Source organism: Chelon labrosus (assembly GCF_963514085.1).
Source record: "Chelon labrosus genome assembly, contig: SCAFFOLD_31, whole genome shotgun sequence".
Classification (NCBI taxonomy): domain Eukaryota; kingdom Metazoa; phylum Chordata; class Actinopteri; order Mugiliformes; family Mugilidae; genus Chelon; species Chelon labrosus.
In genome coordinates this window covers 532,741-604,829 of record NW_028181545.1, presented here as the reverse complement: position 1 = coordinate 604,829, position 72,089 = coordinate 532,741, and the positions used below count along the sequence as shown (strand labels likewise).

Sequence of the window (72,089 nt, the reverse complement as noted above, 5' to 3'; positions counted from 1 at the left end):
TTTCTTGTTCAAAGCAAAACATTGTTGTATGGTGTGACCAGGCTTTTTGCAGTAAAAACAAACTTTCCCTTTAAAGTTTGCGTGTTCCTTGTTTTTGTCCTCACCCTGAAACTGTGTCTTCGATTGAAACATTAAAGGTTTTGGCGCAGGAGCGCTACGCTCACTTTCCCGATGCGTCAGAATATATTCGTCAGCAAGAATAGCTGCATCAGCTTCTAAGAGAATTAAGTCCCTTAACTCCGCAAAATTATGCACATTTGTGGATTGGCACCAACGATCAAAAAGGGCTTCTTTGTCTCGACCAAATTCACAAAAGGTCTGGCTGTCGGTCTTCCTAAGTCTACGAAATTTTTGCCGATAAGCCTCAGGCACCAACTCGTAGGCACGCAGCACAGATGACTTTACTTGGTCATAATCAAGGCAAGCTTCCGGTGTCATGGATGCATAAGCGTCTTGAGCTTTCCCAGTTAACACTGACTGCAAAAGTAAAGGCCATACATCTTTGGGCCAATTCAGAGTATTTGCTACACGTTCAAACATTACAAAGTAGCAGTCAGCTTCCTTCTCATTAAACGGCGGAACTAGCCGAATCCCTTTATTCAAATCAAAACCTCCGTCACCGGAGCGCAAAGCAAATGCAGAAGAGGCATGTTTAGTTTCAAACTCTCTCAACTTTAATTCTTTTTCAACCTCCATTTTCCGACAGTCCAATTCAAAAAGCATTTGCTTTTCTTTTAGTTCCTTTTCATTATTTAGTTCTATTTCTTTCAGCTCTAAACGGCGCATTTCCACTTCTAATTCCTTTAAACGGAGCAGATCGTCCGAGTTTTGCACCACACTGGAACTAGTAGTGGTCTCGCGAGGCAAAATTCCCTTTTCATTTAAAGCTAGTAGTATCTGAGATTTAATTATCTGTTTCTTTGCCTGTTTTGTTACAGATATTTTAAAGTGATCAGCAATATGATTTAGTTCCTGTTTTGTAAACGAATGGAATTTATCGAGGCTAGGCTTGGCTTCAAAATCCCAGATGAAATCCATTTTTGTTATATTTTTAACAGATGCTAATATGATCACAATCACTCCAAGTCAGAGCTACCGAACAAGGGAATCCACACAAAGAGAACACCGTAGAACCCAGATGGCACGCCCACACACACACGCAAACACAAAAGACCTCCGGAAAAAAAAACGCGGAAGAACCGGAAAACCCGGTGGCGTCCCAACTCACGCACACAAAGTGCAACATACAAAGTGTTGGCTATAAAGACACAAATAACCACCACTTTTCCGTATATGAAGGGTATGTGCTGGTTTTGGTCGTTTCTCAGGGATATCTCAATGTCGTCCACCACAGATTTTGAGAGAGATGTGTAGTGCGGCTTGTCGAAAAGCAGAGTGGGCATGTGACGGGTCTCGTCACAGACATTTATACAGCGCAGGAGAGGCACATAGTTGTCACCCACCAGCTGATAATCCACAATGTCGCTGTAAATAAATATATTATATCTCCCTCCGTGAATGTCTGCCGGGTGTGGCGCCGCCGTTTGTTTTTTAAAGACGGTCGTGCTCGGGATCTCAAACGGTACCCCGGGGTCAAATCCAAGTATTTCACCCAGCCGCCCTTTGAACGTTAAAGTTGTTCCTTCCGCCCCGCTTACATAAACACGGTTAGTAATGTTGTTGTACTGCAAGTTTATGCGGGTCGTGACCTGGTGATAGATGCATTTTGAATTGAATTCTTTTAAGACCCTCGGTACAGAATCGTAACGACAGCCAAGTCCACAGATACCGTCTGCTTTGATTTAGAGTCGTACACGGACACTTTGGCGTCAGACTCAGGAAAACTTGTCCATATCCGCGGGTACTGGAGCTCTATTACCCCCACTTCATAAGGCTCGTCCAAAACTATAGGCCTCACCAGTTTTGTCCTGTACCGCCATATTTTGTTATTGGGGTAAACGTGGGATGATGCATTACTGGGCAGCGTCACACAGAATCCGTTTTTCTTGTTCATCTTTCACTCGCGTCGTTTCTAAAGTGAATTTACATGCTGCGCGCACGTAGCTTTTATTCCAAGTCCACCAAGTCCTTCTCTGAAACCCACGAGTTAAACTTCTCAGGCCATCCCAGCCACTTCACCAGGACTAGCTTTTTACGCCCCGATTTTCTTTTTCCCAGTATTTTTTCCACTTTAAAAGTCTTGTTCTTATCGATGATGACTCGCTGCATCTCTGGCTCGTAAAATGTCCCTTTCACCGCCTCGTCCGCCAAATCAACTAGTCTGTACACGGGAGGGTCTCTGGCTACCCGCTCCTTGATGGTGAAAAACTCGTCTGTGTAGCTCTGTTCATAGCCCTTTCTAAAGACTCCGCGCCATTTTGATATTCTCACTGTGTCCCCCTCTTTAAATTTAAAAAACGCCGTCTTCCGACCTTTCCCTTTGAATAACGTCTCAAAGAGAGTCCTCTCATTTCCCTTGTTTACCTGCGCAGGTGCCATCTTTATCGAGCTGTGAAACGCTTTGTTGTATGCATCCACAAGGTCCTGGACAACACCGATATATCGGCGCGAATTTACAGACGTTAAATACCGCCACATCCGGGTCTTGAAGGTTCTGTTAAAGCGCTCTACCACACTCGCTTTGGTCTCGTTAGACGTGGAGAAATGCGTGATTTTATACTCGGCCAAGAGATTCTGAAAATGCTTATTGTAAAACTCTGTTCCTGCATCCGTTTGAAGTTTCACCGGCACACGGCCCTCACTCAGAATGTCCTTAAAGGCCTGTGTGACAGAAGCTCCGGACTTGGTCTGAAGACATCTCACCCATGCATATTTAGAAAACACGTCGATACACGTCAGCAAGTATCTCACGTTATCATTGTCGGCAGAGTATTCACTCATATCGACCAAATCGGCCTGGAATTGTTTGTCAATACCGCTAACTAGAACTCTGTTCCGGGGAAAATGTTAAGCTGCTTTGGCATGGAGCGTATACGCATCCTGCTTCAAGAGAAAACTCTTTACATCAGATAAAGAAGGCGACACTCCGGTAGACTTCTTCACGGCACTGCGAAGCTTATTTACACCCCCCAGACTGCCGGGGTTAGCCGGATCATAATAAATCTTATGCAGAGTACCTTCCATGATACGACCACAGATACAAATGATTCAGCTGTCTTTGGAATACACCTTTTTATTATATTTCACACATGCTATTACAAAAACAACAGTTTGTTATAAAAGTGTTTTATAAAAACACTTGAGTAGCTAATAATATAAACAGACACACGCTATTACAAAAAAAAAAAGTATTTATAAAAAAAAAAAGTAGATAATACAAAACTGATTTGTTTTTTCGATCTGATCACTCGCTACCCCAGGCCTGTGACAGCATGCGTAAATGAGCCACTTTGATAAACTCGTCATCCACCAGCTCATCATAGGTTTGGGTGATTTTCTCAGGAATGTTGTCGGCCTCTTTCAGCTCTTGCAAAATTGTCTCTGCAGCTCCTCGGATGCGGGCCTTCTCTCCGAAGATTCCGTTTGCACGGAGGTAGCGGTCCACGGCCGGCAGGAAGCGGTCAGTCCAGACCCTCTTTACGAGGTTGTCGTAATGGCTGCAGAAATAGTATCCGGGGATTTCCAGCATACACTCGTGCTGCCTCTGACTGGGGTGATTGATCCGACATCCGTTGCATTGCTCAGTCCAATATTTGTGCAGCACGTCGTTCAGTAAATGGATGATGGCCATTTTAACGCACTCCACAAACTTTTTAGAGAGCCACTCCTGGGGATGGACCGATGCCTCGTCGTCAGACCAGTTTTCAGGCACTCCGTCAATAGGGATCGGAGAAACGCACGGGGTCAGACCCACCGCAGATGAGCGAGGCGGTGACGCTTTCACGTCTAAGGCCGAAATTATGCTTCCGCGTTGACACAGCGCGTCCGTGCGTACGGACCTATTACGGACCTATTGCGTCCTTGCGGACCCCCGTGCGTCCTACGTGTTACAAACTGCAATCTCAATCCTCCTGTTTGAAGGAGAACCAGGTGATGTGGGTGCCTCCCACTGATCCTCCCACTTTATAAATATAGGCCTGGATGAGGCCTTCCTTCTTTTTCTCCCTTTGTCTCAAGACTCTGCATGTGTTGGTGCTCAACAGAGTTTGTCATGTGTGTTTTGACTCGTTTCATTGTAAGTATCTTGACATATTTCAGTGCATTATTTTATAACCTGACCAAGTTTAGAGAGAAACTTTTGGTTTGGTTTACTTTATGGGTGATTCCTTCAGCAGTTTTGATTTAGAATATTAATTGTATTTTATTTGCTAGTATATTGTTGCATTTATCAAGCATGATTTACATTGCCCTTTTCTTTCTTTTAGAACCATGGCACTTGGTAGCATCAGCACTAAAGCGCGAGACAAATAAACTAAAGAAAAGCAACCTCTGTTTCCTGGTGGTTTGTGTGGCTCCAGTTTGAACCGTGATATCCACAACACTACGCAAGGGCCAGACGCGCACCTCCCAAAAATCCTCGACGCGCGTCGAGGCGACGCAACAGCAACGCAGCAGCAACGCAGCAGCAACGCAGCAGCAACGCAGCGGCATTGGCTGTGATTGGTCCGCTAACTACATCCGCTGGAGACCGCTTTTCCGGTTTCCACTCATAAACATCATTGTCTCCTTTGTCGTGCCCTAATTTGCAATAGAAGTATTTCTTCCTCTGCTTGAATAATTTGGAGCTCCAACGCCAGTCTCTCTGTCTCGGTGTCCATCGTACACTGTGACTACGGCAAAAGCCGGAAGGTAAATAACGAGGCGAGATATGTCACAAGAGTCTCGGTCGGTCGGTCATAAAAAACCATAGCGCCCTCTACCGGTGTGGCATGCATTTCGACACGTAAACCCCACGCAGAACCATCACGGTCTCACGACTGCGTCCGAGCAACTGCGTGGCCATTGCGTGACCATTGCGTGATCACTAGCGGAAGCATAATCTAACCTTAAGAGGGAAGGTGATGATGGAGGGGTTAATGAAATGGGTGATGACGGAGGAGGGGATGAAGATTCAGGGGATGAATGCATCGAGATGTAGCCGCTATCGTCTGTGAAATACATATATAATAACGGTTAAACATTTAATATTATTATTAATATTATTATTTCTTCTAGTTACGCACGCACACACACACTACCCACCAATCAGAAGAGGGTGTACCCCGGCGTCCAAGACACGAGAGGGTCCGCTGAACCACCCGCCAAATCGTCAAAAACAAGGCGTTTTCTAATACGCCGAAAAGTAAGGTTGATCTGGTCATTTTTGATGACTTGGTCAACCTCGCTAAACACATGCTGCAGAGCTGGCCAGTCGCACCACTGAATCGCAAACAAGTTTGTAAACCACGACATGTGTTCGTCGAAAGTGAGAGGATAAGGATGCATTAGCCAATCATCGAGACCTCTGGCAGCTATTGCACTTTCTCTATCCGCACAAACAGTGATAAAAATGTACTCGGACGCAGGCCGATCTAACCGATTTGCCTCAACCCGATACATTTCAGGACCCGTATGACTGATCCACTGCGCCTCATACAGAGGAGACGGGAAACCAGAACAGTTCAATTCGGGACAAATCACAGTGCGAAACACCACCCAGTCGTCAATAGACATAGTGTGTGATTCCCCCACACCCCAAGGATAAAACGGACTAGTGTACATACATATCCTAACCTTTCCATCACCGTATACTACATTATACACGTACCCATTCACGCCCGTGATAATTCTCTCAAACTCGGGAACAAGCTCGCTCTCAACACGCCTCCGTCCATGTCCACACAGGGCGTCACACTAGAGTCAGACATACCTAAAGACGGATCCATACTGGCGAGAACGATACGATCGGAGGCTGCCATGGTCGCTAGATTAGATGGACGCACGGATTACTTTCTTTAACTTATTTTAATTCTTTTATTTTAATTCTTTTATTACTTTTATTTTCTTTACTTTTATTTAATGACGTTTATTTTCTTTAATTTCACTCAAAACTATTGCGCGTCACACCAGCGAGCACTGGGAGAAAAGGAGGAGCTCCCGACTTACTTTCTTTAATTCAATTCATTTATTTTAATTCTTTAATTACGTATTTAATTCTTTAATTACTTTTATTTTCTTTTACTTTTCTTTAATTTCCCTTCAAACTAGTAGTTCACACAAGCGCTACCCCGAGGGGGAAAGGAGGGGGTCAAACTTTTGCGCGTAACACCCACATGCACGCGCATTTTCACGTGCACGTGCATTTTCACATGCACGCGCAAAGGTGTGTCCTATATATTACTCATGACAACCCAGAGTTCAGACCAGGAGGAGGAGTTGTAGTCTTCCACACTTCTCTGCTGCTTCTCTAGGACTGTCTCACACCCTAAACTCTCTAAACTCTAGATGTTCTGTCTGCTCCCAGATTATTTAAACCAAAGAACAACAACAGAGGAGTTACTCATTGGAACCTGATACAAATCAGAACAAGTTCATTGGTAGAACAGAAGAAGAGGAAAATGAAATGTGGTCTTTTAAATGTCAGATGTCTCTCATCTAAATGTCTTTAAGTGAATGATCTGATAACTGATCATCAGATTGATCTATTTAGTTTGACCGAAACGTGGCTACAGGATGATATCTACTACTAGTCATGCTATTCTCTTCTATTACTGTAGACAATGTTTACTGCTGTGTGTCTTTCTTCTGTCTGTACCCGGCTGGCCTCAGGCAGATGGTTCCTCCATATGAGCTGCTTCTGGTTCTGGTTCTGGTTCTGCTCCAGGTTTCTTCCTGTTAAAGGGAGTTTTTCCTGCCACCGTCTCCTTCAGGCTGCTCTGGAGGTTTCAGGTCTGGTTTTGTAAAGCGTCTTGAGACCATTTGTTTTGTTATTGACGCTATAGAAATAAAACTGAATTAAATTAGTAGAACATTAGATGAACTTGCATCCTCACATAGGCATTCACACACTATACATTGATTTCCATCCCTGTATACATACATAGAAGAGGAGTAGACTAAAGCCTGACTCAGCTGAAATGATCTTGTTTTTAATAAAAATCTCTGAAGCAGTTTCACAAGCATTTAGTACAACTACTGTCATCACCGCCCCTACACTGTCAGAAAAAAGGGTACGACTGAGGTTCATTTTTGAAGGTACATCTGCTGAGGACGTACCCTCACAAGTTCCAAGTTGTTCCTCATGGAACTTAAATGTGCCCTTTTTGGGTCAAAAGGTACATTTAAGTTCCAAAATGATCAAGGGTCCACATCTGTACCATTTTTTCCACAAACAGGGGTACAATGACAATGTGAGGCTGTGTGTGACTGATACAGTTGGGGGATGGTATGGTTTGTGCATCAGAATTGGGAAATTCAGTTCATTTACGCTCTTATTCTTAATCCCAAGTTTCCAATATGTTCCTCAGAGAACACAGCAGTGATTTAAAAATGTAGGTGATAAAGTAGGACTAAACTTAATATTACAAGTGACACAAAAATATTTATGAATAATTAAGTATAACTATTTCTGTTATCTTCACACATAAAGCTTTTATACTAAATATAGGTATTGTAGCCTATTGGTCTGCACTTTTAAGTGAATCAGAAAGAAATCAGTGTAATCACACATCACTAATATTAAAGAAAAAAATATTAAGATTTTACAGTAAAAAGCCTAATTTCCAAACTGTATCCTTGAGATAACGTTGAGTCATGATGATGAAGGGCCTCCATGACCCAGAATGGCGCACACACGCGCGCTCCTTATCAGAGATGGGGACTCGAGTCAGAGACTCGAACTCGAGTCGCACTTAAGTCGCACAAACAAAGACTCATGACTTGACTTTCGACTTGCCCTCAAAGACTTGAGACTTGACTCGGACTTGGGTGTTATGACTTTCGAGTCGTGAACATCATGATCATGAAATTATCTATTTCATGATTTAATTCATTTCAGTTTTTTTTTTCAATGTGTTGCCTGTTATGGAAAAATCGCAGGAAATAAGGAAATAATTTCCCTCCCTTGATATTACGAGCCACGCACGCACTGTGCCGCATGTCTCCACCTACAGATTTCATATTGACACTGACCATGGCGGCAGCAAGTTCAAGCAGAGCTGCACCATTTGTTGTAGCGTTCGCTTTTAAAGATTTCACGCAAACTGCTACTAAACGGACGGCCACTTGCAAAGAGTGTGGCATGAAGATTACTGATGCTGGCTCTACAACATCGAATTTCCTCAGGCACCTCAGAACTCACAAGGATAGGTCAGTGAGTCCCTGTATTATGAATGAATCACTTTGAAAGGGAAACCTAGCTTGTATGGGAAGGTAACGATACCGTTAGCAAACTAATGAACTAGCAAGCTAACGAATTAGCTCACTGAAATGAATGGTGGTAACTATGACAACAGCACCTATGTGCTAAACGCTAACAGTGATTGGACTCACTTTGAATTTAATACATTGCTATAACCTTATAACTTTATATTACTTTGTCTACTTAAACTAATGTCACTGTTAGTATCTAGGCGGCTGTTAGACAGTGAAGTGACAGCTCTCAATTTAAATCATTACGTTACCCTAGATCGCTAGCGTTAGCGCGCTAACAACCTAAGTGGCTGCTGCCTGACCTAATATAAAGCTAATTTTCTCAAAATCCAAACAGCAACAACTTACACTATTAGGTTTGCAATAATCCCAAGTACTTGCAAATTGTGACACATGGTTCCAAAAAAACTCCAACAACTCCAGAAAGACGAAATGACCAATTATTAGTTAAACACCACATCTCCCATTCATTCAACGAGTCTTCACTCTGCGCTGTATAAAGGGGGATTAACCCTCCCCCTAGCGGCTGCTGTACTGAGTGAATGGCGTATTGCTTGAGTCCATTTCTAACCCGCTCCCACTGTATAGTAATGTTCTATAAACAACAATATTATTAGCTATATCATCCATATTTACATTATAGTAAGAAAGTAAATTAATTCACATGTTTATCTACAGGTTTGCAGAATTCAGCAAGGCAAAGAAAGGGACCAGTGAGGAGGGACAGAGCAGCATTGAGTCTTTCTTGGTTCAGGCAAGAGGTGTGCAAGCATACCACCAAGGTCATCCTAGACAGAGGCTCATCACTGAGTCAATAGTCAATGACCTCATCATAGGATGCAATTTGCCCCTGTCTTTAGTTGAGCATCCCAATTTCAGGAATTTTTTGTCAGTGGCAGAGGAGAGATATAACCCAGTGAGTCGATGCACGATTACAAGACGTGTGAGTGAGCTAGCATCAGAGAAACAGGCCTCTATCAAATTAAAACTGGAGAAGACAAACACTCTATCTGTGACTGTGGACATTTGGACAGACAGAGCCATGCGTGGGTTTTTAGGGGTAACAGCCCACTTCATGGAGCTAGACAGAAGTAGTCCAAAACTCCAAACAGTTCTATTAAGTTGTGAAAGATTCACAGGGTCACACACTGGTCAAAGAATTAGTGATGCATTTGAAGAAATTTGTGACTGCTTTCACATCAAGCACAAAATAGACTACATTATCTGTGACAATGCATCGAACATGAAGAAGGCCTTCACAGTTTGTTTTCCCTCTGCCACAAGTAGTGAAGATAATTATGATGATGATCTGGAAAACAATGACCTCTGGGAGGACTTAAGTGAGGAGTACCAGGATGAAATGGAAACCATCCACAGCAGTTGCCGACAGCAACGGCTGCAGTGCTTTGCTCATTCACTTCAGCTTGTCGTCCGAGATGGACTGAAAGAGACAAAAGTTCTGAACAGTGCTATGGCAAAGGTGACCAAATTCTGCAGTTTGCTACATTCTACTTGCGGGCTAAAAGAAGCATTTGAGGCAGAGTATGGAGCTAACCGCAGCATCCCCTCAGCTGTATCAACGCGATGGAACAGTACTCTCCGCCTTGTGGAGTCAGTCACTAACTTGGATGTCCAAAGTCTGAATTCACTCCTGGAAGCCCAAGGTCATAAAGGCCTGTGCCTATCAGCCAGAGAATGGGGCCAGCTGAAAGAGCTTGTGGATGTTTTGGCCCCATTTCAGCAAGCCACAGACCTTACTCAAGGGGAGAAAGTGGTGACCCTTAGTGCAGCGCTCCCGTGTGTACTCTCACTGAACAGTCACCTCATCAGGATGCTGAACACAACACGTCACCTGGTGGGTCTAGTAAGAGCACTACAGAAGTCCCTCCAGATCCGGTTTAAGGGGATGTTTGTGAATGTCAGAATGGATGACTCCAGTGACCTCGCAGTGGATCTTCCATTTGGAGATACCATCTACATGATTTCTGCATTGCTAGACCCATCATTCTGCTTCTTTTGGCTAGAGCAAGATGTCCAAGGATCAGATGAAGTTAAGAGTGAGGTGAAGGAGATGATCATAGGTAGGTATATACACAGCCTTGCTTAACAACTGAACCTCACATTATAGAACACAATACAAAAGAAAACAATAATATTAATTAGTTTATTTATTTCAACTATATGTGTACTGTTGTCATTATAATATAACTGTGTGGATTTATTGACATTTTTAAGATCTTGTCTTGGCGGATGCACGCAAAGTCCCTGTACCAGACAGCAGTAGTAGTGGTGATGATGACCAAGAGCCATCACCACCGAAAATTCCATGTCTCTTCTCTGGATACAAAAAAAGCAAGAAAACCATTGATCATGGCTCATCTGTGAGGGCCGAGCTGATCCGCTATATGCAGTTTTCAGCTAATGGAGATGACGAAGGATGTCTGGACTTTTGGCAAAGGCATCAGAAGTCTTTCCCAAGGCTTTATCTGGTGGCTATGAGAGTCCTGGCTGTGCCTGCCACCAGTGCACCTGTGGAGAGGGTGTTCAGTCATGGTGGCATCATAATGCGCCCTCACAGAGCCAGACTTAGTGCAAAGACACTGTCAGAATTACTGTTTTTGAAATGCAATTATGTTGTCTAAACCCATTCCCAGGATATAAGTAATGTTAAAAGGTCTTGCCACAGATGTTTGGTGTAGATGACTGATTTTATTGTTATTATTTTTTAAAATTTGTGTTATTTTCCTCAATTTCCTATTTTCTGTTGTCATTTTCCTCAATTTTCTATTTTTATTTGGTAAAGGACAAGAATATACACGTTTGTCAATATATCCTGTGGTATTCATTTTAAAATACATTGATCCAAGTTGAAACAAAGCTTTTGTGGTGTTTCTTCACATTGCACATTAAAATAGTCTTCATAATTGCATTGTTCTGATCAATTTTGATTGTTGTGTGCAATAATAGATTATATAGTACAGTACATGCTTGTAATCCAAAACAATACAGCAGTGCAGTATTATCTCAGATAGCATCTAATGTGAAAACGTTCATTTCAGCCATTTGAGACTTGAGACTTGACTTGGACTTGGAACGAAAGACTTGAGACTTGACTTGGCATTGCCCCTCAAAGACTTGAGACTTGACTTGGACTCGTGCACAAAGACTTGAGACTTGACTTGGACTTGGAAAAAATGACTTGTGAACATCTCTGCTCCTTATGCAGCTGCGTACGCATGCGCACCAACGGCAGGTCTCAACCGTCGACAGTCAGCGGCAGTTGGCGCTCAAAGTCAAAGATGGAGCTCTCCACAGAGGAGCTCCTTCAAAAGCTGGAGGAAGCCGGACTAAGTTTGACAGAGGAGGAGGCCCAGAGATTCAGAGGGAAGTTCATTTGATTATTTGATTGAGCTGGAAAGTTTATTTATTTTTCTGGTTTTATATATTCTATGCAGCCTTTTGGTCAAACTGAATAAACCGAGCTACTAAATTGCGTTAGCTAGCATTGACCTTATCTAGAAAATGACGTTTGCTTGCTGTCAGATATCAAACTTAAATCTAAAACAATAACAGGTTAACATGACCAAAGATGTGCTTTAGAGACGATCTCTTGTGCCTCGTAAAGTTACGTTTTATTGACGGGTTTTGTGTTGCTGGATGAAAATGATTTTGCTAATGCTAACTGTTAGGTGGCTAATATTAGCTAAAAGTTGCTGACAGCATTGCCTGGCTAGTTAACATAGACGCAGGGACTTAAATGTCCCCTGAAGGTCCACATTTGTCCCTCTCTGTCTCAAAGGCCTTCTGACTGTCCGTTTTCCTAACGTTAAATGCTGGCTAACAGGAGATGTGAAGACCTGGAAGTAGCTGCTAAGTATAGGGGTGTAGGGAGACCAGACGTCCCCGATTTACGGGGACAGTCCCCATTTTGGATGACCTGTCCCCGGACAAAGCTGTCCCCGAAAATGTCCCCGATTTTAGCGTTTTATGAATGAGAAAAAAAAAAGCACAAGCATTTCACCTGTTTAGTAAATATATGTTTGTATTTCCATCAATCTTCTAAAAGCATATATTTAAAACATCCAGTATTATATGATGTCAAACTCATACAAGTATATTATTTTATAGAAAGGAAAAGAAATGAAGCATCTGAAGATGCACATACGTAGTTGTTAATGTTGAGTCATGTTCTGTTTTATATTTCTTTCAAACACTTTTGCTAAAAAAAAAGACTCAACAAAGGTGATTTTAATAAAGATCTACAGTCTGATATGTAATTATTTCTGTATTTGAATCTTTCTTCACCTTCCCTTGAACAGCTCTGTTGGTGTTTGTATGCTTTAGTGATGAGGCTGCTGATGTTTACATGCTGTATCCTGTGAATAGCCCATGCTGCTGGGCCTTTTTGGAGCTTACTGGACTCTTTATGACTGAAAGGGGCTTTTCACTGTGTATTCCTCATGCAAGTATTGAAGAGATTGGCAAAATAAAAGATGTATATGAAGAATCCTGGATGAAGAAGCTTTGTCGTGTCTCCTGTGTGGAATGACCTGATGTCTGAGTGGTTGCAGATAAAAAAGAAGCTATAGCTCTCAACAGTCTAGAGCTGAACTTTAAGTTTAATGTTCACCAGATATGACAGGGCTTCACGTGTGCTTCCCCTCCCTTCTCTCTTTTTCTTTGCCAAGTTAAAAACATAAGGATCTGGATATTTTCACATAAGATACACGGGGAATGAAGATGTTGCTTCAATCGACCTAATCTCATCTCATATTCATATAAATACATATGGACTGCAGCTAATTAGACACAGACAGGTCTCATTGCTCTGCAGCCGTCTCTTCAGATGGGACGTAACGGTCAAATTCTGTCAACATTGCTGATTGCTCTGTGTCTGGGATAAGGATGGTCCAGCCTCAGTCTCTCCTAGAATATATCAGATATGCTCTAGTCCTCCCACATCTCTGCTGGGTTTTCTATACAGACACTTCATAGTCCTACCTGGAGATAGCTGCCATCACCCTGAAGAGAGAAACTGAGAAAGTTAAAGACGTTGCAGAGTTGTTGCCGTCAACCTGAAATCACTTGCTGATAATTGAATGATATAGATGTTATAGATGCAGCCAGGGACTGAATTTACTGAAAATCTGAAGGAAGTTGCACTGAAGGGAGAGATGTGATGAAAAACAACTAAATCTAAAAGGAAAGACAACAAGACAAATGTGCAGATGCATGTAGTTTACATTTAATCAGATGGTTTGTTCAGTTTAAAACATGATGGTACGTATGAACTGGAGAAAGAACACGGTCTCTCTGTTAAATGATAGTAGAGGGTGGGAGTATAGTACATCTGGTACGTCGCTGTTGAAAGACTGGTGCAGAGAGTTGACATTTACAAGATGTTTGTCTTTCACGTCCACGTACACCCACGTAAATGAACCCCCACTGACACACACTAATTATTTCTGCATGAGAGCAGAAGAAAATAGTAATATGTGAAAAAGCAGCCTAAAGAAAGTAAACCTAAGAGTTCACTTTTTGTCATGAGTGCTTTTAACAAATTATTTGTCAGTGTGTGTGGAGGGAAGGGTGGAGGTTGATGCTGCTGCACCATCAGACTCTAATGACTCTGCTTTAAACACCGTTAATTCATGAAATAATCCAGAGAGCAGCAGAGAGGAGGCCTTGGTTTCTATTATTCTATTATTCTATTATTCTTTCAGTATAAAGAGTGAACTGACAGACGGTAGAAACATCCTTGTAATATGCACCACTCCTCTTAGTCTTTGACATGTTATGGAAACAGAGACTATTGGTGGCTGACACTCTGTCACCACCTAGTGGCAGAGAGCAGCACCTCCCTCTCAGGCCCTCCCACTATCTGTTGTTGGCGTTACCGTGGCAACAGTCTGGTGTTTCCTCTCACCAGTGAGAGCAGAGCGAGGGAGACAGCTCAGACATGAACAGCCTCTTCTCCAGGTAAGGCTTTTCTTCTCCAGGTTAGAACAGAGAGGTGCTTCCTCCAGCCATCTTTAAAGACTCCACGTGTCCCAGCAGGGACGTCCAGGTGAAGAGAGGTACCTGGGGGAGATCTGCTCTCTGCTGGCCTCCTACACCAGGAAAACAGCCAAGCTCAGAGACACGGCCGACCTGCTGGTCGCTCAGCTCTTCCACTTCTCCGGCACAGAGGACCGTGAGCTCCAGACGGGCCTGAAAAACCTGGCTGAAGACCTGGCCATGGTGCAGGACTACCGGCAGGCTCAGGTCAGGGGACTCTGGTTAGAATATGCATGGCCTGTGGGACTGTTGCTAAGAGGAGTGGTTTGTTGTTGCAGGTAGAGAGACTGGAGACCAGAGTGGTTGCTCCTTTAAAAGCCTACGGAGACATTGTCAAGAATAAAAGGGTGAGTTAAGAAACTATCATTAATAATAATGAGCCAGGTTTAAAAGAAACAGGTGGTTAGTGGACACTCTGGACAAACTGTCTCATCGTCTCCAGCAGTCCTGTACATTCATCACTTCCTGGTTTCTTCATGTTAGAAGATGATGAACCAGGAGAAACAGACATAAAGCAGCTCATTCCTAGTTCTTCTTCTGGAACATTTTTCCACTTTTAAACTGTGATTCAGTCAAATAAATCAACAGAAATACAATTAAACACTCAGTTAATGTCTCCCTGCTCAGACACTAGTGACACTAGCTGAACATGTGAACAGGATCTATGTACTAGTTTATGTGAAGTCAGCACTGCAGCCATGAAGAATGAGTTCAGAGATGATTCAGGTGAAGAGAAGAGTGATCTACCTGTCCACCACATGTCATCATTAACAGATGAACTGAAAACAACCACACAACACGTCCATGGTCTTGACTGTGTTAGACAATCACTGTGACCAGGATTAAAACCTTATGCAGAGACAAACAGCTTCAAGCCAGAGTTTAGAAAGTGTCCAGAGCCACAGATGCACTCAGCACTCTCTAAATCACATGTTTAGGTTTTAACTGTGTTTCTTTTATTTATTTCCTGCTGCTAGAAAGGGAGACTTGACGTTTCACTGTGTGCTCTAAGCTGCTGTTTTTACTGTGCATGTGTTTCTTTTAATGAGCTGACAGTGTTTTTATCATTTAGACTGATCTAAAGAAGTTCAACACTGACCTGAACAGAGAACTGAAGGAGTTACAGAAGCTGGAGAAAATCCGTGTGAAGAACCCAGCGGACCGTCAGAGCATAGTATCCTGACAGACGTTTATTAGAGATCTGGCTCCGGTCACAGATTAGAAACAAGAAAACAAACACATGGTGGCGCTATAATGTCATACTCATGCTGCCTGACAGGGGATATTAATGACATAGTGTACTCTCTGTTATCTTTACATGTTTGCTACTAATATAATTACACTTTATGTTTTCTTGACCACACCTTTCAGTCTCAGGTAATGTAATGACTTCCTGGTTGTCTGGTGAATGCAGCTCCTGCAGACGAGGAGGTTTGTTCCTTCATGTTCTCCGCTCACTGACAGGCAGAGGTCAACGCTCAGAAGGCTTTCAACAACGCTCAGCGCAGCGTCAGGCTACTGGAGGAGAACATCACAGACTTCCAGAGACAGAAACTGGACGATATCAAAGTCAGCCTCACACGTCACACATGGCTCTACTATTTATTTATTTCTATTTGGGACTAACAGAGAAAAAGTTGTGTTTGTCTCTGCAGAAGGTTTTCACAGACTTCATCACGGTGGAGATGATCTTCCATGCTAAAGCCCTGGAGGTTTATTCACACACGTGCTACAACCTGGAGGCAATAAACTGTCAAAAGGATCTGGAGGTACCTGAGTCACCCACTCTCTGAAACTGTTCATTAAAGCATGATGTCAGTTTAAAATGATGCAAAACACTCACAAATGCCCCCGTCACTACACGCTCAACTGTGGAACTGAACATATTGAGGAAGTGACAATAAACACCACGTGAGTCTTGAGTCTTGACTTGTACTGACAGCCATCAGCAGCTCCTTCAGTCTCTGAGGGACGCCTCGTCTCTTTGAGTCTCTCTACTCTGTGCAGGTCCAGGTGTCTGAGTGATTCAGCTCTTGTTAGTGAGTGAAGGACACTGAAAAGCTTGAACCTCTGTCTCTGTCTCCTCAGCTGTTCAGCAGTCGGATCAAGATGTCCGACTCTCTGTCTGGACCTCTGGACAGTCCTGTGAGCAGCCACACCTCTCCCGTTATAAACCACCACCTCAGTCCTCACCTGGCCTCCCCTAGACCACAACACCTCAGGTCAACGCTGGCCACGAGCACCGGCCAGAGCCACAGACACCAACACGGCCTGCACCCCGACAAAGCCAGGGGGGTGAGGCCTAAATGTCCTGGTTGCTATGGTGACAGACTGAGAATGCTTGTTGAGGATAAGGTCTCCAACTTTTTTATTTGCAGCCTCGTAGCTCCTTGCAACGCCAGAGAGGCACTGATGAAGAGGAGGAGGAGGAGGAGGAGGAGGAGGAGGAGGAGGAAGAGGAGGATGAGGAGGAGTATGCATCAGAGAGGGAGGAAGGTCTCCACGCCAGCAGACAGTCGTATGCTGCCCAGGATGCAGAGATGCACAGATGTCAGCAGTAACAGTGCTGTACTTTAATAGATGTCTGTGCTTGGTTATCAGCCACAGCTGCTTCATTAACATCATGAGTCATATTAACAAACACTGAGTTCTTCTATTTATTTATAGCGTCATCTCTGCTAGAAAGTAGCCAGATAAATGACATGTCATTTCTAAAAGGACATGTCTTGTAGACGTGGTGTGTTTCCTCTGGAGTTAGTTAGTTAGTGTGGATGCTGGGAGCTAAAGAAGAGGCTGGCTTTCAATCCTAGACAACGATGCACTTCTTAGAAGAACAACAACTAAAACCAAAGAGCACAAGTAGTTCTGAGTTCCTCTGACATCTAGAAAAGGTCAGAGGTCAGACAGGTGTCCCAGTTACTTCCTGGTCATGGTTTGCTGTATCTCTGAGCAGTGAATGGTGGACGCGTCTCCTGTCTCTCCTGGACTGGAATTAAATCAGGTCTCAACAAATGAAAGAGCTGTCACGCCTCGTCACTCTGGCCTATTTCTCAGGTGTGTTTCAAGACGTGCTGCACAACAGCTCCAGCTGACACGCATGTAAACAGTGGACAGTAGAGTGGATGATGGATTAGCATTTAGCATGGAGCTAACACTGTCCATCAATGTAGTTCCTGGAATGAATCCTTCCTCTTTTCTCTGTAATGTCTGATCCAACCTTCTAAATGATCAAGGACAGCACAGCAGCTGAGATCCAACTCTGGACAGAGATCTGTACAAGTCAACAAATAAATGAAGCTAGTTTGATGCTCAGGGCTAACGGGCTAAAACAGCTGTTGACGTGGACTCCCAGGTCACAGTGGGATTCTTCAGCATTCAGACGGAGAAAGCAGCACAGGACCAGAACCAGAACAGAACCAGACTCAGTCAAAAGAGACTGGTTAGCATCCAGCTGAGCAGCCTAGCGCTGCCTACCTGCACAGCTGACAACAGGTGAACGTCACGTTGGTAGTAAAGTGGCATCAGGTGCGTTTGTATCAGAGCTGTTTTCCAGATAGCAGCACAGTGTGGGACCCATGTCTGTGTTATCAGTTCATCAGTCATTGTGTCATGGAGCTAAACCTCCCTGTCTCCATGTCACATTTAATGTCAGTCTTATTCTTCACAAGTCAGCACCTGGAACAGATCATGTCTGCTCTGTGATACTGTTCCTTTCACTCCAGTTAAAGCTTTGACTGTTTGTTCCATCATCACTCCATGAGTCTGAACTAAGTCACACTAACACGCTGCTATTAGACTCAAACAATCCACTTGATCTGAAAGATTCATTTACTAATCAGTCTTTTCTAGCTACACTTTCTAACTGATTTCTACAACCAGAGTAAAACACTGTTCTCTAATGCTGTCCTGGATTTACCTGCACAGTCTGATCCACACCCAGAGAGGAGGAGCTCACCTGAGCAGGTGATCAAGTTTCATGAGAACAGGGAGGGAACTCTGAGGTGGACAAAACAAACACACAGACAGAAATGTGTGTGTGTAGTTTTCTTGGAGTGTGTCTCTTTAAAGACTTGTTGGTCCTGGTTCATCTCAGACTGACTCCATTAGAGGAGGACAAGGACCACACGTCATTCTAGAGGCTGAGATGAAAGATTGTTCACCTGTATTTTTAATAAAACTCTAATCTTTCAGTTCACTGTGTTTTCTAGTAGTTCTTGTATTTTTCCCTTTAGTAATAACAATGATAATAATACATTTTATTTATAACCCCTTTAATCAAACTAATAGACTTTACCAGATTATTGAGAGCTTTGTAAATGATGAGGAGGATCTTGAAGTGGATCTGCTGCTTTATTGGAGCCAGTGAAGGTGTTGCAGGATGGCTGGAACGCATTTCTTTGAGGAACTTCCACTTTGACTTGTAAAGAAGTCTCTTATGTCCACTTTTCTTTTTGTAGACATCCTGGCTGCGGCTAATTACCAAACACACATCCACACATGGACACCGATTCAAAGGTTAATGTAAATGAAAGCTCTGATATTAAATCCTTCTAGCTGACGTGACCCAGGCAGAACAAAGGAACAATCTACAGTAGCAGGTTAACAAGGACTCCTGACCAAAGACTAGCAGACCGGTGTGACAGCAAGGTGGAGAGACAGCGGGGACGGCCAATCACACAAGAGACGGCAGAGCCAATGGAGGAGCTTGTGGGCGGGGCTAAACTAAGGGAAACAGGCTTCAGCTTCAGAGAGGCCGTTTTCCGCTTGGTCCTAGTGCTTGACGGGTCTCTGGTTACCATAGCAACATTGTTTTAGGACGGTAAAAAGTGCAGGAGACATGTCCTCTGTGTTTTATTTACGACTTTCAGGACAAAAAAAAGACAACTAGAAAACAGACATTTGGCCTGAAGGGGTTCCTTGAACAGCACTAGTCATTGGTTGCATTCATTGTCTCCTGTGTTTCTAGGAGGTTCAACCTGAACATGCAGACAGTGTATGTGTGTGTACATTTACATAGCAGTTAAAAACAGAAACTCAGTTAATTTAAGCCTTCTTAAATAGCCCCATCTAACCATACCTGTCCTAAGCTGTTTAATGAAGGTAAAAATGATCCATAAAGAAAACATCCTCGACTTTAATAAGGAGCAATTGTGTGTATGTGTGTATATATATACATCTATGTACATATATATATGTGTGCCTTCACTTGTCTTCTCATCGTGAACTATGTCATGTGCCGTGTGAGAGTGTGAACTTACTGAAATGCCTGTGTTTCACGCTAAATGCAAGAGACTTGAGAGACCTGAATGTGTGTGTGGAGTTTTCTTGGTGGAGTGTGTCTCTTTAAAGACTGTTCCTGATTCTTGTCACTGGTTCATTTCTCAGACTGACTCCATTAGAGGAGGTGGAGAAAAGAGGACCGGCCAAAATGTCCTCACTCTGACGGTAGGAGAGTCAACTTGGTCCTCACAAAGATAGCTGTACAAGTGTACACACACACACCACGTGACTTCCAGTAAACGGAGCAGAAACGAAACTAAAGTTGTTCAGACTCCATTTTGATTCAGAACAGAACGAAGAAAACTGAAGGTTGAAGTGAGTGTTAATATTCTTCTTCTTCTTCTTCTTCTTCTTCTTCTTCATGTGGACTGTAGAGGGAAGAAGAGTCAGAATTTAACAGTTTGATTCAACCATTGAAACAAACTAGTGATTAATCAGTTGTAGTTCTGCTGCTTTTATTAAACTGCGTAGTTTGTGTTTTACTTCCTGTTCTCAGTCAGACTGACTCAGATATTATATTATATTATATTATATTATATTATATCATATCATATTATATTATATTATATCATATCATATCATATCATATCATATTATATTATATTATATTATATCATATTATATTATATTATATTATATCATATCATATCATATCATATTATATTATATTATATTATATCATATTATATTATATTATATTATATTATATTATATTATATCATATTATATTATATTATATTATATTATATCATATCATATCATATTATACTATATTATATTATATTATATTATATCATATTATATTATATTATATTATATCATATCATATCATATCATATTATATTATATTATATTATATTATATTGTATTGTATTATATTATATTATATTATATTATATTATATCATATTATATTATATTATATTATATTATATTATATTATATTATATCATATTATATTATATTATATTATATTATATTATATATGACCATTAATGGTTTATTTTCGGTACTGAATACATGTTTGTGTTCTTCCGTGTATTTCCTTCTACTGCTTTTATTTTAATTATAGGTAGATGATAGAGACTGAAATGTGACCGTTGTAGCAGCAACGTACAAACACTCGACACCACACATAATATATAACAAAAGACTAAAATCAACAATAAACGAAATAAAAAAATAGAGAACTAAAAACTAAAATCTATACACAACATTTACAATATATATATTTTTTAATATATAAAATATGTTTTTTGAAGTGTTGTTATTTTTGGTATATATTTTTTGCCACATTCTCGCGCTACTGTGACAAGGTAATGTCCCACACGTGGGATTAATAAACACGTCTTATGTCTACAAGAATTATAAGATAAGTGAATATTAAAATAAGTGAATGTTAAAAAATGAAACTGCAATGAAATGTAATGAATTTACAACCAATAACCAAACAACCATGTGAAATTGTACCAGAAAAACAGAAGTCCAGAGAGTCATCTGTCACACTCAGATGAGGAGGAGTACAGACTGATGACTTGAGAAAGATTTCCTGTTGCGTTGCTCTGTTGTCTGAGTCTTCTGGAGACGTTGCTCTGTTGTCTGAGTCTTCTGGAGACGTTGCTCTGTTGTCTGAGTCTTCTGGAGACGTTGCTCTGTTGTCTGAGTCTTATCTGGTGGAGAGGGTGGTCAGGGTTATCCATGATTGATAACAGTTTGTTCAGAGTCCTCCTCTCCACCACTTATTCTAATGTTTCCTGTCTGCAGCCAATGACAAGTCTTCCTGATGAGTTTGTTCAGTTTGTTGGTGTCACTGGTTGTAATGATGTTCCTCCAGCAGACCACAGCAGAGAAAAGGCTGCTGGCCTCAACAGACTGGTGGAAGATCTCCAGCATCTTGTTGTACACATTGAAGGAGCTCATCTTCCTCAGGAAATAGATCTGCTGCAGGCCTTCATATACATTATAGAATCATTTTACTGAACAGTTTAAAGCTCTTGTGAGTCTTTGAAACAACCAAGATGCCAGGACTCATAGAACATCAGTGTTTCCCTCAGTTTCCAGCTCTGAGGGTGTTTGAGGGGGTGGGGGGATGATGGAGATGGAGACTGACACAGAAACTTAAAGGAATCATGGTGATCATGTGTTTCTTTAATGACAGCAGTCAATGTAACTGAACACTTATTTAAACTTTTGAACACAGGGTTTCCGCGGAGTTTTAAAAAGTCTTAAATTTGATAATGCCAATTTAAAGCCTTAGAAAGTCTTAAATACGAGCATATTTTGCATCGTAGGTCTTAAATTACATTTCGTCAAGTCTTAAATCCTTACATCCATTTACCGCTTCATTCGCATTTCATTCAATGCGTCGGTGGCATTCACAGTTAGTTCCGTGTGTTCTGTGTAGTTCTTTATAAATTATAACTATTAGCGATACACAGAAATTAAACTACAAATGAGACCTGGAAGTGGAATCCAGTGTTCACCCTGGTTTGTAATGTGTTGCTGCACCTGTTGGAGAACTTCTCTTTAATCCTTGAGCAATGAAAGTGTTCAGTCAGTTTGTTCAGACTTTGATTCAGAGTAGAAGGAGGAAAACTGAAGGTTGAAGGGAGGTGAGAGTTAATATTCTTCTTAACGGACAACCCTGTTACAGACCTGTTCCTCTCTGGAGGTCCTTCCAGTCTGTAGCTGAACAGCTGACACACCATAGAGAGATGCTGTTGGTCAGTAAACTCTCTGTGGTGCTCTGGTAGAACGTGGTGAGGATGTGGGCAGGTAGATGTTTACTTCTCATCCTGTGAAGGAATCAGAGATGAGGTGTTCTGGGTCCAGCATAGATTGTTTGTTATGTGCACCCCCAGGAACTTTCTACCACCTCCACTGCTGTGTTGTTAATAAACTCACTTCCTGGAGATGGAGGGAGGAGGAGCTCACCTGAGCAGGTGATCAAGCTTCATGAGAAGGTGAACAAAACAAACACAGACAGAAATGTGTGTGTGGAGTTTTCTTGGAGTGTGTCTCTTTAAAGACTTGTTGGTCCTGGTTCATCTCAGACTGACTCCATTAGAGGAGGACGAGAAGACAGGACCGGCCAAAATGTCCTCACTCTGATGGTAGAAAACACAAACTGGTCCTCACAAAGAGAGCTGCACCAGTGCGCGTGCGCGCGCGCACACACACACACACACACACACACACACACACACACACACACACACACCACATGACTTCCGGTAAACGGAGCAGAAACGAAACTAAAGTTTGTTCAGACTCCATTTTGATTCAGAGTAGAAGGAGGAAAACTGAAGGTTGAAGTGAGGTGAGTGTTAATATTCTTCTTCTTCTTCTTCTTCTTCTTCTTCATGTGGACTGTAGAGGGAAGAAGAGTCAGAATTTAACAGTTTGATTCAACCATTGAAACAAACTAGTGATTAATCAGTTGTAGTTCTGCTGCTTTTATTAAACTGCGTAGTTTGTGTTTTACTTCCTGTTCTCAGTCAGACTGACTCTGATAGAATCAGAATCAGCTTTAATGTCCATGTGTGTGTGCTCATACAGGGAATTTGACTCCGGTAACTTTTGCTCTCTTCTACAGAAACACACAGAACTTAAATAAGTGTAAAAAATAAATATCAAACTGTACACATAAAATAAAATAAAATACAAAAACTAAAAATAGAGATAAAGGATAAGAGCAGATATATTCAACTATCCAGAGGTTTGTTCACTGAGTAAATCCAGTTAATGTAGAGTTATTGTTCATTGTTCATGTGGATGGTCTCACACTCTGTGACTGCTCAGAGTTCATCAGAGCCACAGCCCGGGGGAAGAAACTGTCTTTGTGACGGGTGGTTTTGGCGTACAGTGCTCTGTAACGCCGGCCTGAGGGGAGGAGTCTAAACAGGTTGTGACCAGGGTGTGAGGGGTCTGAGGAGATGTTACTGGCCCACTTCCTGGTCCTGGACTGGTACAGGTCCTGGATGGAGGGAAGGTCGGTACCAATGATCCTCTCTGCAGACCTGATTGTTCTCAGTCTGTCCCTGTCATGTCTGGTGGAGGATCCAAACCAGACTGTGATGGACGTGGTCAGGACAGACTGGACTATTTATATTATATTATTACTGAACACGTGTTTGTGTTCTTCCGTGTATTTCCTTCTACTGCTTTTATTTTGTATTCCCTGTGAAGTGTATTTATTATTTCCTGTGAAGTTTATTTTGAAAGGAACGTATCCGGATGTGATAACCGTTAATGACAGTAACGGAAGATGGAACAGAAACGATAATTCTCTGTGTTTGTGTTAAATTAAATTATTGTGTTAGAGGTGAATGACTTTAATGATTTCTCCTGTTTCTAAGTGTTTTGAGTTCATCTTTTAAATAAGTTAGCTAACTGCGTTGTTAGCAGACAAATGTAGCATTAGCATCAACTGTCACTTTGAAGACTGCAGAGGGACCGTTGATGCTAATGCTAATGCTAACGGTTTTCCTTCTTTAGTTTGTTGGACTTTTCTGTTGCTTTGTTAAAGTTTCACTGAACTGAATGATTAATATACATTATAGAATCATTTTACTCTTCTCTTCCTTCAGTTTGAAGCTAAATTATCGAGTATTTTATGCTAAGCTAACGGCTACTGACGCAGCTTTTTAAGCTAACTCTGTTCTAAAAGTCTGTCAGAGTTCATTTTTACTTTTTAAAGCTTAAACACGTTCCTGTGGTTTTCTGACCATATTCTAACATAAACAAGTATTTATTTTAACTTTAATAAAACTACAGTTCCCATCAGCCTCTGATCAACCTGGAGGACTGTAACTGAAGTTGATGTAAACTCACTGAGTGTTTCTGGTTTACCTCTCAGACTGACTGAAGTCCAGAAGATGGAGGAAGAGGAGGACAGAGTCAGCCGTCTGTCTATGAAGAGTGACCGGTCCAAGGATGAACCTCCTCTAAACTTCAGTGAAGAACCTGGACCCTCAGACACAAAGTAAGAGACTGTTTCTACTGTAAACTGACCTGATGGAAGATGATGATTTTAGGATGAAGCAGAAATGTTCTGCTGAAAGATTTCTAGTCATGATGTATGTTTTAGTGCAGGTAGGTAAGATCCTAGTCTGGGTTTTAGAACCAGGAAGTACTGATGGTATTTCTGTAGTAAAACACCTGAGAACCTCCATTTCAGAATGTCCTCTCATCAATATTCAGATATATTTGTCCTAATGTTGAAGTGTGTAAAGATGTTCAGCTGGGCTACTAGTGGATGGATTGAACTGCAGTTTTCTCCTCCTCCCATAGTCAGTGTGTAGCAACTAGCCAGTATAGTTAGAATGTGATCTTTATCTGATCAGTACTCCCTATCAGTCCAGTTCACTATCAGTAACACTTCTTAGACTCTTCTAAGCTCAGTTCAGACTGAACTAACTCAAGATAAAACAGTGGAGGACATAATCAGCTCTCTTTGATGGAAGGCTTTTACTGTGAAGTCTCTGCAGGAAGTGTTGAGTTTGTATTAACAGCAAACGGCAGGTAGATGACTCAGTGTTTAATAAGACAGCCAGATAGGAAAAGCAGTTGATTGGTGTTGATGAAAGCAGGAGAGTTGAAATCAAAGGAAGTCAATTCAAACTTTTCCTGTTCTCTGTGAGCGTCTGAGCTTCTGGACAGTGATGTCAAATGTTGACAAAATGATTTTAGTGATGAAGAAATGTGTTGACAGAGAGAGGAAGAGGAGTCATGTTTCTGTGGAGGAGCAGCTGTCCTGCTGTGCTTTGTGTCAGGACGTCCTGAAGGATCCAGTCTCTAGCAGCTGTGGACACTGGTTCTGCAGACAGTGCATCACCTCATACTGGGACCAGTCTGCTTCATCAGGAGACTCCTCCTGTCCCCAGTGTGGACCAAGATCTAGAACAAGTAAGACTGTACATCTGTCTGCTGATGGACTCTTGATAAAATCATTTTTTAGTTTTTCTACAGTTTTATTTATTCTCTTTTCTTTCCCTGACCTTCACATACCAGCCTTATTTTACTCATAGCTGAGCTTTGTTAATTACTGCTGATGTAAATTAATCTGTTGCTGTTGTGACCAGCCACTAAGAGGCTTTTATTGTGAAACAGCCAGAGGAAGTGTTTGTCACCTGATTAGCAGTATTTTGTTGTTAGTGCAGTTAAAAACAAGAGATGAACATATTGCTCATCATTTTATTAGTGGATCAGTCTTAAATATTACAGAGAGGAAGGAACAACCACAGTGAGCTGTTAGATGAAGAGCTGCAGACGAGCTGCCTCTGCTGTCAATCAAACACTGACACGCCCCCTCAGAGGCTGATAGAACAAAGAGCATTTCTAATGTTTCCTCTAGAAATTAGTGATTATATATATAAGAAGAAACTCTTTACAAAACATTTAAAGTCAGTTTTCTGTTCTTTGTGACTTCAAACAGGGATGAGTGTTTTCTTTCTGTCTCACATTTGTTCTTCTTTCCAGCAGATGTTGGTCTGCAGGAGGTTTTAGATGAACATAAGATCAGTCTGAGGAGGAGATGTGAATGTGTGACTGAAGGAAGTGATGTAACAGGAAGTGGAACCCTCCTCAACAGGATCTACACTGAGCTCTACATCACAGAGGGACAGAGTGAAGAGGTTAATACCCAACATGAGGTGAAGCAGCTTGAGACAGCTTCCAAGATGAAGGCCCTCCATGACACTCCAATCAAGTGCCACCACATCTTTAAAGCCTTACCTGACCAACAGAGACACATCAGAGTGGTTCTGACCAACGGCGTCGCTGGTGTTGGAAAAACCTTCTCAGTGCAGAAGTTCACTCTGGACTGGGCAGAGGGTTTGGAAAACCAAGATGTCAGTGTGGTGATTGTGCTTTCGTTCAGGGAGCTGAACTTGATCAAAGATGAGCAGTACAGTCTTCTCAGGCTGCTCCATGTTTTCCATCAAACATTACAGAAGGTCACAGCAGAGGAGCTGGCTGTCTGTAAACTTTTGTTCATCTTTGACGGCCTGGATGAAAGCAGACTTTCATTGGACTTCAACAACAGTGAAGTTGTGTCTGATGTTACACAGAAGGCATCAGTCAACGTGCTGCTGACAAACCTCATCAAGGGGGAACTGCTTCCCTCTGCTCTGGTCTGGATCACTTCCCGACCTGCAGCAGCCAATCAGATCCCTCCTACATGTGTTGACAGGCTAACAGAAGTACGAGGCTTCACTGACGCCCAGAAGGAGGAGTACTTCAGGAGGAGGTTCAGTGATGAAGAGCTGTCCAGCAGAATCATCTCCCACATCAAGACATCCAGGAGCCTCCACATCCTGTGTGGAGTCCCAGTCTTCTGCTGGATCACTGCTACAGTTCTGGAGCACATGTTGACTACAGAGCAGAGAGGAGAGCTGCCCAAGACCCTGACTGACATGTACTCACACTTTGTGATGGTTCAGACAAAGAGGAAGAAGAACAAGTACCATGAGGGACATGAGACGAGTCCACAGGAGCTGATGGAGGCTGACAGGGAAGTTCTTCTGAAGCTGGGGAGGCTGGCGTTTGAACATCTGGAGAAAGGAAACATCATGTTCTACCAAGAAGACCTGGAGCTCTGTGGTCTTGATGTGACAGAGGCCTCAGTGTACTCAGGAGTTTGTACAGAGATCTTCGAAAGAGAGAGTGTGATCTTCCAGAAATCAGTCTACTGCTTTGTTCATCTGAGCGTTCAGGAGTTTCTGGCTGCAATCTACATGTTCCACTGTTACACCAACAAGAAGACAGAGGTGCTGGAGGACTTCCTAGGGAAGAAACACCAGGACTCCACTAAGCATCTGGATGACTTCCTGAGGAACAGCTGGGATGATGATTTTGATCTTTATGATGATGATTTTGATCTTGATGTTGATGATGATGATGCCGTTGAGGTTTATGGTGATGAAAATTTAATTTTTTCAACAAGACCACCTTTCAAATTTTTCAACAAGACCAACATGCTGAAAGACTTCACGTACACCACTAAGTCTCTGGATGACTTCCTGTATAGAGCCATGAAGAAATCCCTGCTCAGTAAAAATGGTCAACTGGACCTGTTAGTTCGCTTCCTTCATGGCCTCTCTCTGGAGTCCAACCAGAGACTCTTAGGAGGTCTGCTGGGTCAGACAGAGAACAGTCCAGAAATCATCCAGAGAGCCATCAACAAGCTGAAGAAGATGAACACTTATAATATCTCTCCTGACAGAAGCATCAACATCTTCCACTGTCTGATGGAGATGAACGACCTCTCAGTTCATCAGGAGATCCAAGAGTTCCTGAAGTCAGAGAACAGATCAGAGAAGAAACTCTCTGAGATCCACTGCTCAGCTCTGGCCTACATGCTGCAGATGTCAGAGGAGGTTCTGGATGAGTTGGACCTGGAGAAGTACAGAACATCAGAGGAGGGACGACGGAGACTGATCCCAGCTGTGAGGAACTGCAGAAAGGCTCGGTGAGTCCTGATCATTAACAGAATCAATCAGATGTTCATCAGATGATCACCTCACTCTGTTTCATACTCATTAAATCTGGATCTAGAATGTAAATGATCTGATTTTATAACAGATTTATATGTTTTCTAATCACAGATTTACTGGATGTGGACTCTCAGAGACTCACTGTGAAGTTGTGGCCTCAGCTCTGAAGTCCAACCCTTCCTATCTGACAGAGCTGGACATGAGTGATAATTACCTGGAGGATTCAGGAGTGAAGCATCTGTCTGCTGGACTGGAGAGTCCAAACTGTAGACTGGAGACTCTGAGGTCAGTTCACTGACTGGAGCTGTTGTAGGTTTTCTTTATTTATTCAGTTCAGATCATTGACTGATGTGTCAGATGTTCTTTAGTTGATAAATGTTCAGTATTTCAATGAGCACAAATCTGAAGAAGTTTCTTTTTCTCAAATGTTCTGTTTTTCTAAACAGTTGAAGAACATTGACTCAGTCTTCTTATTTATTACAATCATACATCATGAACTATTACTCAGAACATTTCACATATCACTGAAACTCCCCAAACTATAACTGGCCCCCAATCTTAAAACAACAAGTCCTGATAAATATGCTCCTTTGGTGCAACAGTCCATTCTCTTCTCCACTGATCATAAAAACTAAATACACAGTCACAGACTGTTACTGATGTTGTTGAGTCAGACAGATAGAATCTGAATCTAATTCATGTTCATCCAGAACTCTCCTCCATAAATCTGTAAATGTCCTTTAGTTCAAGACGAGTGTTTGTATCAGAAACTGTAGAAAATGTCCACTGTTAGTTGTTAAAGTCAATGAAGCTTAAAGGCTGTTAGGACACAGTAATGCAGGGGAGCTGCCTCTAGGGGGGGCACCAGATGAAACATGTAATGGTGGAGAACAGACCTGGACATTACACGACCCGTGGACCGTATACGGTCCTTTGGCTGACTTTGACCGAACCGTGTAAAGCTGGTTTGTTCTCATTTGTTCTCGACAGATCATCCAGACAGAACATTTTTTCGTGGTGTCCTAAGTTAGCATGCTAATGCTAATACCGTGTTAAATATGCTGCTGTTATTTGGCTAACGTCACTTTCAGTGTGTCTGTATGTTAGCACAGCTGGGGTAGGCTCCAGCAGACCCCACGACCCTTAACAGGAATAAGTGGGTACAGAAGATGAATGAATGAATGAATGAATGTATGTTAGCATGTATGTTAACACACTGGTGTTTAGCTGCAGTGGTGTTGTCATTTATAGTAGTTTTCTCTGATAAGATTCTGACAAGTTTGTCAATAAAGTTGGGAGGAGGAGCTAATTGACGTACCTGCCTGACGCACGTAAAACACCTGTGGGTCAGTTCTGATAGATATAAATATTATCTTGAGATGAGGCAGCCAGTACTTCTGCCTCATGGAAGAAGAATTAAAGTGACAGTGCTCTACTGGAGTCTGTGCAAAACGACTGCATTCAGTGCAGAATGTATCTGTGGTTGGTTGTTGGGGGTCAGGGGCTACAGGGGTCCTCCAGTGTTCAACAGTCTCACAGCCTCCAGGAAGAAGCTGCTCCTCAGTCTGGTGGTCCTGCTCTTGATGCTCCTCAGCCTCCTGCCTGAGGGGAGAGGAACAGGGTGGGTGGAGTCTCTCTGAGGGTGATGGAGGAGGAGGAGACATCGTGGATCCTCACAGACTGTGGCCTGTCTGTTAAGAAGTCCTGGACCCAGTTGCAGAGTGTGGAGCTCAGTCTGAGTGTTGTCAGTTTATGTACCAGGGTCTGAGGTCTGATGGTGTTGAAGGCTGATGTGAAATCCACAAAGAGCATGTGAACATCAGAGTCCTTGTTCTCTAAGTGGGTGAGGGCTGTGTGGACCACAGTAGACATGGCGTCCTCTGAGGATCGGTTCTTCCTGTATGCCTACTGGTGCAGGTCCACAGTGACGTCCATGCAGTCCTTGATGTGGGCCATGACCAGTCTCTGGAAGCACTTCATGACTATCAGGGTGAGGGCTACTGGTCCATAGTCATTCAGGCTTGTCACTGTAGACGTTTAAGGAATGGGGATGATGGTGGTGGTCTTCAGGCAGGTGGGGGCCACCGCCTGTTGGAGGGAGGTGTTGAAGATGTCTGTCAGCACCTCGGTGAGCTGGTGTGTGCAGCCCCTCAGCACCCACCCAGAGATGTTATCTGGACCAGCAGCTTTGTGTGGATTAATCCTCTGGAGGGTCCTCCTCACTTCTGCTGGGGTCACACTGAGGGGCTCTTCTCCTGGTGGGGGGGTGAGTCTGGTGCTGGGGGGGTGGGGGTCTGGGTCCTCAAAGTGGGTGTAGAATCTATTGAGAGCGCCGGGTAGTATATATGTATATACAGTGTGGTGGTGGAATCAACTTATTATTACTTATTACTTACTTATTATACAAATAAATAGTTGCTGAAACTTTGAAGAATAAAACTATGAGATGGTGAGGTAGTGGTTCGTGTAAAAAGCAGATTAATTAGTGTAAAGTTCAGTTGTTATAGACTCAGGCTGGTGGTGTTCAGCCTGATGGCAGCTGGAATGAAGGACCTGTGGTAGCGTTCCTTCTTGCAGCGTGGATGCAGCAGTCTGCTGCTGAAGGAGCTGCTGAGGTCTGAAACAGTCTGATGCAGTGGGTGAGAGGGGTTGTCCATGATTGATGTCAGCTTGGCTAACGTCCTCCTCTCACCCACCTCCTCCATGGAGTCCAGAGAGCAGTCCAGGACAGAGCCGGCCCGTCTGACCAGCTTGTTCAGTCTCTTCCTGTCCCTCTCTGAGCTCCCACTGCTCCAGCAGACCACTGCATACAGGATGGCAGAAGAAAGTCCTGAGCAGTGACCTGCACACTCCAAAAGACCTCAGTCGTCTCAGCAGGTGGAGACGACTTTGGTCCTTCTCGTACAGGGCGTTAGTGTTGTGTGTCCAGTCCAGTTTATCGTTGAGGTGAACACCCAGGTACTTGTAATCCTCCACGACCTCGATGTCCAAGCCCTGGATGTTCACCGGTGCAGTCAGATGTGGTTTCCTACTGAAGTCCATCACCACCACCATGTAGCTGAGGACAGCAGATGTGTGTCCTCTAGATCCAGCTCTCCCTCACAGACAGCTGCCTCTCTGAACATCTGCCAGTCTGGAAACAGTCCTGCAGCACAGGGACAGCATCACTGGGCCACACGGTGATGGTCCTCTGTGTTGGTGTGTGGCGTCTGAGCAGGGGACGGTAGGCTGGGACCAGCATGATGGAGATGTGGTGGAGAAGCTGAGGTGGAGGTGGGGGACGGCTCTGTATGCGTCTGTTTTGTTGGTGTGAACACGGTCCAGCGTGTTATTTCCCCGTGTCGCTATGGTGACATGCTGATGGAACTTAGGCAGTGTGTCTGTCAGGTTTACGTGGTTGAAATCCCCCACAATCACGTAAAAAGCCTCCGGGTGCTTGTTGTGGAGCGCGCTGATGTTGTTGTGGAGCTCCTTTAGCGCATCGTTAGCATTAGCACCCGGTGGATGTAAACAGCCATAATAAACACTGCTGTAAACTCAGGAGGCAGATAGTGTGGCTGCCATGTCACAGTCATGTGCTCTATCACAGGGGAGTTAGCAGTTAGCATGGAAGCTAGCAGTTAGCATGGAAGCTAGCGTGACACGTACTGAACTGAAGTGTCTCTCCTCATTGTGCCGCTTTGCCGTTGCCACAGCAACCCCATAAATGAGATATACGCACGTTTCTTTTACTGTGGTAAAAAAGAAGGCTTCTTCCCACTCACTGGGACGTCCCACAACATGGTACGTTATCTTTAGCTTTTCTTCCATGTGTTTCTGTTGTTAGACCCTCATCTAGCTCCTCAACGTAGCCGCGGCCGCTTCCATACATCAGTGAAAACAAAGATGGCGGTTTGTCTTGCGCGTGATATTGAACGTTGACACCAGACGAGGTCAGAGTTCATATAAACATAAAACATAACATATATATGATTTTATATTAAATAATACCATGTTCAACTCTACAGTAATGCAAGTCTTATTGATATAAAAAGAACAGCGACACAATTAAATACAGTTTTTAGAGGAGCTCGATGGCGACAAGTGCTATTTTTAGAACATCCCCTGCAGGTGACCCGTTGCATAAGCAACCACCTGTCAGACAAAGCACCGCACAGTTCCTCATCTCACAGGAAACCCCCAGCCTCAGTCCAAGTAGGTCCATCTTGTTGTCCAGGCAGCGGACATTGGACAGGAACAGGGACAGGATCGGTGGTCTTCCAGTGTTAGCCTTTAGCCTAGCTAGCAGTCCGCCCCGTTTGCCCCTCTTCTGCTTCCACCCACACCGCTTCCTCTTGCCCTCTGTCTGGTGTGATCTGCTACACCAGTCCAGTGTCCTCAGGAGCTGCAGTCTGCCCAGCAAGACTCTGAGTCCGAGCACTGTTGTTGTTGTTGTTGTTGTTGTTGTTGTTGTTGTTGTTAAAGGAGGAACTTTCCCTCTCCTTCAGCCCAGGTTCTTTCTACCTATTGGAAAGGTTAGTCTGACTATGAATGGACCACCTGACAACTTCTCTCCAATCAACAGTTTATTTAGCAGCAGAGAATAGGTCCAGAGTCAGCGCTGAGACTTCTGCTTCACCACCTTATGGCTAGAAAAGGAGAAGCCCTCAACTATGTGCACACAAGTTTTATTCTCTCTGGGCTCCACCCGAGGACAATAGGAGGAGCGCCGCCTTTAGTGGATCAGTAGTTTCCCATGTGTAGCCGAGGCCGGCTCTAACTGGTTTCTACAAGGTGAAATATTAGAGTGTGGTGCATCTTATCTAGTGAGCAAAGCTGCAGCAAAGTGGTCAACAAGCCCGTATCTGGTATGATAGAAGAAGACTTCTTTCTGTTTCTGATCTCACATAACTCTTTAATATCCAACAATGTTGTTGTTGTTGTTGTTGTGGTTGTTGTTGTTGTTGTTGTTGTTGTTGTTGTTGCGTTGGTGGCTGAACCATCCCTTCTTTTAATAAGGTCGTCCAGCTGCACCTTACACGCTTCACACATAAAGAATACTCATTGAGATATGAAACGTAACCAGTTAGTGTGAAAGCAGCCAACTGATGGAGAATTGAAGCTGTTTCATTGGGTTCATGATTGTAAATGTAGAGGCAGGGATGTGTTTGTCACTGGTCACCAGGGGCAGTGGGTGTGACTGGGGTTGAATGATTGCCTCATGAATATCACCTGCACCTACCTGTCAATCTGTTCTGTCTGATACAGAGAGAGGGGGAGGTAGGGGAGGGATTTTACTGTTGCCCACTTAAACCAGGGATGGGCAACTGGCGGCCCGAGGACCGCACACGGCCCGCGACCTCACTAGAAGTGGCCCTTAGATTAATTTTTGATAATTATAAAATGTGTCCTCTGCGGCACTGAATCAGTTGTAATGACACAGTTGGCCACTAGATGGTCTCTAATGCAGACGCCACCTCGTACACGCTTCCACCGGGTCTTCTCCACCAGTGAAGAAGAGACGTTGAGCCGTGGCTAAGAGCAGAGGAGAGAGAAAACTTGATCTAGAAAATGTGTGTTTCAGGTGAAAGAAGATTATCTGTTCACAGAATGTAAAGATAAACCTATGTGCTTAGTCTGTTTAGAGACGTTATCTGCCATGAAAGATTTCATTTAAGTTGCCGCTACAACACGTTGCACAGAGATAAATACCAGAAGTATACTGAAGCTTCAAGAGCTGCTATCGTAGCGGACCTTAAATCAAAAGTACACAAACAACAGCAACTTTTTACCAGTGACCACTGCTGGTAGTGGTGAGGTAGAGTGGGTATACAGGGGAAATGTTGAACTCTTTATTAGTGTAAAAATGCACAAATTAGTTCTTGCAATGAATGTTTCTCTGCTGTTCTGCAGCTTTCTGTCATCCAGTAAATCTGAGCCACCAACCTCAGCGTACGTTACTGGTGCACACCAAGCTGAGCCACCTGCTCTGCTCTTTAACATCCTCACATGGATCCTCTTGTTTTATCTCTTCCTGAGCCTATGCTCTTTGTTATTTATGTTGTGGCTCGTGTGGAACTTTATTACAGTTTCATTCAAATGACTGGCGTTGTCATTTTATCTCCATAAGCGCTGTGCTATGATGACGGGTTGTGTTAGCTCCACGCTCATTTAAAGTTGCTGCAATTTTAGTTGAAGGCGTCTGAAAATCTTCTAACATTTCCTCCAACTGATCTGCTTTCTGCCTCTGATCCTGAGCCTGTCATCATCCTCTTTGCTCTTTAAAGTGGAAGCTTGTGCTAAATTTGTTCCATTCTATTGAAAATGTTAGTGTTTGACTTTAATTCAAATGTGAGAGCTCATTGTTGTGATGCTGATTATTTTGTTCTATGTGTGTTCTGGTCATTTGAGCAGATTAAACATGCTGCCTTTAATATGGCTATAAAAAAGATGGTTGTGTTTTTAAAGGTGTGGGGGATTGGGGGGGTGTCAACCTGGTTGGGACATAGAAGGGGGGGCACAGCCAAAAAAGTTTGGGAAACGCTGCAGTAATGTTGAGCTGCACATTTAAAACCTGAACACATCTGATTGAATTATTCATCATTTAATCTACATCTTTTATTCTTTATTCAGATTGAGGTACTGCAGTTTGTCAGAGATCAGCTGTGATTCTCTGTTCTCAGCTCTGAAGTCCAACCCCTCCCATCTGAAACTTCTGGACCTGAGTCACAACAGTCTGAAGGATTCAGATGTGAAGCAGCTGTGTGGTTTTCTGGAGAGTCCAGACTGTAGACTGGAGACTCTGATGTGAGTTCACTGTCTGTTACTGTTGTAGATCTGATATGTTTAATCAGCAACTGAATCTAATTCATGTTCATCCAGAACTTTCCTCCATAAATCTGTAAATGTCCTTTAGTTCAAGACGAGTGTTTGTATCAGAAACTGTAGAAAATGTCCACTGTTAGTTGTTAAAGTCAATGAAGCTTAAAGGCTGTTAGGACACAGTAATGCAGGGGAGCTGCCTCTAGGGGGGGCACCAGATGAAACATGTAATGGTGGAGAACAGACCTGGACATTACACGACCCGTGGACCGTATACGGTCCTTTGGCTGACTTTGACCGGCCCGTGTAAAGCTGGTTTGTTCTCATGTGTTCTCGACAGATCATCCAGACAGAACATTTTTTTGGTGGTGTCCTAAGTTAGCATGCTAATGCTAATACTGTGTTAAATATGCTGCTGTTATTTGGCTAACGTCACTTTCAGTGTGTCTGTATGTTAGCACAGCTGGGGTAGGCTCCAGCAGACCCCACGACCCTTAACAGGAATAAGCGGGTACAGAAGATGAATGAATGAATGAATGAATGTATGTTAGCATGTATGTTAACACACTGGTGTTTAGCTGCAGTGGTGTTGTCATTTATAGTAGTTTTCTCTGATAAGATTCTGACAAGTTTGTCAATAAAGTTGGGAGGAGGAGCTAAATGACGTACCTGCCTGACGCACGTAAAACACCTGTGGGTCAGTTCTGATAGATATAAATATTATCTTGAGGCCTGATACAGTTATGAGGCTTGAGTTTGACATGTGTGGTTTATGAATGATCATTTATTTAATATACAGTAGTATTAGACAATATAAATATTATATATGGTCATTTAAAAAACAAATCATAATAGATTAACAGTTAATAAATCCATTTTGTTTATATTTTAAAAGTTCATTGGTACAGATTTCATTTCAGATTTAATTAACTGCTCTTTATCAGAGAATGTGTTCATTGTTAATGAAGCATTTCAAGCTTTAAGTCTGACTAACTGCTTTCTAGATCATCCCTTTACTAAAAACACCAGCACATAATAAATCATACCACTGCTGTGGGCGCAGAATTGAGTTCAGCCTATTGGCACGGCTCTCCAAGATATTTACTGTTTCTCATGTGGCCCCTTGGGAAAAATAATTGCCCCCCCCGGGGTAGAAGATGTGAGCTACAGGGACGTGTGGTCAGGGGAGTCAGGTGAGGTAGTGCCTCACCTAGCATCATGAAAAGTAATGACAATAAAATAACTTCTACTATTTATCCATTGGTCTGTGATATAAATACATTTTCTGTATGATTCCAGTCATTTCAATCATTTTTATTGTCAGAATCTCTGAATTTAAGTATTTCTTATGTGAATACAGGGAGCGACCATATATGGTCATATAGGGAGAGACACCAGTTGAGGCAGCAGGAAGCCGAGCCTCGGATTGCGCAATCTGCCTGTGGCTAACTGTGTGTATGGCATCAATATATTGGTTGTGTCCATTTTTATCGTGTGTCCTAATCTTCCATAGTCTAGTTAATGTATTTCATGTATGAGTGTAACATATTTAGTCTTGTTGATCTGACATTAAACCGCACTGAAAAACAAGGAGATGAGGCAGCCAGTACTTCTGCCTCATGGAAGAGGGCGCTAGTGAGCCACTGCTTCATGCTGTTGCTCTTCTTCTACTCTCAGTCAACTCTACTGTCCAGGTCCATTTATTGGGATCTATTCTTTGTGTGAAAGATAAAAATAGAAGATTGTAAATCTAAACCTTCAGTCAAAACAGGAAGTGGTAAATGATGGAAGATATTCTGTTAAACAGTCTGAATTAAAAATGGATCAGATCATCAGAAGATTTAACAACTCAATATTATAATTTGATTAAGGTGATGATTTAGTTTCAATTCTAATCCATATTTCCATTTGTCTTTATTTTTTCTCACTGGCTACTCTCATGTTGAATGAATGAACTGTGGAGTTGTGACGGCCAACGCTCTCTCTGTCTCATTCTGTCTCTTAACTGCTATAGATTGACATTGGTCCTTTGTCCACATATGAACCTTATACCTGTGTAAAGAATCCTCATTGAGATATGAAACGTAACCAGTTAGTGTGAAAGCAGCCAACTGATGGAGAATTTAAGCTGTTTCATTGGCTTCATGATTGTAAATGTAGAGGCAGGGATGTGTTTGTCACTTGTCACCAGGGCTCCACAGTGCGAGCACCTCGTAGCAAATGCTGCTAAAAAATAGTTCAGTGTGAATTGTGAAATGCAATTAGTAGCACGTGTGCGACTACCGAATTTTACCGTTCAATAAATGTTTTATGATGTGTTGCTGACGTTTGGAGGTTGAGGCCGGTTGTGCTCTTGAATGCAGCCTCAGCTGAAATAATAATAACAGGTGATTTACATGTAGTGAGCGTGGTTGGTGACGTGCTGCGGAAGGCGGTTAAAGGCAGAGGGAGAATCTATGGCAGGGTCAGCGCCGTCGTTTAGGGGGGAAAGGTGATGACAGTTCTAAGGGCCCACAGCCCATCAGGGCCACACACAGCCCCCAGTAGCCTCTACCACTAAATTATATTCATAGTAATGAATCCGAACTAAAATAAAGCCACAAAGTCACGCCATATTTTAATTTTAATAATTTCAATAACCCTCTTGGCCCCTTCTTAAAAAATGGTTTGGTCCACACCGCGGGTTCGAATTGAGCGCGAGCGAACTCCAGCAGGGAGTGAGGAAGATGAAGATGATGGAACAAAAAACACAAATCTGGAGACTAGAAAAGACTAGAGAGGGAGGCCAGGGCTAGGAGCAACAGAGCAGGGGCCCAGGACATCAACATTTTATAAGAATGGTGAGAGTAAAACTACCGAGGGCGCCTACTTGTTCATTCATTCATTCATTCATTCATTCATTGTCTGTAACGCGTACCTGACGGGGCCAGGGGCTGTAGCTTACGTTAGCTGTCAATCATCGGGTGAGAGGCGGGAAGTGGCCAGTTCATTGTAGAGCAGCGATTCCTAGTGTAGATAACTGAACGTTACTAATGTGGAGGCTATCTACAGCGGACTGTGTGTTTCACACATATTACTGTCGGACAGTGCTCCAGTCAGCACCAAGCACCCGCTCACTTACCAGGCTACACTGAATTGTATTATGACGCATTCAAGTTCTACTCAGTAATTATGAGCATTAGGCGAAGGTCAATAACGTTATCATGATGTGTTCAAGTGTGGTCTTGTAAAAATATGTTCGCTATTGGTGGGACATTTGAAAATACAAAGAAGTTAAATGTTCCAACGAGATTTGTTGTTGTTTTCACAGCGATATAAAATAAAATAAACCATAATGGCTGACAATAACAAAAAGACAATTTAGATAATAATACTCTAACTCATTGTTGAGTGATTATACACCAGGCATCACCAGAAAAATTGAATTTTTAGTCTAAAACATTCATCCGTTGCAACTTCAAAACAAACAGCAAGACAAACGTTCATCTTTATTTATTAGTGACTCGAGGCTTCGCCACGAGACACTATTGTTCTTCTGTGTGCTATAAAAATACCATTCAGATTTTTGATATCTTTTATTCTTTTCGATCAATCACTCGTCAATCATCGTGATCAATCATGTGAAATTTCTGAGTTTATAATGGGTGTGTATTGCGTGGAATGTTCGGCCTAGAGTGGGAGACCTCACAGGCTAGAGTGAGACAGGCTGTCTGAAATTCACTGAAATTTTTCTCTTTCCACGCTGCTCCTGGGCACATCTTACATCGTAGACATTAGATTTTTTCCACTTTTGTAGAGGAACTTGTCCTGATTCATACAATGTGCTCGCCTAAGACGAGACATTTTCTGAATTTGAATGGCGTGCCCCAGAGTGAGGAGTGTTCCGCTCCAACTGCCCATGAACTCCCATTCAAAATATGAAGCTGATTTTCGAGGAAAGCTGAATCCACCCTCTTCTTATACTCGCCACAGTTTCCACAATATTTACTCCAGAGACACCAAAATTACATCAGTGTGTTCGGGAACTTCTCCTGCCAATCACTGTCTGTTTTTTTTTCTGATGTGAGCTTTGGTTTTGCCTCAGTGAGCCCAAATGTACGACGGAGTATTAGGGCCACACATGAAGAAAAAAAATATTTTTGCCATGACGAGATTAAACTCGACATGTCGACTTTAAAGTCGCCATGTCGACATTGAACTCGACATTTCGAGAATAAAGTTGTATCGTGGCGACTAATCTCGACATTATGTCTTCTCTGCATTCTTCCAAATTTGTATGATTTCTCCTTCTGAACAGACGAAGTTTTCGGCACAACCTTTTCAGCATCCTTACACTAATCACCACACTGTGGTTCTGCGCTAAAAGAGCGAGGATTTCCTTATTGCTAAACCCGATTCTGAAGTACAATTTGACCAAACCCGGGCCGCGGACCGGTATTTATTGACTTTAATCTCGACGTGTCGAATTAAACTCGACATTTCGAGAATAAAGTAGAAATGTCATGTCGACTTTAATCTCGACGTGTCGACTTTAAAGTCGACATGTCGACATTAAACTCGACCTTTCGAGAATAAAGTTGAAATTACTTCAAAATAGTTTGGAGAGAGAGCAACCGCTCCACAGGATACCCGCACTGAATCCAGAATCAGACGATTGGCCAACGATTCAACACAATGCCTTGTGTAGATCAGTGGCCCCCAACCTTTTTTGCGCCATGGACCGGTTTAATGTCAGACAGTGGTTTCACGGACTGGAAGGTGTAGCAGATAAAAACAAAATAAAATGATAAGACCGGCATAAAAACTGTAGCTAGTATTTTCTCCTAATAAACGTAAATCCACTGTGTATTCATGTGCAACTTTATTAGCAGCGTCCTCATAACGTAACACCAACAACAGAACATGACACGAGTAACAGCCTCTCTGGTCGCTATGGTAACGTTAAAACATGCCTTCAAAATAAGACACACCACAAAAACAAAAAGTGCATGAAAATACTAGCTACTCACAATAGCACTGAATCAGTGGGAGCCCTGAGCTTGTTTTGCTGCAACAAGACGGTCCCATCTTGGGGTAATGGGAGACAATGAAACCCGAAGTGTGTTACTTATGACCATGTCTGCTTCGTAATTTTGTTTTGGTTGCTGTCACTGCAGAAAACCCTGCTTCATAACACATAAGATGTCGGAAATGGCAACAGCGTTTTCAATGCTGTTGTGGCGATCTCGGGGTATTCTGTAGAGTTGTTGTGAACAGACGTTTAAGGCCCCCGTCATTTGCGATCTCGGGACGTATCACGTGATCTATGGTCTCGAGGCCTTGACATGCATCAAGAGTGAGTCAGAGACGGATGTAATGGAGAGAATCCGGTCATTTTTCAAAATAAAACATCATTCAGACTCAGATAATAAATCAAACGGAAATAATGGAAGTTATTTATTATCTCTGTGCGGCCCGGGTTTGGTCAAATTGTACTTCAGAATCGGGTTTAGCAATAAGGAAATCCTCGCTCTTTTAGCGCAGAACCACAGTGTGATTAGTGTAAGGACGCTGAAAAGGTTGTGCCGAAAACTTCGTCTGTTCAAAAGGAGAAATCATACAAATTTGGAAGAATGCAGAGAAGACATAAAGTCGAGATTAAAGTCGCCACGATATTTCAACTTTATTCTCGAAATGTCGAGTTTAATGTCGACATGTCGACTTTAAAGTCGACATGATATTTCAACTTTATTCTCGAAATGTCGAGTTTAATCTCGTCATGGCAAAAATATTTTTTTTCTTCATGTGTGGCCCTCCGTCGTACAAATGCGAGGACTGTCAGAGGGCAAAAAATCTAAATTTCTTCCTTCTCCTCTCCTGTGTCTGTGAGTAGTCATGGCAACCAGCAGAGTCACCATGGCAGCCTCAGGCCAGGGCCACAGCTGCAGCCATTTTTGTAGTCCTTGGCAGTTAATTTCAGTTTATTTAAGTAAATAACAAAGAAAGAGACAGAGAGAGGGTAAAAGACAGACAGGCAGTAACAGAGAGGTAAAGCAAGACATTTTTTGAGGTGACTGTCACTCTGCTTGCTCTGTGTGTACATCTGAGCTGAATGTTTTCTATTGTGTGTGTGCGTGACTGTGCTAATCTCTAGCCTTAGCCTAGTTTAGTGCGTCAGCGCCGCGCGTTAGTACTAATGCCAACATTAGTAATGGTAATGCTAACATCTTTTTCCTTTTCTTTTTTTAATAACCCCGGCAGCAGCCCTCGAGTCACTCTCAAAATTTCCTGCGGGAATTTTCTAGTTTTACTTTATATTTACAACATGCCCTCAGTTCAGCGGCATAAATCCACAGCCACGCACAACTTCAACAACAATCAACAATCAAGACTACCGTCTTTCTGAAAGAGACAGCGCTGTTGTTCTAAAGGTGCAGTGCACCAATTGTTCTTATAAAAATAAAAGCAAAGATGGATAGAGCTTTTAACACTGTAGCAACAATTAATATGACAATTAATGTGAAAGTACAGGTTTAATGCTGACTGGCAGAAAACATTCCCGTGGCTCCTTTACCAAAACCAATTAATGTAAGTACTGCAAAGCTCAGAAGCAGCTGGAAAGTCTGTTTATGTCACAGGCAACGTGAACTTCAGACGAGATAATTTAGTGAAACACAGTAAATCACATTATGAACCTGCCTGTTGTATGAATGTTCTATGTTATAACACAGGCCAGATAAGCTTCAGTCTGTGCAGTACTTGTAAAACTTAAAAAGCTATGAATTTAATTGTTTTGCTTATAAATGCCTCCTCGTTGACCTCATATCACTTTATTAAAGACAAACACATTATTTGGTAACTTTTCATCGTGCCCCTAAAATGATTTGTGTGCTACTAGATTTTTCAACTTAGGAGAACACGTGCTACTTGGGACAATGCTAAGCTCAAGCCCTGCTGGTCACCAGGGGCAGTGGGTGTGACTGGGGTTTAATGATTGCCTCATGAATATCACCAGCACCTACCTGTCAATCTGTTCTGTCTGATACAGAGAGAGGGGGAGGTAGGGGAGGGGTTTTACTGTTGACCTCTTCAGCTATTGTTCATCATAGTTTAGTCCTGCAAGTCCATCTGCATAATAATATAACAAGAAGTATGTGTTATCAGAAGGATCAAAATAAAGGCCCTTAAATAGCAGTAATGGTTTCATGTTTCCTCCTTGGACTCAGCGTGTCAGACAGAGCTCCACTTTCTCCTCTCAGTGACTAACTTAGTCCTGATAGTCACACTACAGTAAATCTGAGCCACCAACCTCAGCGTACGTTACTGGTGCACACCAAGCTGAGCCACCTGCTCTGCTCTTTAACATCCTCACATGGATCCTCTTGTTTTATCTCTTCCTGAGCCTATGCTCTTTGTTATTTATGTTGTGGCTCGTGTGGAACTTTATTACAGTTTCATTCAAATGACTGGCGTTGTCATTTTATCTCCATAACCGCTGTGCTATGATGACGGGTTGTGTTAGCTCCACGCTCATTTAAAGTTGCTGCAATTTTAGTTGAAGGCGTCTGAAAATCTTCTAACATTTCCTCCAACTGATCTGCTTTCTGCCTCTGATCCTGAGCCTGTCATCATCCTCTTTGCTCTTTAAAGTGGAAGCTTGTGCTAAATTTGTTCCATTCTATTGAAAATGTTAGTGTTTGACTTTAATTCAAATGTGAGAGCTCATTGTTGTGATGCTGATTATTTTGTTCTATGTGTGTTCTGGTCATTTGAGCAGATTAAACATGCTGCCTTTAATATGGCTATAAAAAAGATGGTTGTGTTTTTAAAGGTGTGGGGGATTGGGGGGGTGTCAACCTGGTTGGGACATAGAAGGGGGGGCACAGCCAAAAAAGTTTGGGAAACGCTGCAGTAATGTTGAGCTGCACATTTAAAACCTGAACACATCTGATTGAATTATTCATCATTTAATCTACATCTTTTATTCTTTATTCAGATTGTGGAGATGCAGTTTGTCAGAGATCAGCTGTGATTCTCTGTTCTCAGCTCTGAAGTCCAACCCCTCCCATCTGAAATATCTGGACCTGAGTAACAACAACGACCTGAAGAATTCAGGAGTGAAGCAGCTGTGTGGTTTTCTGGAGAGTCCAGACTGTAGACTGGAGACTCTGATGTGAGTTCACTGTCTGTTACTGTTGTAGATCTGATATGTTTAATCACCAACTGAATCTAATTCATGTTCATCCAGAACTTTCCTCCATAAATCTGTAAATGTCCTTTAGTTCAAGACGAGTGTTTGTATCAGAAACTGTAGAAAATGTCCACTGTTAGTTGTTAAAGTCAATGAAGCTTAAAGGCTGTTAGGACACAGTAATGCAGGGGAGCTGCCTCTAGGGGGGGCACCAGATGAAACATGTAATGGTGGAGAACAGACCTGGACATGACACGACCCGTGGACCGTATACGGCCCTTTGGCTGACTTTGACCGGCCCACGTAAAGCTGGTTTGTTCTCATTTGTTCTCGACAGATGATCCAGACAGAACATTTTTTTGGTGGTGTTCTAAGTTAGCATGCTAATGCTAATACCATGTTAAATATGCTGCTGTTATTTGGCTAACGTCACTTTCAGTGTGTCTGTATGTTAGCACAGCTGAGATAGGCTCCAGCAGACCCCACGACCCTTAACAGGAATAATCGGGTACAGAAGATGAATGAATAAAATAACTTCTACTATTTATCCATTGGTCTGTGATATAAATACATTTTCTGTATGATTCCAGTCATTTCAATCATTTTTATTGTCAGAATCTCTGGATTTCAGTATTTCTTATGTGAATACAAGGAGCGACCATATATGGTCATATAGGGAGAGACACCAGTTGAGGCAGCAGGAAGCCGAGCCTCGGATTGCGCAATCTGCCTGTGGCTAACTGTGTGTATGGCATCAATATATTGGTTGTGTCCATTTTTATCATGTGTCCTAATCTTCCATAGTCTAGTTAATGTATTTCATGTATGAATGTAACATATTTAGTCTTGTTGATCTGACATTAAACCGCACTGAAAAACAAGGAGATGAGGCAGCCAGTACTTCTGCCTCATGGAAGAGGGCGCTAGTGAGCCACTGCTTCATGCTGTTGCTCTTCTTCTACTCTGAGTCAACTCTACTGTCCAGGTCCATTTATTGGGATCTATTCTTTGTGTGAAAGATAAAAATAGAAGATTGTAAATCTAAACCTTCAGTCAAAACAGGAAGTGGTAAATGATGGAAGATATTCTGTTAAACAGTCTGAATTAAAAATGGATCAGATCATCAGAAGATTTAACAACTCTATATTATAATTTGATTAAGGTGATGATTTAGTTTCAATTCTAATCCATATTTCCATTTGTCTTTATTTTTTCTCACTGGCTACTCTCATGTTGAATGAATGAACTGTGGAGTTGTGACGGCCAACGCTCTCTCTGTCTCATTCTGTCTCTTAACTGCTATAGATTGACATTGGTCCTTTGTCCAGATATGAACCTTATACCTGTGTAAAGAATCCTCATTGAGATATGAAACGTAACCAGTTAGTGTGAAAGCAGCCAACTGATGGAGAATTTAAGCTGTTTCATTGGGTTCATGATTGTAAATGTAGAGGCAGGGATGTGTTTGTCACTGGTCACCAGGGGCAGTGGGTGTGACTGGGGTTGAATGATTGCCTCATGAATATCACCAGCACCTACCTGTCAATCTGTTCTGTCTGATACAGAGAGAGGGGGAGGTAGGGGAGGGGTTTTACTGTTGACCTCTTCAGCTATTGTTCAAAATAGTTTAGTCCTGCAAGTCCATCTGCATAATAATATAACAAGAAGTATGTGTTATCAGAGGGATCAAAATAAAGGCCCTTAAATAGCAGTAATGGTTTCATGTTTCCTCCTTGGACTCAGCGTGTCAGACAGAGCTCCACTTTCTCCTCTCAGTGACTAACTTAGTCCTGATAGTCACACTACAGTAAATCTGAGCCACCAACCTCAGTGTACGTTACTGGTGCACACCAAGCTGAGCCACCTGCTCTGCTCTTTAACATCCTCACATGGATCCTCTTGTTTTATCTCTTCCTGAGCCTATGCTCTTTGTTATTGATGTTGTGGCTCGTGTGGAACTTTATTACAGTTTCATTCAAATGACTGGCGTTGTCATTTTATCTCCATAACCGCTGTGCTATGATGACGCGTTGTGTTAGCTCCACGCTCATTTAAAGTTGCTGCAATTTTAGTTGAAGGCGTCTGAAAATATTGTAACATTTCCTCCAACTGATCTGCTTTCTGCCTCTGATCCTGAGCCTGTCATCATCCTCTTTGCTCTTTAAAGTGGAAGCTTGTGCTAAATTTGTTCCATTCTATTGAAAATGTTAGTGTTTGACTTTAATTCAAATGTGAGAGCTCATTGTTGTGATGCTGATTATTTTGTTCTATGTGTGTTCTGGTCATTTGAGCAGATTAAACATGCTGCCTTTAATATGGCTATAAAAAAGATGGTTGTGTTTTTAAAGGGGTGGGGGATTGGGGGGGTGTCAACCTGGTTGGGACATAGAAGGGGGGGCACAGCCAAAAAAGTTTGGGAAACGCTGCAGTAATGTTGAGCTGCACATTTAAAACCTGAACACATCTGATTGAATTATTCATCATTTAATCTACATCTTTTATTCTTTATTCAGATTGAAGGAATGCAGGTTGTCAGAGATCAGCTGTTATTCTCTGGGACCAGCTCTGAAGTCCAACCCCTCCCATCTGAAATATCTGGACCTGAGTAAAAACAGTCTGAAGGATTCAGTAGTGAAGCAGCTGTGTGGTTTTCTGGAGAGTCCAGACTGTAGACTGGAGACTCTACAGTAAGTTCACTGTCTGTTACTGTTGTAGATCTGATATGTTTAATCACCAACTGAATCTAATTCATGTTCATCCAGAACTTTCCTCCATAAATCTGTAAATGTCCTTTAGTTCAAGACGAGTGTTTGTATCAGAAACTGTAGAAAATGTCCACTGTTAGTTGTTAAAGTCAATGAAGCTTAAAGGCTGTTAGGACACAGTGATGCAGGGGAGCTGCCTGTAGGGGGGGCACCAGATGAAACATGTCATGGTGTAGAAGATGTGAGCACCAGGGACGTGTGGTCAGGGGAGTCATGTGAGGTAGTGCCTCACCTAGCATCATGAAAAGTAATGACAGTAAAATAACTTCTACTATTGATAAAATAACTTCTACTATTTATCCATTGGTCTGTGATATAAATACATTTTCTGTATGATTCCAGTCATTTCAATCATTATTATTGTCAGAATCTCTGAATTTCAGTATTTCTAATGTGAATACAGGGAGCGACCATATATGGTCATATAGGGAGAGACACCAGTTGAGGCAGCAGGAAGCTGAGCCTCGGATTGCGCAATCTGCCTGTAGCTAACTGTGTGTATGGCATCAATATATTGGTTGTGTCCATTTTTATCATGTGTCCTAATCTTCCATAGTCTAGTTAATGTATTTCATGTATGATCCATGAGGCAGCCAGTACTTCTGCCTCATGGAAGAAGAATTAAAGTGACAGTGCTCTACTGGAGTCTGTGCAAAACGACTGCATTCAGTGCAGAATGTATCTGTGGTTGGTTGTTGGGGGTCAGGGGCTACAGGGGTCCTCCAGTGTTCAACAGTCTCACAGCCTCCAGGAAGAAGCTGCTCCTCAGTCTGGTGGTCCTGCTCTTGATGCTCCTCAGCCTCCTGCCTGAGGGGAGAGGAACAGGGTGGGTGGAGTCTCTCTGAGGGTGATGGAGGAGGAGGAGACATCGTGGATCCTCACAGACTGTGGCCTGTCTGTTAAGAAGTCCTGGAATCAGTTGCAGAGTGTGGAGCTCAGTCTGAGTGTTGTCAGTTTATGTACCAGGGTCTGAGGTCTGATGGTGTTGAAGGCTGATGTGAAATCCACAAAGAGCATGTGAACATCAGAGTCCTTGTTCTCTAAGTGGGTGAGGGCTGTGTGGACCACAGTAGATATGGCGTCCTCTGAGGATCGGTTCTGCCTGTATGCCTACTGGTGCAGGTCCACAGTGACGTCCATGCAGTCCTTGATGTGGGCCATGACCAGTCTCTGGAAGCACTTCATGACTATCAGGGTGAGGGCTACTGGTCCATAGTCATTCAGGCTTGTCACTGTGGACGTTTAAGGAATGGGGATGATGGTGGTGGTCTTCAGGCAGGTGGGGGCCACCGCCTGTTGGAGGGAGGTGTTGAAGATGTCTGTCAGCACCTCGGTGAGCTGGTGTGTGCAGCCCCTCAGCACCCACCCAGAGATGTTATCTGGACCAGCAGCTTTGTGTGGATTAATCCTCTGGAGGGTCCTCCTCACTTCTGCTGGGGTCACACTGAGGGGCTCTTCTCCTGGTGGGGGGGTGAGTCTGGTGCTGGGGGGGTGGGGGTCTGGGTCCTCAAAGTGGGTGTAGAATCTATTGAGAGCGCCGGGTAGTATATATGTATATACAGTGTGGTGGTGGAATCAACTTATTATTACTTATTACTTACTTATTATACAAATAAATAGTTGCTGAAACTTTGAAGAATAAAACTATGAGATGGTGAGGTAGTGGTTCGTGTAAAAAGCAGATTAATTAGTGTAAAGTTCAGTTGTTATAGACTCAGGCTGGTGGTGTTCAGCCTGATGGCAGCTGGAATGAAGGACCTGTGGTAGCGTTCCTTCTTGCAGCGTGGATGCAGCAGTCTGCTGCTGAAGGAGCTGCTGAGGTCTGAAACAGTCTGATGCAGTGGGTGAGAGGGGTTGTCCATGATTGATGTCAGCTTGGCTAACGTCCTCCTCTCACCCACCTCCTCCATGGAGTCCAGAGAGCAGTCCAGGACAGAGCCGGCCCGTCTGACCAGCTTGTTCAGTCTCTTCCTGTCCCTCTCTGAGCTCCCACTGCTCCAGCAGACCACTGCATACAGGATGGCAGAAGAAAGTCCTGAGCAGTGACCTGCACACTCCAAAAGACCTCAGTCGTCTCAGCAGGTGGAGACGACTTTGGTCCTTCTCGTACAGGGCGTTAGTGTTGTGTGTCCAGTCCAGTTTATCGTTGAGGTGAACACCCAGGTACTTGTAATCCTCCACGACCTCGATGTCCAAGCCCTGGATGTTCACCGGTGCAGTCAGATGTGGTTTCCTACTGAAGTCCATCACCACCACCATGTAGCTGAGGACAGCAGATGTGTGTCCTCTAGATCCAGCTCTCCCTCACAGACAGCTGCCTCTCTGAACATCTGCCAGTCTGGAAACAGTCCTGCAGCACAGGGACAGCATCACTGGGCCACACGGTGATGGTCCTCTGTGTTGGTGTGTGGCGTCTGAGCAGGGGACGGTAGGCTGGGACCAGCATGATGGAGATGTGGTGGAGAAGCTGAGGTGGAGGTGGGGGACGGCTCTGTATGCGTCTGTTTTGTTGGTGTGAACACGGTCCAGCGTGTTATTTCCCCGTGTCGCTATGGTGACATGCTGATGGAACTTAGGCAGTGTGTCTGTCAGGTTTACGTGGTTGAAATCCCCCACAATCACGTAAAAAGCCTCCGGGTGCTTGTTGTGGAGCGCGCTGATGTTGTTGTGGAGCTCCTTTAGCGCATCGTTAGCATTAGCACCCGGTGGATGTAAACAGCCATAATAAACACTGCTGTAAACTCAGGAGGCAGATAGTGTGGCTGCCATGTCACAGTCATGTGCTCTATCACAGGGTCACCAACCTTTTTGAGACTGAGAGCTACTTCAGGGGTAGCGAGTAATTGGAAGGGCTACCTCTGATACAAACTGACTGAATAACATAGTCACAAAGTTCACCTTTAATAATAAGAACAGTAATAATAATAATAATAAGGCTGTCTGCTCAAGTTAGTGGATGCTGTTATATCATATTGTTGTTAATGAATCCTCACAATAAATATTAGTAATGATTTACATGGTAGAAATCTAATTATTTAAACATACAACATTAATTATATTTTTTGTTCCTATAATTCAGTTTCAACATTTGAGCTATCACATGTCTCTGACTCATCTCTCTTTCTAGACTGATCTGTATGAATTAGCAGATTTGCAGCACTTCGTTTAAAGTCACCTGTTTTATTTTTGTTCAAATTAACACCTTTATGACATTTTTGAACAAATCATGAACTTTGTCCCATGTCTGTACAAATTGCCAGTAATGTAATATTAAAAACACATTCTTTCACATATTTAAATGAATCATATCACATTTGTACAAATCTGTAGCATTTTAACAAACTTTTAGAACAGACTTAGAACATGGCGTTTCACTAAAATCATCCGTTTAACTAAATGATGCTTCCCTTACTCTTTTGACTTCTTCGCCGGCCTCATGTAAAAACACGGCCTTTAACTCACGGCCTTTTCCCGCCCATAGTGCGCTGCCAGGCGGGGAGTTAGCAGTTAGCATGGAAGCTAGCAGTTAGCATGGAAGCTAGCGTGACAGTACTGAACTGAAGTGTCTCTCCTCATTGTGCCGCTTTGCCGTTGCCACAGCAACCCCATAAATGAGATATTCGCACGTTTCTTTTACTGTGGTGAAAAAGAAGGCTTCTTCCCACTCACTGGGACGTCCCACAACATGGTTCGTTATCTTTAGCTTTTCTTCCATGTGTTTCTGTTGTTAGACCCTCATCTAGCTCCTCAACGTAGCCGCGGCCGCTTCCATACATCAGTGAAAACAAAGATGGCGGTTTGTCTTGCGCGTGATATTGAACGTTGACACCAGACGAGGTCAGAGTTCATATAAACATAAAACATAACATATATATGATTTTATATTAAATAATACCATGTTCAACTCTACAGTAATGCAAGTCTTATTGATATAAAAAGAACAGCAACACAATTAAATACAGTTTTTAGAGGAGCTCGATGGCGACAAGTGCTATTTTTAGAACATCCCCTGCAGGTGACCCGTTGCATAAGCAACCACCTGTCAGACAAAGCACCGCACAGTTCCTCATCTCACAGGAAACCCCCAGCCTCAGTCCAAGTAGGTCCATCTTTACTGTTGACCTCTTAAACCAGGGATGGGCAACTGGTGGCCCGGGGACCACACACAGCCCGCGACCTCACTAGAAGTGGCCCTTAGATTCATTTTTGATAATTATAAAATGTGTCCTCTGCAGCACTGAATCAGTTGTAATAACACAGTTGGCCACTAGATGGTGCCTCTAATGCCACCTCGTACACGCTTCCACCGGGTCTTCTCCACCAGTGAAGAAGAGATGATTATCTGTTCACAGAATGTAAAGATAAACCTATGTGCTTAGTCTGCTTAGAGACGTTATCTGACATGAAAGATTTCAATTTAAGTTGCCGCTACAACACGTTGCACAAAACTAAATACGAGAAGTATACTGAAGCTCCAAGGGCTGCTATCGTAGCGGACCTTAAATCAAAAGTACACAAACAACAGCGACGTTTTAGCAGTGGCCACTGCTGATAGTGGTGAGGTAGAGTTAGCCTGGTCGTTACCATCCTACGTTTCCGCCCGAAATTTGATTTCGGTCTGCACGTTAGTCTGGCCCAATGTAATAGGAATCTGTCTCCGTAATGGGCGGATGCTTTTTTTGAGGTTTAAAATCATTGGAGTTCCCTTAACCAATCAGCAACGTTTGGTAATGACGTATATTGTGCGCCGGAGTTCAGGCTCTTACGCTTACCACTTCCGCTTCCAGTTAAATAAATCAAACTTTTCCCAAAGCCAGTTGGAAGGAGAGCTACGACGTCCTTGCCATTTATAAAACTGACAAGACAAGCCTCTTGTTCTGGTTTTAATTCCGTGATGCTCTCGAGAGTTGAGACAACTTCGCGGATGGCTTCTAGCGTCTCTTCCTCCATCGCCATTGTTGCTATGCTGTTGAACTACAAGCTTCGCTGGACTACAAGCAACTCGGCAGGCGAGTTCCGCGTCATCACTCAACTGTTCGCTGATTGGTGCGGTTACACGCGAACCGTGGAAGTGCAATTTGGCCAGACTCTGTGCCAGACCGAAATCAAATTTCGGGCGTAAACGTAGGATGGTGACGACCAGGCTAAGATAGAGTAGGTATACAGGTAAAATGTTGAACTCCTTATTAGTGTAAAATTGCACAAATTAATTCATGCAATGAATGTTTCTCTGCTGTTGTGCAGCTTTCTGTCATCCAGTAAATCTGAGCCACCAACCTCAGTGTACGTTACTGGTGCACACCAAGCTGAGCCACCTGCTCTGCTCTTTAACATCCTCACATGGATCCTCTGTTTTATCTCTTCCTGAGCCTATGCTCTTTGTTATTGATGTTGTGGCTCGTGTGGAACTTTATTACAGTTTCATTCAAATGACTGGCGTTGTCATTTTATCTCCATAAGCGCTGTGCTATGATGACGGGTTGTGTTAGCTCCACGCTCATTTAAAGTTGCTGCAATTTTAGTTGAAGGCGTCTGAAAATCTTCTAACATTTCCTCCAACTGATCTGCTTTCTGCCTCTGATCCTGAGCCTGTCATCATCCTCTTTGCTCTTTAAAGTGGAAGCTTGTGCTAAATTTGTTCCATTCTATTGAAAATGTTAGTGTTTGACTTTAATTCAAATGTGAGAGCTCATTGTTGTGATGCTGATTATTTTGTTCTATGTGTGTTCTGGTCATTTGAGCAGATTAAACATGCTGCCTTTAATATGGCTATAAAAAAGATGGTTGTGTTTTTAAAGGTGTGGGGGATTGGGGGGGTGTCAACCTGGTTGGGACATAGAAGGGGGGGCACAGCCAAAAAAGTTTGGGAAACGCTGCAGTAATGTTGAGCTGCACATTTAAAACCTGAACACATCTGATTGAATTATTCATCATTTAATCTACATCTTTTATTCTTTATTCAGATTGAGGTACTGCAGTTTGTCAGAGATCAGCTGTGATTCTCTGGTCTCAGCTCTGAAGTCCAACCCCTCCCATCTGAAACATCTGGCGCTGGGTGGAAACAACCTGAATGATTCAGATGTGAAGCAGCTTCTTGATCTTGAGAAGAGTCCAGACTATAAACTGGAGACTCTGAGGTGAGTAGAGGGTTCCAGTCAGTCCATGCTGCTTTCATCAGTATTGTCCTAAACACAGTTAGTATCAAAGATCCAGTGTTTCCTGTAAACCTGCAGCTTCTCAGTGAAGCTGTGAGAGGAGAATGGAGACAGGCTTCAGGATTGGACAGAAAGACAGAGAGAGAGACAACAGTCAGCCAATCAGATGAGCCAGAAGCTTGTTGTGATCATGTGTTTGAGTTGATGTGAAGACGACTGTTGTTGTTGTGTTGATGTGTCCAGGAAATAAAGCTGGATTCCAGCTGACAGCCTTCCAAGATGTATAGAGACAGTGGTGGTCATTCATCAGATCTGATCAACAACTGATCACAGCTCTGAGATCAGTCTGACTGAAGCCTGCACATCACAGAACCAGCATTACATTTAGTAACCATGAGCAGAGTCATCACCTCCTCTCTTCTTTCTCCTCCTCTCTACAGGTGGACGGGGTGGTAACAGTGAATAGGACGGTGTGTGAGGTGAGAGGATGAGCTGTGTCTGAATCAGAAAAGACTTTATTGTCAAGTATGTTGGTTCATACAACTGTTGACCATGTGAGTGGTCCTGGACTGGATGGATCTCAGCCGTCTGTTAAATAGTCTGTGTCCAGGGTGAGAGGGATCAGACACAATCTGAGCTGCTTCAGAGTCCTGGAAGCGTCCAGCTGGTCTAGAGACGTCAGACTGCAGCCAATCACCTTCTCTGCAGAGAGTCTGCTCTTGTCCTCAGCAGAGGCTGCAGCAGACCAGGTGCTGATGGACTCAATGATGGCAGTGGACAAGTGTCACCATGACAACCACACGACAACCACAACAACAGCTCCTATTGGCTGCTCCCGTCATCACTTCCTGTTCAAGCCCAGAGTTGGTCCATTCTCTTCCTGGTTGATGCTTGATGCTTGTAAATCTGGTTCAGGACTTGTAAATGTCTTATGGTGATGTCATTGTGTTTTATGATATGTAGAAATGTTTTCTAAAATGTAAATGTGTCTCCAGCTGTAAAAGTGTTTGACATGTTGTAATGTTGGTTGGCACCTCCAGGCCACCGTAGATGATGAAGCTGGAAGCTTCCAGTAACCCCCCTTGGGTCTAAGCCTCTTCCTGCTCTGCACATTATATTGTTATGTTTGCCTCTTGTTATTTTTAAACGGTCAATGATTTGTAAATGAACAAAGAATAAATGACTAAATGTTTCCTGACGTCCTTCCATTCAAACCAAATCCTCCTCTAATGATGTTGTGGCGCCGCCCAGCTGCTTGGGATGAAGTGAAGTTTGATTGTTGGGACAAGACGTGAAACACTAGGACAAGTTCCAGCATGAAGAAGCAGCTTCACTGTAGATCCAAACAAGATGACGTTGTACTGCAGCTGATGCACGGTTCATGGCTGAACTATGACGGTGGCAGTAGTCACAGTTAGGGCTTGAATCCATAGACTGTAGAAAACATGGAGCACACGTCTCCACTTCCTCTCATTGGTCAAACTGATGCTAGTGTCCCAGGGCTACATGCAGCGCCATCTGGTGACTTCTGATCCAGAGTCAGATCAGTTCTGTCTGAGAGTGGATCCATGTTATTGATGCCCCGCCCACTCTCCCTCTAGACTCACTGCTGATTGGTTAATGCTGCTCTGCTCTACCTCCACCAGTTACTGAGACATGTTGAATTATACACTGAACTTCTTTATTATTGGAAATCAAGCTCCTCCCACAGAGCTAACGTTGGAGTATTGTTGTAGCTAGACGCTAGCTAATTACATTCAGTCACTGACAATCTCACAGAAACTAAAGTTGAACTTTAAATCTGTCCTTTAGTTTACAGTAGAGATGTTATGATGGAAGCAGACGCTGGAAACAGTGTCGAGCGTTCAAAGCAGAAGTATCGCCACAAGATGTTTGGATGCTTCATCAGCTGAAAGATCACGTGACTCCCCAGATGAAGCTTCATGACGTCACACGCGTATCGGCCGTCATCAGTGACGTGTCACGGGATTGTTAAACTCACCATGATTATAAATGGGGACAGTCCCTCAGATGGTTGTGGCTTTTTGAGAGGAGGAGAGTTTTGCATCTGTTCCGTAGTTTCATTGGTTTAGAAGGAGGGAGAGTGAAGTTTAAGGTCAGATTAGACCAATCTGACCAATGAGGACATGTTTAGTCTCACGTGGTCATTCCATCTCTGGTTATCTAGGTGGTGTCCAGCAAACCACGTGGCCTTCACTGACAACTGGAACATTTTCTGGGGAAAGCCTGGTCTGATTAGGAGAGATGGCATCCACCCCACTTTAGCGGTTGCTGCTCTCATCTCTAGGAATATGGACCATTTTATTAACCCCCCCCCCACCACCCGTAACCATGACAACCCAGAGTTCAGACCAGGAGGAGGAGTTGTAGTCTTCCACACTTCTCTGCTGCTTCTCTAGGACACCCTAAACTCTCTAAACTCTCTAGATGTTCTGTCTGCTCCCAGATTATTTAAACCAAAGAACAACAACAGAGGAGTTACTCATTGGAACCTGATACAAATCAGAACAAGTTCATTGGTAGAACAGAAGAAGAGGAAAATGAAATGTGGTCTTTTAAATGTCAGATGTCTCTCATCTAAATCTCTTTTAGTGAATGATCTGATAACTGATCATCAGATTGATCTATTTAGTTTGACTGAAACGTGGCTACAGGATGATATCTACTACTAGTCATGCTATTCTCTTCTATTACTGTAGACAATGTTTACTGCTGTGTGTCTTTCTTCTGTCTGTACCCGGCTGGCCTCAGGCAGATGGTTCCTCCATATGAGCTGGTTCTGGTTCTGGTTCTGGTTCTGCTCCAGGTTTCTTCCTGTTAAAGGGAGTTTTTCCTGCCACCGTCTCCTTCAGGCTGCTCTGGAGGTTTCAGGTCTGGTTTTGTAAAGCGTCTTGAGACGATTTGTTTTGTTATTGACGCTATAGAAATAAAACTGAATTGAATTAAATTAGTAGAACATTAGATTAACTTGCATCCGCACATAGGCATTCACACACTATACATTGATTTCCATCCCTGTATACATACATAGAAGAGGAGCAGACTAAAGCCTGACTCAGCTGAAATGATCTTGTTTTTAATAAAAATCTCTGAAGCAGTTTCACAAGCATTTAGTACAACTACTGTCATCACCGTCCCTACACTGTCAGAAAAAAGGGTACGACTGAGGTTCATTTTTGTTCTCTAAGGTACATCTGCTGAGGACGTACCCTCACAAGTTCCAAGTTGTTCCTCGTGGAACTTAAATGTACCCTTTTTGGGTCAAAAGGGTACATTTTTGTTCCAAAATGATCAAGGGTCCACATCTGTACCATTTTTTCCACAAACAGGGGAACAATGACCATGTGAGGCTGTGTGTGACTGATACAGTTGGGGGATGGTATGGTTTGTGCATCAGAATTGGGAAATTCAGTTCATTTACGCTCTTATTCTTAATCCCAAGTTTCCAATATGTTCCTCAGAGAACACAGCAGTGATTTAAAAATGTAGGTGATAAAGTAGGACTGAACTTAATATTACAAGTGACACAAAAATATTTATGAATAATTAAGTATAACTATTTCTATTATTTTCACACATAAAGCTTTTATACAGCATATAGGTATCGTAGCCTATTGGTCTGCACTTTTAAGTGAATCAGAAAGAAATCAGTGTAATCACACATCACTAATATTAAAGAAAAAAATATTAAGATTTTACAGTAAAAAGCCTAATTTCTAAACTGTATCCTTGAGATAACGTTGAGTCATGATGATGAAGGGCCTCCATGACCCAGAATGGCGCACACACGCGCGCTCCTTATGCAGCTGCGTACGCATGCGCACCAACGGCAGGTCTCAACCGTCGACAGTCAGCGGCAGTTGGCGCTCAAAGTCAAAGATGGAGCTCTCCACGGAGGAGCTCCTTCAAAAGCTGGAGGAAGCTGGACTAAGTTTGACAGAGTAGGAGGCCCAGAGATTCAGAGGGAAGTTCATTTGATTATTTGATTGAGCTGGAAAGTTTATTTATTTTTCTGGTTTTATATATTCTATGCAGCCTTTTGGTCAAACTGAATAAACCGAGCTACTAAATTGCGTTAGCTAGCATTGACCTTATCTAGAAAATGACGTTTGCTTGCTGTCAGATATCAAACTTAAATCTAAAACAATAACAGGTTAACATGACCAAAGATGTGCTTTAGAGACGATCTCTTGTGCCTCGTAAAGTTACGTTTTATTGACGGGTTTTGTGTTGCTGGATGAAAATGATTTTGCTAATGCTAACTGTTAGGTAGCTAATGTTAGCTAAAAGTTGCTGACAGCATTGCCTGGCTAGTTAACATAGACGCAGGGACTAAAATGTCCCCTGAAGGTCCACATTTGTCCCTCTCTGTCTCAAAGGCCTTCTGACTGTCCGTTTTCCTAACGTTAAATGCTGGCTAACAGGAGATGTGAAAACCTGGAAGTAGCTGCTAAGTATAGGGGTGTAGGGAGACCAGACGTCCCCGATTTACGGGGACAGTCCCCATTTTGGATGACCTGTCCCCGGACAAAGCTGTCCCCGAAAATGTCCCTGATTTTAGCGTTTTATGAATGAAAAAAAAAAAAGCACAAGCATTTCACCTGTTTAGTAAATATATGTTTGTATTTCTATCAATCTTCTAAAAGCATCTATTTAAAACATCCAGTATTATATGATGTCAAACTCATACAAGTCTATTATTTTATAGAAAAGAACAGAAATGAAGCATCTGAAGATGCACATACATAGTTGTTAATGTTGAGTCATGTTCTGTTTTATATTTCTTTCAAACACTTTTGCTAAAAAAAAGACTCAACAAAGGTGATTTTAATACAGATCTACAGTCTGATATGTAATTATTTCTGTATTTGAATCTTTCTTCACCTTCCCTTGAACAGCTCTGTTGGTGTTTGTAAGCTTTAGTGATGAGGCTGCTGATGTTTACATGCTGTATCCTGTGAATAGCCCATGCTGCTGGGCCTTTTTGGAGCTTACTGGACTCTTTATGACTGAAAGGGGCTTTTCACTGTGTATTCCTCATGCAAGTATTGAAGAGACTGGCAAAATAAAAGATGTATATGAAGAATCCTGGATGAAGAAGCTTTGTCGTGTCTCCTGTGTGGAATGACCTGATGTCTGAGTGGTTGCAGATAAAAAAGAAGCTCTAGCTCTCAACAGTTTAGAGCTGAACTTTAAGTTTAATGTTCACCAGATATGACAGGGCTTCACGTGTGCATCCCCTCCCTTCTCTCTTTTTCTTTGCCAAGTTAAAAACATAAGGATCTGGATATTTTCACATAAGATACACGGGGAATGAAGATGTTGCTTCAATCGACCTAATCTCATCTCATATTCATATAAATACATATGGACTGCAGCTAATTAGACACAGACAGGTCTCATTGCTCTGCAGCCGTCTCTTCAGATGGGACGTAACGGTCAAATGCTGTCAACATTGCTGATTGCTCTGTGTCTGGGATAAGGATGGTCCAGCCTCAGTCTCTCCTAGAATATATCAGATATGCTCTAGTCCTCCCACATCTCTGCTGGGTTTTCTATACAGACACTTCATAGTCCTACCTGGAGATAGCTGTCATCACCCTGAAGAGAGAAACTGAGAAAGTTAAAGATGTTGCAGAGTTGTTGCCGTCAACCTGAAATCACTTGCTGATAATTGAATGATATAGATGTTATAGATGCAGCCAGGGACTGAATTTACTGAAAATCTGAAGGAAGTTGCACTGAAGGGAGAGATGTGATGAAAACAACTAAATCTAAAAGGAAAGACAACAAGACAAATGTGCAGATGCATGTAGTTTACATTTAATCAGATGGTTTGTTCAGTTTAAAACATGATGGTACGTATGAACTGGAGAAAGAACACGGTCTCTCTGTTAAATGATAGTAGAGGGTGGGAGTATAGTACATCTGGTACGTCGCTGTTGAAAGACTGGTGCAGAGAGTTGACATTTACAAGATGTTTGTCTTTCACGTCCACGTACACCCACGTAAATGAACCCCCACTGACACACACTAATTATTTCTGCATGAGAGCAGAAGAAAATAGTAATATGTGAAAAAGCAGCCTAAAGAAAGTAAACCTAAGAGTTCACTTTTTGTCATGAGTGCTTTTAACAAATTATTTGTCAGTGTGTGTGGAGGGAAGGGTGGAGGTTGATGCTGCTGCACCATCAGACTCTAATGACTCTGCTTTAAACACCGTTAATTCATGAAATAATCCAGAGAGCAGCAGAGAGGAGGCCTTGGTTTCTATTATTCTATTATTCTATTATTCTTTCAGTATAAAGAGTGAACTGACAGACGGTAGAAACATCCTTGTAATATGCACCACTCCTCTTAGTCTTTGACATGTTATGGAAACAGAGACTATTGGTGGCTGACACTCTGTCACCACCTAGTGGCAGAGAGCAGCACCTCCCTCTCAGGCCCTCCCACTATCTGTTGTTGGCGTTACCGTGGCAACAGTCTGGTGTTTCCTCTCACCAGTGAGAGCAGAGCGAGGGAGACAGCTCAGACATGAACAGCCTCTTCTCCAGGTAAGGCTTTTCTTCTCCAGGTTAGAACAGAGAGGTGCTTCCTCCAGCCATCTTTAAAGACTCCACGTGTCCCAGCAGGGACGTCCAGGTGAAGAGAGGTACCTGGGGGAGATCTGCTCTCTGCTGGCCTCCTACACCAGGAAAACAGCCAAGCTCAGAGACACGGCCGACCTGCTGGTCGCTCAGCTCTTCCACTTCTCCGGCACAGAGGACCGTGAGCTCCAGACGGGCCTGAAAAACCTGGCTGAAGACCTGGCCATGGTGCAGGACTACCGGCAGGCTCAGGTCAGGGGACTCTGGTTAGAATATGCATGGCCTGTGGGACTGTTGCTAAGAGGAGTGGTTTGTTGTTGCAGGTAGAGAGACTGGAGACCAGAGTGGTTGCTCCTTTAAAAGCCTACGGAGACATTGTCAAGAATAAAAGGGTGAGTTAAGAAACTATCATTAATAATAATGAGCCAGGTTTAAAAGAAACAGGTGGTTAGTGGACACTCTGGACAAACTGTCTCATCGTCTCCAGCAGTCCTGTACATTCATCACTTCCTGGTTTCTTCATGTTAGAAGATGATGAACCAGGAGAAACAGACATAAAGCAGCTCATTCCTAGTTCTTCTTCTGGAACATTTTTCCACTTTTAAACTGTGATTCAGTCGAATAAATCAACAGAAATACAATTAAACACTCAGTTAATGTCTCCCTGCTCAGACACTAGTGACACTAGCTGAACATGTGAACAGGATCTATGTACTAGTTTATGTGAAGTCAGCACTGCAGCCATGAAGAATGAGTTCAGAGATGATTCAGGTGAAGAGAAGAGTGATCTACCTGTCCACCACATGTCATCATTAACAGATGAACTGAAAACAACCACACAACACGTCCATGGTCTTGACTGTGTTAGACAATCACTGTGACCAGGATTAAAACCTTATGCAGAGACAAACAGCTTCAAGCCAGAGTTTAGAAAGTGTCCAGAGCCACAGATACACTCAGCACTCTCTAAATCACATGTTTAGGTTTTAATTGTGTTTCTTTTATTTATTTCCTGCTGCTAGAAAGGGAGACTTGACGTTTCACTGTGTGCTCTAAGCTGCTGTTTTTACTGTGCATGTGTTTCTTTTAATGAGCTGACAGTGTTTTTATCATTTAGACTGATCTAAAGAAGTTCAACACTGACCTGAACAGAGAACTGAAGGAGTTACAGAAGCTGGAGAACATCCGTGTGAAGAACCCAGCGGACCGTCAGAGCATAGTATCCTGACAGACGTTTATTAGAGATCTGGCTCCGGTCACAGATTAGAAACAAGAAAACAAACACATGGTGGCGCTATAATGTCATACTAATGCTGCCTGACAGGGGATATTAATGACATGGTGTACTCTCTGTTATCTTTACATGTTTGCTACTAATATAATTACACTTTATGTTTTCTTGACCACACCTTTCAGTCTCAGGTAATGTAATGACTTCCTGGTTGTCTGGTGAATGCAGCTCCTGCAGACGAGGAGGTTTGTTCCTTCATGTTCTCCGCTCACTGACAGGCAGAGGTCAACGCTCAGAAGGCTTTCAACAACGCTCAGCGCAGCGTCAGGCTACTGGAGGAGAACATCACAGACTTCCAGAGACAGAAACTGGACGATATCAAAGTCAGCCTCACACGTCACACATGGCTCTACTATTTATTTATTTCTATTTGGGACTAACAGAGAAAAAGTTGTGTTTGTCTCTGCAGAAGGTTTTCACAGACTTCATCACGGTGGAGATGATCTTCCACGCTAAAGCCCTGGAGGTTTATTCACACACGTGCTACAACCTGGAGGCAATAAACTGTCAAAAGGATCTGGAGGTACCTGAGTCACCCACTCTCTGAAACTGTTCATTAAAGCATGATGTCAGTTTAAAATGATGCAAAACACTCACAAATGCCCCCGTCACTACACGCTCAACTGTGGAACTGAACATATTGAGGAAGTGACAATAAACACCACGTGAGTCTTGAGTCTTGACTTGTACTGACAGCCATCAGCAGCTCCTTCAGTCTCTGAGGGACGCCTCGTCTCTTTGAGTCTCTCTACTCTGTGCAGGTCCAGGTGTCTGAGTGATTCAGCTCTTGTTAGTGAGTGAAGGACACTGAAAAGCTTGAACCTCTGTCTCTGTCTCCTCAGCTGTTCAGCAGTCGGATCAAGATGTCCGACTCTCTGTCTGGACCTCTGGACAGTCCTGTGAGCAGCCACACCTCTCCCGTTATAAACCACCACCTCAGTCCTCACCTGGCCTCCCCTAGACCACAACACCTCAGGTCAACGCTGGCCACGAGCACCGGCCAGAGCCACAGACACCAACACGGCCTGCACCCCGACAAAGCCAGGGGGGTGAGGCCTGAATGTCCTGGTTGCTATGGTGACAGAATGAGAATGCTTGTTGAGGATAAGGTCTCCAACTTTTTTATTTGCAGCCTCGTAGCACCTTGCAACGCCAGAGAGGCATGGATGAAGAGGAGGAGGATGAGGAGGAGGAGGAGGAGGAGGAGGAGGAGGAAGAGGAGGATGAGGAGGAGGAGGAGGAGGAGGAGGAGGATGAGGAGGAGGATGAGGAGGAGTATGCATCAGAGAGGGAGGAAGGTCTCCACGCCAGCAGACAGTCGTATGCTGCCCAGGATGCAGAGATGCACAGATGTCAGCAGTAACAGTGCTGTACTTTAATAGATGTCTGTGCTTGGTTATCAGCCACAGCTGCTTCATTAACATCATGAGTCATATTAACAAACACTGAGTTCTTCTATTTATTTATAGCGTCATCTCTGCTAGAAAGTAGCCAGATAAATGACATTTCATTTCTAAAAGGACATGTCTTGTAGACGTGGTGTGTTTCCTCTGGAGTTAGTTAGTTAGTGTGGATGCTGGGAGCTAAAGAAGAGGCTGGCTTTCAATCCTAGACAACGATGCACTTCTTAGAAGAACAACAACTAAAACCAAAGAGCACAAGTAGTTCTGAGTTCCTCTGACATCTAGAAAAGGTCAGAGGTCAGACAGGTGTCCCAGTTACTTCCTGGTCATGGTTTGCTGTATCTATGAGCAGTGAATGGTGGACGCGTCTCCTGTCTCTCCTGGACTGGAATTAAATCAGGTCTCAACAAATGAAAGAGCTGTCACGCCTCGTCACTCTGGCCTATTTCTCAGGTGTGTTTCAAGACGTGCTGCACAACAGCTCCAGCTGACACGGATGTAAACAGTGGACAGTAGAGTGGATGATGGATTAGCATTTAGCATGGAGCTAACACTGTCCATCAATGTAGTTCCTGGAATGAATCCTTCCTCTTTTCTCTGTAATGTCTGATCCAACCTTCTAAATGATCAAGGACAGCACAGCAGCTGAGATCCAACTCTGGACAGAGATCTGTACAAGTCAACAAATAAATGAAGCTAGTTTGATGCTCAGGGCTAACGGGCTAAAACAGCTGTTGACGTGGACTCCCAGGTCACAGTGGGATTCTTCAGCATTCAGACGGAGAAAGCAGCACAGGACCAGAACCAGGACAGAACCAGACTCAGTCAAAAGAGACTGGTTAGCATCCAGCTGAGCAGCCTAGCGCTGCCTACCTGCACAGCTGACAACAGGTGAACGTCACGTTGGTAGTAAAGTGGCATCAGGTGCGTTTGTATCAGAGCTGTTTTCCAGATAGCAGCACAGTGTGGGACCCATGTCTGTGTTATCAGTTCATCAGTCATTGTGTCATGGAGCTAAACCTCCCTGTCTCCATGTCACATTTAATGTCAGTCTTATTCTTCACAAGTCAGCACCTGGAACAGATCATGTCTGCTCTGTGATACTGTTCCTTTCACTCCAGTTAAAGCTTTGACTGTTTGTTCCATCATCACTCCATGAGTCTGAACTAAGTCACACTAACACGCTGCTATTAGACTCAAACAATCCACTTGATCTGAAAGATTCATTTACTAATCAGTCTTTTCTAGCTACACTTTCTAACTGATTTCTACAACCAGAGTAAAATACTGTTCTCTAATGCTGTCCTGGATTTACCTGCACAGTCTGATCCACGTCTGATAAACACACACACACACACACACACACACACACACACACACACAACGTGACTTCCAGTAAACGTAGAGAGGTGTAGCACACCTGAGCAGGTGATCAAGGGTCAGTGTTCAGTCAGTTTGTTCAGACTCCATTTTGATTCACAGGAGAAGGAGGAAAACTGAAGGTTGAAGCGAAGTGAGTGTTAATATTCTTCTTCTTCTTCTTCTTCTTCTTCGTGTGAGAGGAGTGTGAGAGGAACGAGGAGAAGAGTGATTGGGAACTTTTGGTTCTGTTTTCTTTATTTACTATCTTTTTCACTTGGTGTTTTGTTAAATATTTGTGTTAGTTAGTTTAGTATTAGGTTAGTGAGTTTGGGGTTTGGTTTGGGTGTTTTTTTGCGGCTAAACGCCGTTTAGTCGGCGGATGAGGCCAGGTGGGCCCATCATGGCAGCCTCCAGTCTCTCTTCCTTATCCAGGAAGCATGGAGTTAGACTGGCTGCTGGTTCGCCCTGCACGGTGGAGGACGTAGCCCTGGCCGTGGGGGAGAGGATCGGCCACGGCTCGGTAAAGTCGGCTGCCCGAGTGAACCGAGCCGTGGTCTTGTTCCTGGAGAAAGTGGAGCAGGTGAGGTTGCTGGTGGAGGAGGGGCTGACGGTGAACGGGCTGTTTGAAGCGGTGCAGCCGCTCACACAACCTGCAGCCCGGATCATCCTGTCCAACGTGCCCCCCTTCATCAGCGACGACTTTCTCATCAGAGAGTTGTCCCGACACGGCAAAGTAGTGTCCCCCATTAGAAAACTGCCCTCTGGATGTAAGTCTCCGCTGCTTCGCCATGTGGTGTCGCATCGGAGACAAGTCTACATGATATTAAACAACAAGGCGGAAGAGTTTAATTATCGATTCATCGTGAAAGTGGATGATTACGATTATACTCTGTTTGCTACATCGGGGGAACTAAAATGCTTTGTCTGTGGCCAAGAGGGACACCTAGCCAGGGCTTGTCCAAGCCGGGCCGAGTCGGCCCCGCCGGGACCGTCCAGAGCTGCGGCGCCGGCGGCAGCGGCGGCGCCCGCGGCCGCGGAGCCGACGTTGGGAGAGAGACCCGTACCCGCTCCGAGACGGAGGAGCTCCGGGGATGTGGGGCGAACCAGCGGATCGGATGGGGAAGAGAGAACAGAAAAACAAGGAGATAGAGCTGTAGAGATGGAGCCAGGTCAGGTAAGGGAGACAGGGGAGATAGGGGAGACAGGTGAGGTGCAGGAGACAGGTGAGGTGAGGGAAAGGGGTGAGGTGCAGGAGAGAGGTGAGGGGAGAGAAACAGGTGAGGGGAGAGAGACAGGTGAGGTACAGGAGACAGGTGAGGTACAGGAGACAGGTGAAGTGCAGGAGACAGGTGAGGTACAGGAGACAGGTGAAGTTGGAGAAAAAGAAAATGCAGAGATAGAGGAGATGATGGAGGATGAGCGCGTGTGTGAAACACTGGGTGGTGCGACTGTAAAGGCTGGTGAAGAGTGTGCTGGTGTGGGTGAGGCATCAGGCTGGACACCTGCTGCCTCACAAAGACGTAGCAAACGTAAAAAGGTAGTGCAGGTGGAGGAAGGGAGGAAGGCTGGCCGACTGGAGGTGGAAGCGGCTGCTGGAGAAAGCAGCGACTGTGAAGCCTCCATGTCGGACAGCAGTGAGCTCTCTCTCTCACAGACAAAACTTTGCCAAATCAAAAAAAACCAAGAGAGTGATTTCTACCCAGCTGAAATGTTCAAGAACTTCCTCCAAAAAACAAAAGGTGTAAAAAAAATTAATATTGATCTGCATTTTCCTGATAAGCTCAACTTCTTTTTATCTGCAAGACACGTTATAAAGCACAGAGCTTCATCAGATCTGACTGACCAAGAGATTTTTAGACTAAAGAAACATCTGAGTAATGTCAGAAAACAAATTAATCTGTAATTATGATGAAGTGGTCTGTGCTTTTATTTATTAACGTTTGTGTTTTTATTTCTTTTATTTTTGATATGGATGTTTTTAAGATAGGAACGCTGAACGTTAATGGAGCAAGAGACATGAGGAAAAGGGCACTGGTGTTGGACACAGCTAGGACCAAAAGGATTGATGTTTTATTTTTACAAGAGGTTCATAGTGACCAGAGCAACGAGGGGGACTGGGACAAAGAGTGGGAGGGACAGGTGGTTTTAAGCCACAACACCACGCTGAGTGGTGGGGTAGGTATCCTCCTCTCTAGGAGGTTCACTCCATCCTCTCTGGAGGTGGAGCATGTGGTGGAGGGGAGGTGCCTCCTAATGAGAGCAAAATTTGACCTTTTTACTCTGGTTTTTATCAATATTTATGCGCCAAATAAGGGAACAGAGAGGAAGAGCTTTTTAGAACTTATAAATACAAGACTGAACTGCTGCAGTACGGAGGATTATGTAATTTTAGGGGGGGATTTTAATTGCACGGAAAAAGAGTTTTTAGACCGAAATCATGCAGAGCCACATCCAGCTTCCCAGCACGCTCTGAAACGACTGGTCTACTCCCACGGCCTGGTGGATGTGTGGAGGAGGATGCATGCAGATTGTCGTCAGTACACCTGGTCCCACCTAACAGAAGATAGGATTTCATTTGCCAGGCTAGACAGGTTTTATTGTTTTAAGCATCATTTTAACGTTTTTAAAGATTGTCGTATTGTACCCTCTGGTTTTAGTGATCACGCTTTAGTTTTATGTGATGTGTACGTTAAAAATGTTGTACCGAGGAGTGCATACTGGCATTTTAACTCTGTTCTGGTTTTAGATAAAGGTTTTAAAGAGATTTTTAGCCATTTTTGGATTAATTTTAGAGAAAGAAAAAGTGAATTTACTAGCCTTAGACAGTGGTGGGACCATGGAAAAGTGCAAATAAAACTTCTTTGTCAGCAGTACACTCTCAATGTCACTCAGTACACGCAGGGATCAATCAAGGACCTGGAGAGTGAAATAGTGGAGTTAGAAGCACTTGGCTACTCCACAGGAAATCGAGGACATATTGAAGTCCTCAACTCCAAAAAGATGGCCCTTGCCACCCTGCTAGATACCAGGGTACAGGGGGCATTGGTCCGGTCCCGGGTTCAAAATATCAACGAGATGGATGCTCCCTCTGGTTTCTTCTTCGGCCTGGAGAAGAAGCGCGGCCAGAGTAGACAAATCCACGCACTAATGTCAGAGACGGGCCAGGAGCTTACGGACCCAGTCCAAATCAGGAGGAGAGCGGTGGCCTTCTTCTCTGCCCTCTACTCTGCAGAGTATGAGGGAAACCGAGAACTGGAGGAGGAGTTCTGCACAGAACTTCCTCAGGTGTCGGCTGACACCAACACCCAGCTGAGCCGACCGCTCCAGCTGGAGGAGCTCACGGCCGCCCTGCAAGGCATGCAAGGGAGAAAGTCTCCTGGCATCGATGGCCTCACTGTCGAGTTTTACAAAGAGTACTGGGATATTCTGGGTCCGGACCTGCTCCTGGTCCTAAATGAGAGCTTGGCCGTTGGTTCCCTCCCTCTCTCCTGCCGCAGAGCCATCCTGGCTCTGCTAACAAAGAAGGGAAACCTGCAGGAGGTGAAGAACTGGCGGCCTGTGTCTCTGCTGTGCGTGGACTACAAGATCCTGTCCAAGACTTTGGCCTCCAGGCTGAGGGGGGCCATGGAGCAGGTCATCCACCGGGACCAGACCTACTGTGTGCCTGGCAGGTCCATGGTAGACAACGTCTACCTGATTCGTGATGTTTTGGAGCTCTCCAGCTCATTGGACAGTGGCACTGGTCTGATTTCACTGGACCAGGAAAAGGCTTTTGACCGGGTTGAGCACAACTTCCTCTGGAACGTGATGAGGAGGTTTGGGTTCAGCTCCGGTTTCATCGCCATGATCCGTGCGTTGTACAGTGACATTGAGAGTCTACTGAAGTTTAACGGCAGTCTGTGTGCTCCTTTCAGGGTGCAGAGGGGCGTCCGGCAGGGCTGTGCCTTGTCCGGGATGCTTTATGCACTCTCCCTAGAACCCCTCCTCGCCAAGATTCGTTTTAATATTAAAGGACTGATTCTACCCACTTTTAACAGCAACATTGTTTTATCTGCATATGCAGATGATGTCATCATTTTAATTAAAAATCAAGATGATGTTGACATTTTAAACATTTTAACCGAAAAATATAAAACCTTGTCCTCAGCAAAAGTTAACTGGAATAAAAGCGAGGCATTTGCTTTTGGGAATTGGCCCAGTGGCCTCCCAACCCTCCCCCAGAACCTGGCCTGGAAGACTCAAGGATTAAAATACCTTGGGGTCTTCCTGGGAAGCAAGGCCATGGAAAGTAAAAACTGGGATGGGATTGAGGACAAGGTTGTGGGTAGAATCAAGAAGTGGAAATGGCTACTGCCTCAGATGTCATATAGAGGCAGAGTCCTGGTCTTAAATAATTTGATAGCATCGCTCCTGTGGCACAAACTGTCTTGTCTGGATCCTCCCACAGGCTTGCTGATGAAAATTCAAGAAAAATTAGTCAATTTTTTTTGGGATGGACGACATTGGGTGCCACAGGGGGTGCTGTTTTTACCGAGAGAGGAGGGGGGGCAGGGCCTCATCCACCTGGCCAGCAGGACTGCAGCTTTTAGGCTGCAGTTCCTGCAGAAGTTCTTAGCTGGTCCAGCAGACTTGGTGTGGAGGGGTGTGGCCAGTCGTATCTTCAGAGAGGTGAGTCATCTGGGACTGGATACTGCTCTGTTTTTAACTGATTTTAATTTTTTAAATTTAAGTGGGGTGCCTCCTTTTTACAAAAGTGTCTTTAAAGTATTGTCTCTTTTTAAAAGCAGCAGACAAACAAGAAGCTCCAACTCTCTGTTCTGGCTTTTAAAAGAACCTCTGGTCCATGGAGGGAGGCTGGACGTGTCCAGTGGAGCCACGCCTGGGCTCACGGCAGCTCTGCTTCGGACCGGAGTCCTGGACCTGGAGCGTCTGGTCCACTTAGCAGGACCAGACCTATCAAACATCCAAGCCGTGAGGTGTGTCCTGGGTCTCCGGTCCAGCAGAATGATACAGAGGCTGACAGAACTCTGGAAGAATAGGCTGACGGTGAGAGAGAGGATGCTCCTCACCCGGTTTGGATCGGGAGCAGTGCCAGACCCCACAGACACTTTCCCAGGGGTGTGGATAAGCCCCCGGTCTGACCAAGGAGCATCGATGAAGAGAGAGAACACAGTGAACCTAAACAGTGTGGACAAAAAACTCCTTTACAAAATATGTGTGAAAGCCCTCAACGAAAGGACCTTGAGTTCCAGGCCAGTCTGTGCGTGGGGAGACAGATTTGGAAGTGCTGTGCCAAACTGGAGGACACTTTACAGCAAACCTTTAAAGAAGAAAACTGGAGACCTACAGTGGCGAATCCTCCATGGAGCTATTGCATCAAACTCTTTTATTTCAATCATCAATCCTTCTGTGTCCAACCAGTGCCCTTTCTGTGGTTTAAAGGAAACAACGTTCCACATTTTTAATGAATGTCAAAGGCTCACAGCGTTTTTTATTCTTTTAATGGAGGTTTTTGTTTTATTTAATGTAGTTTTTACCGCCACCCTATTTATTTATGGAACAAGCCACAAGAAGAAAGATAAGAAAATGTGGCAGCTTTTAAACTTTATTATTGGAGAAGCAAAAATGGCCATATATATATCGAGAAAAAACAAAATAGAAGGCCTGTCAAGTAGTGATGCAGCCTCAGTGTGGCGCTGTAACCTGCGCTGCAGACTGAGGCTAGAATTCAATTTCTATAAATCAATGAAAGACCTCAAAAGCTTCCGAGAAGTATGGTGTCACAAAAATATACTGTGTACTTGCTCTGATGACAAATTAATTTATGGAAATATGCTGAGAGATTGAGTGTTTTGTTTTTGTTTTTTCCTTTTCTTGATTTGATTTTGTTTGTTCATTGTTTATTTATTTATTTTTTCATACATATTATTTATGTACACATTAATATAAACCAGAATCATCTCAGTTTGTGAAAATTTTGTCAAACTTTGAAATAAACGGTGGTTGTAAAAATCAAAAAAAAAAAATCTTCTTCTTCTTCTTCTTCTTCTTCTTCTTCATGTGGACTGATTGGTTGGCAGATCGGTCACATTGGTCACACCGGCTCATAATAAATGTAAACCTCAATAATAAAATAATTTATATATTATATATATTTATTTATTAATTTATTTATTTATATGATATGTTATTATGCTGTATATTCATGTCATTGTTATCCTAGGCTACTACACTATTATTACCATCAAGGACATGAATGAATTTATCAGAATCAGAATCAGAAAAACTTTATTATCTGACATGTCAGAAAATTGTCTTCAGCATGGGTCAGCATGAACAGCAAAACACAAACACTACATACAGACTAACCACAAAGAAACAGCAGACTTGAAATAGTGGAAAGTGACTAGTGCAATCAGTCAATATGTAATAAATAAATAAATAAATAATCCATGATGCGATAACCATCTAAAAGAAGGAAGGAGAGGGGAGGGGGGCAAGTAGGGGGTTATTATTGTTCGTTTAAAGTTTTGATGGCAGTGGGAATAAATGAGTTTCTGTAAGTGTTTTTTTTTGAAAGAGGGGACTCTGTAGCGGCGGCCTGATGGCAGTAACTGGAAAGACTTATGCAAGGGATGGCTGGGATCTGATGTGATGTTATTTGCTTTCCTTTCTATTGCTTGTGTGTGAAGTACAGATAATTGGGTTTGATTGGTGCCAATTATTTTACTTGCTTGGTTAATGACCCTGGAAAGCTTTGATTTGCATTTAACAGATGTGAAGTTGAACCAGGATGAGATATTGAAGGTGAGAATTGGTTCAATAAGTGATTTGTAAACCACAGTTAAAATGTCCTTATTGACACTGAAGTCTCTGAGTTTCCTTAGCAGGAATAGGCGTTGCTGTGCCTTCTTGTACACTGAGTCAGTGTGCTGGGAGAAGGACAGGCAACTGTCAATCTCTATGCCCAGGTACTTGAAGGCCTCTACCTGCTCCACTGCCTGCCCATGCAGCCTCAGGGGTTCAAAGAGGGGGTGAGGGTGAGGGGCGTTAGGTGTTCGCTTCCCCCGACAGCATAGTTCCTTGGTTTTGGAGATGTTAAGTTCCAAGGAGTTTTCCTCAATCCAGTCCAAGAGCTTGCCCACCAGCCCATGGTATGCAGCGAGGGAGTTCATGTCCCTGATGTGGGCTACAAGGGCCATGTCGTCTGCATACTTCAGCAGTGAAAAGTCTGTGTTGTTGCATGTGATGTTGTTTGTGTATATAGAAAATAAAATGGGGGATAAAACACAGCCCTGGGGGACTCCTGTGCTTAAAACAATGTTTTTGGATGTAAAACCATTGACCACGACATGCTGGGGTCTATCCAATAAAAAGTCTTTTATCCATAAAATCAGATTTGGGTTGACCTCTAATTCCAGGAGACGGTCACATAGAATGTGTGGGTCAACTGTATTAAAAGCAGAGGAGAAGTCCATGAATAAAATCCTTGTGTGTGGTTGTGAAGAGTCCAGGTGCTGGCATATGGTGTCCAGAAGAGTGAGGCAGGCATCATCCACCCCTCTCTTTACCTTATAGGCAAACTGGAGAGGATCTAATTTGTCTGCCACCATAGCAGTAAGATGGTCGCTCAGCACCCTCTCCATACATTTGCATAGTGTTGAGGTAAGAGCCACTGGTCTGAAGTCCTTCATGTCCCTGGCAGAGGATTTTTTAGGCACAGGTATGATGGTGGACTCTTTCCATGACTGTGGGGCACAGTTGGAGTCTAACAGCTGTTGGAATAGCCGGGTGATGACGTCACCCAACTGGGCTGAGCATTCCCTCAGCACCCTGCCCCTCAGCCCATCAGGACCAGGTGCTTTCCGGGGGTTGACACGGCTCAGTATGGATGTAACCATTTTTTTATCCACTGTGATGGCTGAGTGAGTGGTGTTGATCAGGGGCCAGTCTTTTTGAGCAGAGGGCTTGTTGAACCTGCCATAGTAGGTGTTGAGTTGCTCTGCAAAGGTGGCAGAATCAGGGCACTGAATCTGGGCAGATTTAGCTGTTCTGCCCATCATGATGTTAAGTCCTTGCCATGCCTGCCTTGCGTTGCCAGCAGTGAATTTGTCCTCCACCTTGTTTTTGTATTGGAGTTTAGCCAGCCTGGTTTTCCTCCTCAGCTCTTTATTCAGCTCTCTGACTTTGTGTGTGTCCCCCTGGAGGAACGCCACTTTCTTGTTGTTTAAGCAATGCTTCAGGTCCTTGGTGACCCAAGGCTTGTTGTTAGGATACAGCTTGACCTGTTTAGTTGGAATGGCAGACTCCTCACAGAAGAACAGGTAGGAGGAGATGGAGTCTGTGAGGAGGCTTAGGTCTCTAACCAGGCTTAGGTCAACTATGTGATTGACCTGGTCAATCACATAGTTGGACAGCCTGGTTTCTGTGCACAGGTGAAGGATGTGACAGATGATGAGATAGGGAGAGCTCTCCATGAGGTATGGCCAGAGAGTACACTGGTCATTAAATGAATGAAATACTTACAAGTGCAGTACATCTGGTTAAGTGTACAGTAAAGGCCCTTATTCAAATGACTGATAATGCTGAAGAGGAATCATTAGTGAAAACACTGAATGAAACAACATTCATTCAACTACTTGTTCCATTTCTTTTTTGTCTCAGCAGTATAGTGATATCCAATATTACAATTAGCAGTTGTATACATGTCTTTGATGGTTACTGTGTGTGGATTCTCCATTAAGATTGAGTCTGCACATTCTTTGACTCGTCTCTGCAAGATGCGTTACTGAAACACAGCTCCTTGCTTCCAACTGCTGGATGCTTCAGACACGTCAGCTCTTTGGATGAAAAACACACCATTGTGGCAGAATACCTTCCATGGTACATCATGGGACCAATCACAGCGCAATAGAAAGGTAATACTAGGTATTTGAATGAAATGTTTCATCTGCGGTGCGTTCCACATTTTTTGATTGATCTGCTAACAATGCTAACAATGCTAACACGGCTAACTGACAGCTAAACTCTGGTGACTGACGGTGTCGCTGCAGGTCTGGAGAGGGATAAGTTCGACAATAAGACGGTGTCGTTTGAGGAGCACATCAAACTGGAGCACAACATCTGGAACTATCTGTACTTCATCGTTCTGGTGCGGGAGAAAAACAAGACGGACTACACCGGACCAGAGAGCTACGTAGCCCACATGATCAAGGTATGAAGCCTGCACCACCAGAAACCAGGAACGATTCACACTCATCAGCTGACGTCTCCTCCTCCTCCTCCTCCTGCTGCTGTTTCAGAACAACAACCTGGACTGGTTTCCACGGA

The 72,089-nt window shown here is 43.4% G+C and overlaps 1 protein-coding gene across 12 annotated transcripts; it reads left to right on the top strand.

Moving 5' to 3' along the window:
- The first annotated feature begins 19,931 nt into the window (after positions 1–19,931).
- Positions 19,932–53,285, top strand: LOC311509914 (protein NLRC3-like). Of its 12 annotated transcripts, none has more exons than XM_084575361.1 (10): positions 19,932–20,022; positions 24,565–24,690; positions 25,420–25,613; positions 26,190–28,176; positions 28,313–28,486; positions 34,814–34,987; positions 42,978–43,154; positions 45,686–45,859; positions 51,901–52,074; positions 52,533–53,285. In XM_084575361.1, exons 2-10 carry the CDS (start codon positions 24,584–24,586, stop codon positions 52,546–52,548), a joined length of 3,177 nt encoding a protein of 1,058 aa, XP_084431487.1. In that variant the 5' UTR covers positions 19,932–20,022; positions 24,565–24,583; the 3' UTR covers positions 52,549–53,285. The 12 variants fall into 12 exon arrangements, 10 of the variants coding, with proteins under 10 accessions (XP_084431487.1, XP_084431482.1, XP_084431488.1 ...); XM_084575356.1 differs by having other exon boundaries at positions 26,187–28,176; XM_084575362.1 differs by having other exon boundaries at positions 26,187–28,176; positions 52,336–53,285.
- Positions 53,286–72,089: the final 18,804 nt, after the last annotated feature.

Bases quoted from the DNA above. Each gene is read 5' to 3' on its own strand.
- LOC311509914 (XM_084575356.1), top strand. From the start codon at position 24,584: ATGGAGGAAGAGGAGGACAGAGTCAGCCGTCTGTCTATGAAGAGTGAC. The intron at 34,988-42,977 runs GTGAGTTCACTG...TTCTTTATTCAG, and splicing joins TGTAGACTGGAGACTCTGAT to ATTGTGGAGATGCAGTTTGT. The intron at 45,860-51,900 runs GTAAGTTCACTG...TTCTTTATTCAG, and splicing joins TGTAGACTGGAGACTCTACA to ATTGAGGTACTGCAGTTTGT.